This window comes from Lissotriton vulgaris, unplaced genomic scaffold, assembly GCF_964263255.1.
Source record: "Lissotriton vulgaris unplaced genomic scaffold, aLisVul1.2 SCAFFOLD_2250, whole genome shotgun sequence".
NCBI classification, from domain to species: domain Eukaryota; kingdom Metazoa; phylum Chordata; class Amphibia; order Caudata; family Salamandridae; genus Lissotriton; species Lissotriton vulgaris.
In genome coordinates, this window is record NW_028244475.1 from 304,424 (window position 1) to 376,512 (window position 72,089).

The following is a 72,089-nucleotide window of genomic DNA, read 5'->3' on the forward strand; positions in this document are numbered from 1 at the left end:
TCAATTTATGGCTCAAGTCGGGCAATAAGTTCGATACGAATTTATCCACAAACAACCTCTGTCCACCCTCAGTACCCATATCCTGCCCACTATGATCGACGAATGTTTCCTCGAACCTCGTAAAGAAGTCTGAAACACTCTCATCTTTCTTCTGCTTACAGGCTGACAACTTGTCCCAATTTACCCTCATAGCTGGCATAAGCGTTTTCATTAATGTAATGATTCGCTGGGGAAGAAGTTCAATCAACTGATCGGGTTTAGTAGCAGCCACTTGTCCAGCGTCTGCCGCTGTAATGGCAGCCCAATCACCACCTAATTCATTCGCGTGATCTTGGTGACGAATCTTGGCCCATACCGGTTGCGGTACGACATTGCCAAACAACATGTCGATATCGGCCAGATTCATTATCGTAGCGTCTACGAGCTGCGATAATTCTTTGTAATACCCCGCAGGATTTTTGCGAGGATCAGGCAAAGTTTGTTTCACCTGAAGCACTTCCGATCGTTTCCAAGGGAGGTGTATCCACACTCTCTGGAAATGTGCTGGTATTGGAGCATTAGCATTAGTATTATCAGCGGGTACCCAAACTGGCGGAACTTCACGCATAGGATATTGGCCAGACCCATCTCGTTGTTCAATGTCCTCAACGAACAATGCATGAGGAATAGGAGCGGGACGAAGAGATAGCAACCGCTCAATAGCACGTCGGACATTAGTGTCGACTATCAGTCCAGTTGCGAACTGAAGCCGGAGTTCAGACAGGGCGGTCAGCACCTCGTCAGGCGCATTGGCCGCTATCTGATCATGTAAGAACTTGCACATTTCATCAAACACATATCTCTGAGTAGGTATGTTGAATTGATCAAACGTTTCGAGGACAACACGAGGTGGATTTCTAACAGGGTTTATCATCCAACCCATCGCCATATTGTATAGCGCAACACGTTCTCTATTACCAGGAAGCTGGCTACGTCTCTGTGGACCATCAGAACCTGCAGACCCAAAAACAGGTCCGAGCGACTGAAAGAAGTTTGTCGCAAGGGAAGAATCACGGTTACGAGTAGAGGGAGAAGAGTAAGACACAGGACTAACAAGAGAAGGAGTAGAGACGTTAGCAGCAACAGAGGTTAACAACACAGGAGCAGTAGCGTGAGCAGTAGCGGGAACAGGAGTATGTGGAAGCGGAGGAGCAGTAGGAATAGAAATAGGCAAAGGAGCAGGAACAGTCGGAAGAGCAGGTGCAGGTTGAGGAACTGGTGGAGGAATAACAGGTGGAAGAACAGGTACGGCAGGGACCACAGGAGCTGCGGTACCCTGTACGTACGGAGGTGGCGACTTCATAAGATAGGACATTAAAGAATCCTCAACTGCCTCTTCCTTCTTATCCGACTCCGTAGGCAAAACAGGATAGCATTTGTCTATGGACATACGCTGTAATCTCTCAAACACTTCCTTATCCTTATCCTCCTTATCACGCTGAAACTGCTCAGCTTTCTTCACTATAGTAGCAACAGTATCTCGCTGACTACGTTTATTTTGTCTGATCTCTTTCTGTCGGGCTTCTTTGCGCCAGAACCGAAAGGCATCAAACATGGCCGGCCTTGATTTACGTTCGAACAACTTTATTTCCAAATTATCTAAGATCGACGCTTCGAAGCTACCGTGAGGTGGCCAACGAAGATCGCCGTCTTTTTTTGTATATTTGATCCAATAATCGTTAAAAGCAATCGGGCCTAGCCCATGTTTGCTATATAAGTCATATGTAGGAGTTCCAACCGGAGGTATCGGACACGAGTCCTCCAGCAGGGAATCCGCACCACAAGGTCTAAAGCAACTGAACAAAGTACTGCGACCAGGCATCTTGCACACTAGCCGAGTTTCACAAACTTCAAGGGTTACGGGATTTCGGGATTTACCAAGTCCCAGCAAAGAACTAAACCCTCGGTCTTTGGCGGCTGCAGTCGTCAAACAAATACAACAACAACAAAGTACGCTAGCAAAGTGTCACCGACAAAAACACTCACACAGCGTGTACAACAAAGACACCCGCTAAAGTGTCTACAACAAAAACACTCGCTAAAGTGTTTACAACAAAAGACACTCGCTAAAGTGCCTACAACCAAGAACTCTGGGAGCGACCCACAAATACTTAACTCAAAGATCAATGGCGTCCTCAGGAAGGCCCGTCAATCGTCTCGCTATACCAAGGTCTACGCCAGGCGCCAAAACAGGTCTACAGTCAGGGCAGCAGTCCGTCGCAGCCGTTAGGAGGCGGGAATCTTCGCGGGAAAAGTCTTCGGGCCACTTATTTCGACAACAGGATCGATGAAGCGGGGTGCACCTTCCCTCGGAGATTTCACACGAAGTTCCTCACGATCGTCGGGCTTGGACCGGTACCACTGATGCGGCCCCACGTTGGGCGCCAACTGAAGGACTGGGTTCTTTGGACCCAGCGGTGCCAGGGCACAACACCTGAAACCTTCGTGGGTAACCTGCTCCGGCGTACAAGTCACAGAGACACGGGACACTTCCTTCGGCGTCAAAGAGTCAAGGTTTATTTACTGCAGGGAACACAGAAGTCACAGGAAGTACATCGAGTGTAGTTCGGGGAGACTGCTTCAAATTGTATTTGTGGATCGCTCCTTTTATACAGTTTTTACCCATAGGATAACATGATACACAATAGTTTACAACCTGGTTCCCACAAGTCGCTCTCAGAGGGGTCGCTTAGATCACTTTGAAACACACAAGATCCGGAACATAAGTGCGGAAACATTTGGCGGTTCCCAACTGTAAAAACCCATCTTCCCACCATTAGCAAATTCCAATCAGCAATAAAGTAGATCGAAATAGGAACGAAGACAGGTGCAGAGGAAGACGGAGACAGTAGGGAGATCGGAAAGGGTGTAAAAGGGGAGTGTCGAGAAGCACGAGATACAGGCATCAAAGGGACGTGCCTAATGAGATGCACGACTGAGACAATAAGCCCGTGCGGCAAGATGAGCCTCGAGCGGCGCCATCTGCCTTACAGTAGCATCCCCCTCGTCATAAAGACACTTACAAAGAACATGTGTCTTCCGCAAATATCTTGGGAGTCCCAGGGTCGCGAAGCGGACAGCGTCCGTTCGCTGGCTACTTGAGGGCAAGAGACAAAATGGATGCCGTATCTAAGATGGAACCCGTGGGTACAGATGACAAACCCACATAACAAACGAACGGTTTAAGTTAGCACAGCGAAACTGCGCACACTTACAAAACTCGTCATTTGCGGTTCATAGATACTAGACTCGACCATATTCGTGCGAGTTAAAAACACCACTTACAATTGTCACGGAACCTCAGGGTCCCCTCGGAAACAGGGTGCCTGGTGGGAGGCAACCCCTCAAAAACAGGGTGCCTGGTGGGAGGGTCCCCTCGGAAACAGGGTGCCTGGTGGGAGGTAACCCCTCAGAAACAGAGAGCCTGGTGAGAGGGGACCCCTTGGAAACAGGGTGCCTGGTGGGAGGCAACCCCTCAGAAACAGAGAGCCTGGTGAGAGGGGACCCATTGGAAACAGGGTGCCTGGTGGGAGGGGACCCCTCAGAAACAGAGATTCTGGTGAGAGGGGACCCCTTGGAAACAGGGTGCCTGGTGGGAGGGTCCCCTCGGAAACAGGGTGCCTGGTGGGAGGGGACCCCTCGGAAACAGGGAGCCTGGTGGGAGGAGATTCCTCAGAAACAGAGAGCTTGGTGGGAGGGGGGCCCTCGGAAACAGGGTGCCTGGTGGGTGGGGACCCCTTGGAAACAGGGTGCCTGGTAGGAGGAACCCATCAGAAACAGGGATCCTGGGGGGAGGGGACCCCTTGGGAACAGGGTGCCTGGTAAGAGGAACCCCTCAGAAACAGGGATCCTGGTGGGAGGGGACCCCTTGGAAACAGAGTGCCTGTTGGGAGGGGACTCCTGCGAAACAGGGTGCCTGGTGGGAGGAGACCCCTTGGAAACAGGGTGCCTGGTGGGAGGGGACCCCTTGGAAACAGGGAGCTTGGTGGGAGGGGACCCCTCAGAAACAGGGTGCCTGGTGGGAGGGGACCCCTCGGAAACAGGGTGCCTGGTGGGAGGGGACCCCTTGGAAACAGGGTGCCTGGTGGGAGGCAACCCCTGAGAAACAGAGAGCCTGGTGAGAGGGGACCCCTTGGAAACAGGGTGCCTGGTGGGAGGCAACCCCTCAGAAACAAGGTGCCTGGTGGGAGGGTCCCCTCGGAAACAGGGTGCCTGGTGGGAGGCAACCCCTCAAAAACAGGATGCCTGGTGGGAGGGTCCCCTCGGAAACAGGGTGCCTGGTGGGAGGTAACCCCTCAGAAACAGAGAGCCTGGTGAGAGGGGACCCCTTGGAAACAGGGTGCCTGGTGGGAGGCAACCCCGCAGAAACAGAGAGCCTGGTGAGAGGGGACCCATTGGAAACAGGGTGCCTGGTGGGAGGGGACCCCTCAGAAACAGGGTGCCTGGTGGGAGGGTCCCCTCGGAAACAGGGTGCCTGGTGGGAGGGGAACACTGGGAAACTGGGAGCCTGGTGTGAGGGGACCCCTCAGAAACAGAGAGCCTGGTGAGAGGGGACCCCTTGGAAACAGGGTGCCTGGTGGGAGGGTCCCCTCAGAAACAGGGTGCCTGGTGGGAGGGGAACCCTGGGAAACAGGGAGCCTGGTGGGAGGGGACCCCTCGGAAACAGGGAGCCTGGTGGGAGGAGACCCCTCAGAAACAGAGAGCCTGGTGAGAGGGGACCCCTCGGAAACAGGGTGCCTGGTGGGTGGGGACCCCTTGGAAACAGGGTGCCTGGTAGGAGGAACCCCTCAGAAACAGGGATCCTGGGGGGGAGGGGACCCCTTGGGAACAGGGTGCCTGGTAGGTGGAACCCCTCAGAAACAGGGATCCTGGTGGGAGGGGACCCCTTGGAAACAGAGTGCCTGTTGGGAGGGGACTCCTCGGAAACAGGGTGCCTGGTGGGAGGGGACCCCTTGGAAACAGGGTGCCTGGTGGCAGGGTCCCCTTGGAAACAACGTGCCTGGTGGGAGGGGACCCCTTGCAAACAGGGTGCCTGGTGGGAGGGGACCCCTTGGAAACAGGGTACCTGGTGGGAGGGGACCCCTGGGAAACAGGGTGCCTGGTGGGAGGGGACCCCTGGGAAACAGGGTGCCTGGTTGGAGGGGACCCCTCGGAAACAGGGAGCCTGGTGGGAGGGAACCCCTTGGAAACAGAGTGCCTGTTGGGAGGGGACCCCTCAGAAACAGAGAGCTTGGTGGGAGGGGACCCCTTGGAAACAGGGTGCCTGGTGGCAGGGTCCCCTCGGAAACAACGTGCCTGGTGGGAGGGGACCCCTTGCAAACAGGGTGCCTGGTGGGAGGGAAACCCTGGGAAACAGGGAGCCTGGTGGGAGGGTCCCCTCGGAAACAGGGTGCCTGGTGGGAGGGGACCCCTTGAAAACAGGGTGCCTGGGGGGAGGGGACCCCTTGGAAACAGGGTGCTGGTGGGAGAGGACCCATTCGAAACAGGGTGCCTGGTGGGAGGGTCCCCTCGGAAACAGGATAACTGGTGGGAGGCAACCCCTCAGAAACAGGGTGCCTGGTGGGAGGGGACCCCTTGGAAACAGGGTGCCTGGTGGGAGGCAACCCCTCAGAAACAGAGAGCCTGGTGAGAGGGGACCCCTTGGAAACAGGGTGCCTGGTGGGAGGCAACCCCTGAGAAACAGAGAGCCTGGTGAGAGGGGACCCCTTGGAAACAGGGTGCCTGGTGGGAGGCAACCCCTCAGAAACAGGTTGCCTGGTGGGAGGGTCCCCCCAGAAACGGGGTGCCTGGTGGGAGGCAACCCCTGAGAAACAGAGAGCCTGGTGAGAGGGGACCCCTTGGAAACAGGGTGCCTGGTGGGAGGGGACCCCTCAGAAACAGAGAGCCTGGTGAGAGGGGACCCCTTGGAAACAGGGTGCCTGGTGGGAGGGTCCCCTCGGAAACAGGGTGCCTGGTGGGAGGGGACCCCTCGGAAACAGGGAGCCTGGTGGGAGGAGACCCATCAGAAACAGAGAGCTTGGTGGGAGGGGGGCCCTCGGAAACAGGGTGCCTGGTAGGTGGGGACCCCTTGGAACCAGGGTGCCTGGTAGCAGGAACCCATCAGAAACAGAGATCCTGGGGGGAGGCGACCCCTTGGGAACAGGGTGCCTGGTAAGAGGAACCCCTCAGAAACAGGGATCCTGGTGGGAGGGGACCCCTTGGAAACAGAGTGCCTGTTGGGAGGGGACTCCTACGAAACAGGGTGCCTGGTGGGAGGGGACCCTTGGAAACAGGGTGCCTGGTGGCAGGGTCCCCTCGGAAACAGGGTGCCTAATGGGAGGGGACCCCTTGGAAACAGGGTGCCTGGTGGGAGGGGACCCCTCGGAAACAGGGTACCTGGTGGGAGGGGACCCCTGGGAAACAGGGTGCCTGGAGGGAGGCGAACCCTGGGAAACAGGGTGCCTGGTGGGAGGGTACCCCTCGGAAACAGGGAGCCTGGTGGGAGGGGACCCCTTGGAATCAGAGTGCCTGTTGGGAGGGGACCCCTCAGAAACAGAGAGCTTGGTGGGAGGGGTCCCCTCTGAAACAGGGTGCCTGGTGGGAGGCGAACCCTGGGAAACAGGGGGCCTGGTGGGAGGGTCCCCTCAGAAACAGGGGGCCTGGTGGGAGGGGACCCCTTGGAAACAGGGTGCCTGGTGGGAGGGGACCCCTTGGAAACAGGGGGCCTGGTGGGAGGGGACCCCTTGGAAACAGGGTGCCTGGTGGGAGGGGAACCCTGGGAAACAGGGTGCCTGGTGGGAGGCAACCCCTCAGAAACAGAGAGCCTGGTGGGAGGCGACCCCTCCGAAACAGGGAGCCTGGTGGTAGGGGACCCCTTGGAAACAGGGTGCCTTGGGGGGGGGGGACCCCTCAGAAACAGAGAGCTTGGTGGGAGGGAGCCCCTCGGAAACAGGGTGCCTGGTGGGAGGGGACCCCTCGGAAACAGGGTGCCTGGTGGGAGGGGACCCCTTGGAAACAGGGTGCCTGGTGGGAGGGGACCCTTCGGAAACAGGGTGCCTGGTGGGAGGGGACCCCTGGGAAACAGGGTGCCTGGTGGGAGGGAACCCCTCAGAAACAGAGAGTCTGGTGGGAGGGTACCCCTCAGAAACAGGGTGCCTGGTGGGAGGGGACCCCTTGGAAATAGGGTGCCTGGTGGGAGGGGACCCCTTGGAAACAGGGTGCCTGGTGGGAGGGGACCCTTTGGAAACAGGGTGCCTGGTGGGAGGGGACCCCTCGGAAACAGGGTGCCTGGTGGGAGGGGACCCTTTGGAAACAGGGTGTCTGGTGGGAGGGGACCCCTCGGAAACAGGGAGCCTGGTGGGAGGGGACCCCTTGGAAACAGGGTGCCTGGTAGGAGGAACCCCTCAGAAACAAGGATCCTGGTGGGAGGGGACCTCTCGGAAACAGAGAGCCTGGTGGGAGGGGACCCGTCGGAAACAGGGTGCCTGGTGGGAGGGGACCCCTTGGAAACAGGGTGCCTGGTGGGAGGCAACCCCTGAGAAACAGAGAGCCTGGTGAGAGGGGACCCCTTGGAAACAGGGTGCCTGGTGGGAGGCAACCCCTCAGAAACAGGGTGCCTGGTGTGAGGGTCCCCTCGGAAACAGGGTGCCTGGTGGGAGGTAACCCCTCAGAAACAGAGAGCCTGGTGAAAGGGGACCCCTCGGAAACAGGGTACCTGGTGGGAGGGGACCCCTGGGAAACAGGGTGCCTGGAGGGAGGCAACTCCTCAAAAACAGGGAGCCTGGACGTAGGGGACCCCTGGGAAACAGGGTGCCTGGTGGGAGGGTACCCCTCAGAAACAGAGAGCTTGGTGGGAGGGGTCCCCTCTGAAACAGGGTGCCTGGTGGGAGGCGAACCCTGGGAAACAGGGGGCCTGGTGGGAGGGTCCCCTCGGAAACAGGGGGCCTGGTGGGAGGGGACCCCTTGGAAACAGGGTGCCTGGTGGGAGGGGACCCCTTGGAAACAGGGGGCCTGGTGGGAGGGGACCCCTTGGAAACAGGGTGCCTGGTGGGAGGGGAACCCTGGGAAACAGGGTGCCTGGTGGGAGGCAACCCCTCAGAAACAGAGAGCCTGGTGGGAGGCGACCCCTCGGAAACAGGGAGCCTGGTGGTAGGGGACCCCTTGAAAACAGGGTGCCTTGGGGGGGGGGACCCCTCAGAAACAGAGAGCTTGGTGGGAGGGAGCCCCTCGGAAACAGGGTGCCTGGTGGGAGGGGACCCCTCGGAAACAGGGTGCCTGGTGGAGGGGACCCCTTGGAAACAGGGTGCCTGGTGGGAGGGGACCCTTCGGAAACAGGGTGCCTGGTGGGAGGGGACCCCTGGGAAACAGGGTGCCTGGTGGGAGGGAACCCCTCAGAAACAGAGAGTCTGGTGGGAGGGTACCCCTCAGAAACAGGGTGCCTGGTGGGAGGGCACCCCTTGGAAATAGGGTGCCTGGTGGGAGGGGACCCCTTGGAAACAGGGTGCCTGGTGGGAGGGGACCCTTTGGAAACAGGGTGCCTGGTGGGAGGGGACCCCTCGGAAACAGGGTGCCTGGTGGGAGGGGACCCTTTGGAAACAGGGTGCCTGGTGGGAGGGGACCCCTCGGAAACAGGGAGCCTGGTGGGAGGGGACCCCTTGGGAACAGGGTGCCTGGTAGGAGGAACCCCTCAGAAACAAGGATCCTGGTGGGAGGGGACCTCTCGGAAACAGAGAGCCTGGTGGGAGGGGACCCGTCGGAAACAGGGTGCCTGGTGGGAGGGGACCCCTTGGAAACAGGGTGCCTGGTGGGAGGCAACCCCTGAGAAACAGAGAGCCTGGTGAGAGGGGACCCCTTGGAAACAGGGTGCCTGGTGGGAGGCAACCCCTCAGAAACTGGGTGCCTGGTGTGAGGGTCCCCTTGGAAACAGGGTGCCTGGTGGGAGGCAACCCCTCAGAAACAGAGAGCCGGGTGAGAGGGGACCCATTGGAAACAGGGTGCCTGGTGGGAGGGGACCCCTCAGAAACAGAGAGCCTGGTGAGAGGGGACCCCTTGGAAACAGGGTGCCTGGTGGGAGGGTCCCCTCGGAAACAGGGTGCCTGGTGGGAGGGGACCCCTCGGAAACAGGGAGCCTGGTGGGAGGAGACCCCTCAGAAACAGAGAGCTTGGTGGGAGGGGGGCCCTCGGAAACAGGGTGCCTGGCGGGTGGGGACCCCTTGGAAACAGGGTGCCCGGTAGGAGGAACCCATCAGAAACAGGGATCCTGGGGGGAGGGGACCCCTTGGGAACAGGGTGCCTGGTAAGAGGAATCCCTCAGAAACAGGGATCCTGGTGGGAGGGGACCCCTTGGAAACAGAGTGCCTGTTGGGAGGGGACTCCTACGAAACAGGGTGCCTGGTGGGAGGGGACCCCTTGGAAAAAGGGTGCCTGGTGGGAGGGGACCCCTTGGAAACAGGGAGCTTGGTGGGAGGGGACCCCTCGGAAACAGGGTGCCTGGTGGGAGGGGACCCCTCGGAAACAGGGTGCCTGGTGGGAGGGGACCCCTTGGAAACAGGGTGCCTGGTGGGAGGCAACCCCTGAGAAACAGGGTGCCTGGTGGGAGGGTCCCCTCGGAAACAGGGTGCCTTGTGGGAGGCAACCCCTCAGAAACAGGGTGCCTGGTGGGAGGGTCCCCTCGGAAACAGGGTGCCTGGTGGGAGGCAACCCCTCAAAAACAGGGTGCCTGGTGGGAGGGTCCCCTTGGAAACAGGGTGCCTGGTGGGAGGTAACCCCTCAGAAACAGAGAGCCTGGTGAGAGGGGACCCCTTGGAAACAGGGTGCCTGGTGGGAGGCAACCCCTCAGAAACAGAGAGCCTGGTGAGAGGGGACCCCTTGGAAACAGAGTGCCTGGTGGGAGGGTCCCCTCGGAAACAGGGTGCCTGGTGGGAGGGGACCCCTCGGAAACAGGGAGCCTGGTGGGAGGAGACCCCTCAGAAACAGAGAGCTTGGTGGGAGGGGGCCCTCGGTAACAGGGTGCCTGGTGGGTGGGGACCCCTTGGAAACAGGGTGCCTGGTAGGAGGAACCCATCAGAAACAGGGATCCTGGGGGGAGGGGACCCCTTGGGAACAGGGTGCCTGGTAAGAGGAACCCCTCAGAAACAGGGATCCTGGTGGGAGGGGACCCCTTGGAAACAGAGTGCCTGTTGGGAGGGGACTTCTACGAAACAGGGTGCCTGGTGGCAGGGTCCCCTCGGAAACAGGGTGCCTGGTGGGAGGGGACCCCTCGGAAACAAAGTGCCTGGTGGGAGGGTCCCCTCGGAAACAGGGTGCCTGGTGGGAGGGGACCCCTCGGAAACAGGGAGCCTGGTGGGAGGAGACCCCTCAGAAACAGAGAGCTTGGTGGGAGGGGGCCCTCGGTAACAGGGTGCCTGGTGGGTGGGGACCCCTTGGAAACAGGGTGCCTGGTAGGAGGAACCCATCAGAAACAGGGATCCTGGGGGGAGGGGACCCCTTGGAACCAGGGTGCCTGGTGGCAGGGTCCCCTCGGAAACAGGGTGCCTGGTGGGAGGGGACCCCTTGGAAACAGGGTGCCTGGTGGGAGGCAACCCCTGAGAAACAGAGAGCCTGGTGCGAGGGGACCCCTTGGAAACAGGGTGCCTGGTGGGAGGCAACCCCTCAGAAACAGGGTGCCTCGTGTGAGGGTCCCCTCGGAAACAGGGTGCCTGGTGGGAGGTAACCCCTCAGAAACAGAGAGCCTGGTGAGAGGGGACCCCTTGGAAACAGGGTGCCTGGTGGGAGGCAACCCCTCTGAAACAGAGAGCCGGGTGAGAGGGGACCCATTGGAAACAGGGTGCCTGGTGGGAGGGGACCCCTCAGAAACAGAGAGCCTGGTGAGAGGGGACCCCTTGGAAACAGGGTGCCTGGTGGGAGGGTCCCCTCGGAAACAGGGTGCCTGGTGGGAGGGGACCCCTCGGAAACAGGGAGCCTGGTGGGAGGAGACCCCTCAGAAACAGAGAGCTTGGTGGGAGGGGGGCCCTCGGAAACAGGGTGCCTGGTGGGTGGGGACCCCTTGGAAACAGGGTGCCTGGTAGGAGGAACCCATCAGAAACAGGGATCCTGGGGGGAGGGGACCCCTTGGGAACAGGGTGCCTGGTAAGAGGAACCCCTCAGAAACAGGGATCCTGGTGGGAGGGGACCCCTTGTAAACATAGTGCCTGTTGGGAGGGGACTCCTACGAAACAGGGTGCCTGGTGGGAGAGGACCCCTTGGAAACAGGGTGCCTGGTGGGAGGGGACCCCTTGGAAACAGGGAGCTTGGTGGGAGGGGACCCCTCGGAAACAGGGTGCCTGGTGGGAGGGGACCCCTCGGAAACAAGGTGCCTGGTGGGAGGGGACCCCTTGGAAACAGGGTGCCTGGTGGGAGGCAACCCCTGAGAAACAGGGTGCCTGGTGGGAGGGTCCCCTCGGAAACAGGGTGCCTGGTGGGAGGCAACCCCTCAGAAACAGGGTGCCAGGTGGGAGGGTCCCCTCGGAAACAGGGTGCCTGGTGGGAGGCAACCCCTCAAAAACAGGGTGCCTGGTGGGAGGGTCCCCTCGGAAACAGGGTGCCTGGTGGGAGGTAACCCCTCAGAAACAGAGAGCCTGGTGGGAGGGGACTTCTACGAAACAGGGTGCCTGGTTGGAGGGGACCCCTTGGAAACAGGGTGCTTGGTGGGAGGGGTCCCCTCTGAAACAGGGTGCCTGGTGGGAGGGGAACCCTGGGAAACAGGGAGCCTGGTGGGAGGGTCCCCTCGGAAACAGGGTGCCTGGTGGGAGGAGACCCCTTGGAAACAGGGTGCCTGTTGGGAGGGGACCCCTTGGAAACAGGGAGCCTGGTGGGAGGGGACCCCTTGGAAACAGGGTGCCTGGTGGGAGGGGAACCCTGGGAAACAGAGTGCCTGGTGGGAGGGGACCCCTGGGAAACAGGGTGCCTGGTGGGAGGCAACCCCTGAGAAACAGAGAGCCTGGTGGGAGGGGAACCCTCGGAAACAGGGAGCCTGGTGGTAGGGGACCCCTCGGAAACAGGGTGCCTGGTGGGAGGGGACCCCTCAGAAACAGAGAGCTTGGTGGGAGGGAGCCCCTCGGAATCAGGGTGCCAGGTGGGAGGGGAACCCCGGGAAACAGGGTGCCTGGTGGGAGGGGATCCGTCGGAAACAGTGTGCCTGGTGGGAGGGGACCCCTTGGAAACAGGGTGCCTGGTGTGAGGGGACCCCTCGGAAACAGGGTGCCTTGTGGGAGGGGACCCCTGGGAAACAGGGTGCCTGGTGGGAGGGGACCCCTTGGAAACAGGGTGCCTGGTGGGATGGGACCCTTTGGAAACAGGGTGCCTGGTGGGAGGGGACCCCTCAGAAACAGGGAGCCTGGTGGGAGGGGACCCCTTGGAAACAGGGTGCCTGGTAGGAGAAACCCCTCAGAAACAGGGATCCTGGTGGGAGGGGACCTCTCGGAAACAGAGAGCCTGGTGGGAGGGGACCCCTCGGAAACAGGGTGCCTGTTGGGAGGGGACCCCTTGGAAACAGGGTGCCTGGTGGGAGGGTCCCCTCGGAAACAGGGTGCCTGGTGGGAGGGGACCCCTTGGAAACAGGGTTCCTTGTGGGAAGGGACCCCTCGGAAACAGGGTGCCTGGTGGGAGGGGACCCCTGGGAAACAGGGTGCCTGGTGGGAGGCAACCCCTCGGAAACAGGGTGCCTGGTGGGAGGGGACCCCTTGGAAACAGGGTGCCTGGTGGGAGGGGACCTCTCAGGAACAGAGAGCCTGGTGGGAGGGGACCCCTTGAAAACAGGGTGCCTGGTGGGAGAAACCCCTCAGAAACAGGGAGCTTGGTGGGAGGGTACCCCTCGGAAACAGGGTGCCTGTGGGAGGGGACCCCTCGGAAACAGGGAGCCTGGTGGGAGGGGACCCCTCAGAAACAGAGAGCTTGGTGGGAGGGGGCCCCTCGGAAACAGTGAGCTGGTGTGAGGGCAGCCTACGGAATCAGGGTGCCTTACACCGAGGCACCTGCTTGTCCTTCATACGCACTTCAATCAAGCCGGAAGGCAGAGGGATTGAAATGAAGATTTTTTTTTCATTTATTTCTGCACTTTGTTTCATCTGCCCAGTACTTTTTGTCAGAGAATACATTTGTAAAAAAATGTTTTTTTCTGGTAGAAGAAAAAATAGGTTTATTAAGACATTTATCCAGAAAACCTCCACAATCAATGACATCAAACCATAATTCAATAGAAATAAAACTGCAATCAGAACAACAATAAAATATTACTGACTTTCATAGGTCCTTTTCACCCAGATTTTAGAATATGTAAGTACTCTTTTACACACTCCTGTATGACTTTATAAATTGTCTACAAAACATCAGAAATGGGAATTAAAGGGGAATATTCAGGGAAAACTTGTAAACAAGCATTACAGTAGAAAGGACTGTGTGCTCGTTGCACTTTCACTAATAGTGAGTTGGACCTTCGGGGTGATTCATAAGGCAGGCATGCCCTGTAGTACCACCTCCCAGACTCATGAACCCTTTTATGAAACGCCGCTGTGGTTTTTGTAGATTTCAGTGTTTCCGCATGTAGAGTCTTTAATGTGCAAATCTATAGGTTGAAGTCTTTGATGTATACATTTACGCATCCTTTGTACCCGGAAGCCTCTAATTAGCCGCAAAAATCCTATTGTATAATTGCAGGCAGTTAGCTTGGGGGACCATCGGCTAATAAATAAGGTGGCAAACAATGCATCTGATATGTAAATGGGAATCGATGTGCATATTAGCTGAGTACATCTTAAAAAGTGTACATTATGTCTGTTGTGTGAAATCAAAGCATTTATACCAGGTACTGGGGCCTCGGCGCTCCAAACACTCCCTCAATCGCGGTGGGAGATCAACTCTTTTACTTCTGGATTGTGAAATATTTGTTTTTTTCTGCCCCCACATCTTCCCCCTGGAGGAAGGTGCTCATCGGGCACAGTCACGCCATGAACAGTCTTGGCTGGGACTTAAAGACGATTTAGCTTGAGAAATAAATGCCAATATGTGTGTCTTCTATAGCGCCTAACATCATATATTGATGATTTAGCCACTACAAATATTAGCTACGGCTATCGCCCAATTGAAGAGCAGTTCAAAGGCATCTGAGGAATGGAAGCTGGAGGAGGGGCTTTGCTAAGATTCAAACTTGTGACCTGCAGCTGACACCAGCTTAACTCGCTGAGCTATCTTGCCAAGCTTAAATGACATCCTTTTCATTTATGGGGTCTTTCCCACAGGGGGGTCGCAAGGATCCTCTGTTTGTTATCGGGGCCTAAACAGAACTGATTATGAGCTTATGTTGGCAGCGGCACGTTTTTGAAATTCGGCTTTTTAGGATATTAAAGGCCAGAGCTAATTAATTTTAAAAAAAGGACAAAACAAAATAGGAAACGAGTGAGTCAGAGGTAGGGCGTTAGCATCGACTCGTTGTGGGTGCGCGTATTATGTGAGGGTTTAAGGGGTGTTAGGCAGCAGTTTGTGTTAATGCGATAAATGTCGTTTCCAGCCGGAGCATAAACAGGGGGCCCCAGCAGCTCTTCGTCATCTTTACGAGGCGCCGTGAAATACACCACAGTAGGACGTGTTCCTCTCGTCATTGCGCACTGCAGATGTTGTGAACTTCGAATTCATTTGGTATGTTGGGTCCCCCAAGAAAAAGTGGCTTCATTCAGAGTTTATCTGTTTGTATCTCTTCCTTGAGTGACTCTACAACTTGTACATGTGCACATTTTCCTGTTTATATCTCTTCCTTGAGTGACTTTACACCTTGTACATTTGCATTTTTTTCTGTTTGTATCTCTTATGTAACTCATGTGATCCAAAGTCCTTATGTAACGCAACTGGTTCTTTTGTGAAGCGCTCTGACGCCTTCGGGTAATGTTCGCGCTACATAAAATCGCATTGAATATTACGCCACAGCCACATCACTTCCTGTAAAGAGACAGTGGTGTCAGTGGCTGCAACAGAGGTGTGGGGGAGGGGAGGTTTGTGAATCTCTCACTCACATACTACAATCAACGTTCCAGAGGGAACACTTACCCCTGCAGCACGGTAACCCTGGTAACCAGGGGTCACTGTATGAGGCAGCCCAGCAGAAGGGAACAATTTTATCTCAAATGAGCAATTACTGCACAGAAGGTCCTCCCAGCAGGAGCTGCGAGGCTTACTCTGTGAGCCCAATTCACAAAGAAAACTGTAAATCTACATTCATTGGTTTACACCTACGTGTGGGTGTAAAGTTGCGAATTTCTGAAAAAGTTACCCAAAATTAAAGCTGTGTGAGCCAATAGGATTGACAGGGAGAGGCAAGCCGCAGCTGAGCCAAGGGTAGGGCCTCGGCATGTGTCTTCAAAATGTAAACAAGAATATTTCTTTAACACACAGAAGTGTTTCACCTCAGTTAATCAGATTGTATCCCTGCACCGAGAGGTATTTATTAAAAGTGATAATTTTTACACTTACAATGAGAAGCATCCCTGCACCCTCAAGATGGCAATGCCATTAGCGAACTAAGTATAAAGGAACCAATTTGCGATTCTGTAATAACGATTTTTAAGAAATCGCTATTTCAGAATCGCGAAATGGTATGTTCAAGAAAAACACATTAGCGATTTCTTGATATTCCTTAATTGCGAATTCGCAAATTGCGTATTCGCAATTAAGGAATACTCAGCCTGATTCATGTAGGTAAATTGCACTCGCAAAGGGCCAGATTCTCAGAATCTGGCCCTTAGCGAGTGCGATTTTTGCATTTGGTATTCATGATACCAAATGCAACAATCGCTATGTAAGAATTCGCATATTTGCGTGGAATGGCATTTAAGGAATCTCTAATAGAGATTCCTCAAATGCTATTCATGACACACAACAAAATTGCGATTTTGGACTTTTGGTGCCGCTATTTACCGACAGGTCAGACCTGTCGGTAAATAGCAAAAACTCAGAAAAATGCTTTTAAAAGCATCATTCAAAGTTGCATGTAGCACACACACATGTCCTTTGGACATGTGTGTGCGCAACACCTGTCCAAAAGTGCATTTTAGGGGTGCTACAGGGCGTCCTTTGGACACCCCTGGCACCCTTAAAATCGCTATCTCAGTTGCGAGTAGCAAATTGCTACTCGCAAATCCCCATTCATTCCAATGGGCCTCTTGGCCCATAGGAATGATTGGGGAGTATTTGCGAGTAGCAAATTGCTACTCGCAAATAAAGAACATGTAGGAATCGCTATTTAAGTAGCAATTCCTACATGAATGCCGTTTTGCGTGTCCTCAATAGCGATTCGCTATGATTCGCTATTAGGGACACGCAAAACGGCATGTACATGAATCAGGCTGACTTTCCCATTCATTTCTATGGGCCAGGAGGCCCATAGTAAGGAATGTGCAGGTACATGCATCATTGTAGGCATTTGCGATTTCTTAATTGCGATTTTTAAGGAATCGCAATTAAGAATTCGCAAATGCCTATGCATGAAAAAATCGCAAAAAAATGTGCGATTTCTAAACATTCCTTAATTGCGACTCGCAAATTGCGAGTCGCAATTAAGGAATCCCTCCCCATTCATTCCTATGGGCCTAGAGGCCCATAGGAATGAATGGGAAGACATACTCATTTTGCGAATCGCAATTAGCGATTCGCAAATGGAGAATGTGATTTCAAGGGTGCAGGGGTGTCCAAAGGACACCCTGTTGCACTCCTGAAATTGATATGTGCACCCATGTTACGCATACATATGCCCCAGGGGCATGTGTGTGCGTAACATAGGACTTTAAAAAATGCACTTTGATGCTTTTTTTAAAAAAATCGCAATTTACCACCACCTTACATGTGATGGTAAATTGCGAATCTTAATAACTAAATCGCTAATCTTTTTACTTTCTTGCATTGCATTTAAGGAATCGCAAATTGCGATTCCTTAAACGCAATCGCAATTTGAGAAATCGCAAATTTTGCGATTTCTTAAATTGCGAGGGGCTACTTGTTTCATGCATTCCAAAAGCAATTTTTGCGATCGCAAACGGCCGATTTTTGCGATTCGCACCGTTTGCGATCGCAAAATGCTTTGATGCATGTACCTGCATGTTCCAAGAGGACCTCGAGCTGAGCCAAAGTCACACATCTGGCTTGAACTCTGCGTGGCTCGCCCACCTCAGCCCAGAATCTTGGAAAGCTCTGACCATTGCAGGTCCCATGGAGTATTCCTTGAAGGCCTTGAGAATTCCTATGTAAGCAAATACACTGATAACACAGGCATGGTCCTTTAGGGGTAACTGTGTGTAGTGCACAATCACGGATGCAACATTGTCTTGTATTAGTGTGATTGCACTTTGTAACTTTTTTCCGTTTTTTACTCCACAGGGAAAATACATTTCCATGCAGAGAAACCTCTTTCCCTAAACTCCTACCAATTTTGGGGACTTTTCCTACCCTGAACAAAATGTACACCCGCCCTTGACAACAGTAAATATGTCACCATTTCCAGAGTGCAATGGGTCTAGAAGAAAGTTTGTAAATGTCCACAAACTCAGGAAATATTTAATGTGATCAAATAGATTTAAAAAGAGTAAATGAATGATACACAATGTAAATTTGCACTTGTAAAGCATAGAAATTAATTTCTAGAGCTTTGTGAACTATTCTGGGTGCTTTGCCTTTTGCGTGTTCAGAAGATGCTCTCAAGCTAATGTAGCACTCAGCAACCACAGTACAGCATGAGCAAAACCAGCAGAACTGCTACTTACCAAAAGTATTACATTGATAATTGATAAAGAATGTGTTGGGGTCTTGTCTAAGATGGCGAAGAGGAGGTGGGAGGCAGAGGCACTATAAAACTGGATGGGGGAGGAGGGGAGTGAGGGCAATGACATAGGGTGGAGAGAAGTGAAACCAGGAACCACAAATCTGTATGGGTGGAAGACCCTGGATAGTGGAGAGGAGGGCAGGCCCAAAGCTAAGCTACCAAGTTGGAAGGAGAGTGGAGACAGGTGGAGGATGCAGAGGTTAGGGGCCCAAGAGCAGCCATTGAAGAAGGGAGAAACAGGAAGAGGAAACAAGGGGCCACAGTTCAGAGTGAGACAGAGAGACACAGCAATACATGGGAGCAGAGGTAGGGTGACTATGAGGAGGGAGACAGGGGCAGCCACAACACTGGTGTGAAGGAAGAGAACTGTGAGGTGGAAGAGCCGGGCAACTCTGATGCTTTCTGATTGTGAGGGGGGGGGAGGAGATTGGAAAGTGAAGGCGCCTAAAAGCAGGTACTAAGCACAGGGCAGTCAGATGAGAAGGAGGGGGAGTAGAGGGGGGATGCACAGGAGAAAACAGAGAGTGAGGTAGAGCAAGTGTTTCAAAGGAGCAGAGGGAAGGCAAAGGTGAGATGGATCAGTGCTGGAGTATGCCCAGATGTGGGTCCCGTGCTCTCCATGCCACTGGACTCAAGCTATCCTGGCTGATGAGGGCTGAAACCCCGAAACCGGTCCTAGGATGCTTGTTTCCAGTCCAGGGAGGACGTGGCCTGGCAGTTCGGGCTGGACTGTTCCCATGAGAAACAGGGTCAAGACTGATTTGCATATGGCTGGGTCCAAACTGGAATGGCATGGTGAGCAAAAAAACGATGGATTTAGGCCCAGATCTCTGTACTGGGGTGTATGTATTTGGGGTAAGAAGGGAGCAATTGTGCACCGGGTTATGTGCCTGTTGGGACAAGGGAAAAGAAAACTAACAAACCAATGACTAGAAACACACATTAATTGTGCTAATCTATTATAATATTTTATTTTTATGACATCTTTTTAATGAAAATTATTTTTCTTAGTTCATTATAATCATAATTTACTACATATAAAAATGACAATACATGTGCAAAACCGTGAGATAATAAACAGTTGAATCAATTATTATACAAAATACAGAAGTGCATTCCTGTTTCTGGGGTGTATGTATGACATTGTTCTGTATTCTGTCCATCAACTGTTGTTTTTGCGATTTTCAACTTGGCCATTAGGAGAGCTGAAGTTTGCGGAGGGAGGAGAGTCAATGGGCCCACGAGTGAGCAAAAAAGAGCACGCAGAGCCACAGGAGGCAAATGTGGCACAGCTAGGATGAGGTGTCGACAAATGGCAGAGGAGATTGGAAAGCCAATGCAGATCAGAGGCAGCAGTGCATGGGAGTGTGAGAAATCAATGTGACATATCTGAGGTCACAGTAACTCCTGACAGGGGCCTCCAACGATGCCCAGAATATCGCTGTGGAGGGCACGGCAAGGTCAAGGCCAGCAGGAGAGCATAGACACTTGGAAGAGGAGGGAGGTGGTGCCCAAAGGTAAGCAGTGAAAAAGGAGGAAAAGACAGTAGAGGGTACAGGAGGCAACCAGCAGAACATGGGCTCCAACTGGAGATGAAGGTGTGAAAACAACAGCAAAGGGAGTGAGGGTCTGGGCTGGGGACTGTGGTGTGTAAGAGTGTTGATAGGCAATGTTCTCTACCAACTCTAGGCAAAAGAAACTTGCATCAACCAGGACGGTGGGGGGAGGAAGTCTTGAGGAGGGCAGAGAAAGACAGATACATGGATGAGAACAGAGGAGCCATGGTGTGGCCTCCAACAGAGTGTTACATTTATGCTGTGAATGGAGTCGAAAGCTTACCAGAGGTCCAGTGTGGACAGAAGAGGAAAGAGTATTCCTAAAGTTGCCTGGTGGCAGTTTTCTGAGCAGAAAACCCGTGGTGCTGGGAGTACAGGGTGAGACTGGCAGCAGCGGAATCACACAATGCAGCACCGGGTAAATGATGGCAAAAGGCATTTGATGATGTGAAGCAGGCCATGTGCTCTGCTCCCACTCTGCAAAGTCCTGATTACAACAAAACCTTCATTGTCCAGACAGATGCATCTGAGATAGAGGTAGGAACTGTTTTGTCACAACTTAATGCAGAGGGCCAGGACCAACCAGTAGCTTTTATCAGCAGAAGGTTGACCCCCAGAGAGAAAAGTTGGTCACCTGTTGAGAGGGAGGTCTTTGCTGTGGTCTGGGCCTTGAAGAAGCTGATGTACTCACTTCCTTATTCAGACAGCCAATAAGCAGCTCTTATGGCTTAAACAAATGAAGGGTGAAAATCCCAAACTTTTAAAGTTGTCTATTTCCTTACAGGGGATGGACGATACAGTGGAACCTAGGCCTGGGAGTAACCATGCCAACGCAGATGGACCCTCCAGATATTTCCAATAAGAAAATGAAGACTCAACTGGACAAGATTAGTCTCCTCTCCTTACGTTTGAGGGGGAGGAGGATTTGTAGGAAAGTAGGATCTGCTTTCATGTTTATCACCCCTTTTTGCTGGTTTCATTCTGTTTTCTGACTAGTCTGACTGGGAGCCTGCTAATCAGGACCCCAGTCACTGTGCTCACTCCCTAAATTGGACCAAGGTGAGTACTTAGGTACCCTCCAGATTGGGAACTGCTGTACTGTTATAAATTCCAAGTCTATGGTACGCAGGGGCATATTACCAAGCAATAGCGATAATTATCGCTATTGCTTGGTTAGAGACAAAAATTTACCGCTGAGCTGCGGCGATTTTTACCGCAAATAAACCTTGGTATTACCAAGGTTTAACGCAAATGCGATAAAAAATCGCTGCAAAGCATGAATATCGCTGAAAAGTCAGCGATATTCATGCATTACCGAGCTAATGCTCTTAGCCATGTTATCCACCTCCCATTGGATAACATGGCTAAGAACTGCTCAGGGCCGGTGTTAGCTTTTGGAGATATTCGCGCTTAGCGCGAATATCTCCAAAAGTTGGTAATAGGAGATAGCGATGTTAGCGACTGTTTTCAGTCGCTAACATCTTGGCACGCCCACTTTGCATGTCATTAGTGATAAATATCACTGACATGCAAAGTGGGGCCCAAGATGGTCGCTATCTCCTACTAGCTGTCGCTAACTGGTGTTAGCGACAGCTAGGTAATAGGGAGATAATTTTATCTCCGCTTTCTTGGCTTTCAAAGCCAAAAAAGCGGAGATAAACCCTCTTGATAATATGCCCCTAAGGTACCCAGGGCATAGGTACACCAGGGGCCCCCCATGGGCTCAAGCATGTATATGCCACCCATGGGAGACGGCACAAATTGTGACTACAGGCCTGCCATTGCAGTCTGTGTAAACTGGTGCTAGCTCCACTTACAACAGATATAAGTTTACTTATATCTGAGGTCACTGCACTTACAACTATGTCACCCCTGAGGCAGGTCTTTCAATCTTGAAGGCAGGGTGATTGGTTCTAAGTGTGAGTGTGCCCCTGCATTTGCAGGACACCCCTACAATCCACCAAGTCCAGTCTCCCGGGTTGTAAGTGCATCAGCCATTTCGATAATTAGAGGGCCCATGCATATTTAGGCAATGGCTACCTCTAAACTGGCTGTAATGAACCCTGGCATGTTTGGTATCAAACATGTTGGAATCATACCCCAACACCGTAAACAGTGTTGGAGGTATGATTTCATGCACTTTGGGGCTCTTCCTGGAAGGCCTCTGTGCTCCTGGAACCAGTCTTCCAGAGTCTGACAGCAAGTTATGGCTGCTGTCAACCACAGACACGATTCTGCTCTCCTGCTGCTGAGCCACACTCAAGCAGCGGAAGGTTGGACAATAAGTTTCCTGTCACAGGGAGGTGAGACCACCAACCAGACAGGACTTAGTGTATTAGGCCAGGGTGAGGGTGCTTGCCAGCGCCAATAGACTGCTTTGAAGGGCACATTTGGTGCCCTCCTTGCATACTGCAGTTGGTACCAGTTCTGGTGCGAAACTGAACAGTGGATTCTTATATCTTCCTAACCCTTTCTTTAGGGTACTTAAGGGCTTACCTGTGGGTGGTTCTTTAAATTCATTGTGGGACAAGATTTAGATCTGAAAGCACTTCATCTTCAACCATTTGGGCACTTTGACTTCGTTGGACTTCGCTTTGGGAACTAAGACTGCAACTAGAAGACTCCTGCTACTCCTGGTCTCTTCATCCTGCCAGTCTTGTGCATTGTCTGTGTTCCATACAGGTTCTTCTCCAGGCCTGTGGGTATCCAAGACACCAGAAGGAATCTCCCTTGGAGTGAAAGAGTCACTCCCCTGCATCTGCAGGCACCGCAACAAAGCTGACCAGTCTGCTGTTACTGATTTCCCACGGACTCTGAAAGGTTTATCAACACAGGTGGGGGTTCTGCCACTCCCTCGAGGCGTGCACTGTCTTCACAGCAAGTTTGACGCCACTATCCCTTGTTGGAACCGCTGGAGCAGGCCCCCTGTGCACTGTATTGACTTTCTGTTTCCGAAGCTTGTTGACTCTATTCTCTAGAGATCTTAAGGGTCCAAGAAGCTCCAGCCTCCTGCAACTCTTGTTAGCAAGTTCTTTGCCCTCACCACATCCTCTGCATTGTAGGCCTCCATCATTGGTGAGCTGCTTGTGATCCTCTTGCGGCTCCTGTACCTTAGGCCTGTGGGTCTTCTTGATGGTCTTCTTTGGATCAAATGGGCTCCCCTGTTTGCCTGGGGCTTGCTCTGTCTTACCTGCACTTGTTGAGTCCCTAGTACCTTAATGGTACTGTAGAACCGGCTTTTTGGAGACCCCCCCCACTAGGAGAGTCAAAGCCAGCGGTGCAGGGGACACTAGAATCTACGGTTTCTTCTTGCTTAAATCATACATTACCAAAGAGACCAGGACAACCAGCCGTGGAGGGAAGTAAGTTATTTATTAGCTCGAGCTTAGGACAGGGTCCCAGAATGGTACAAAGACAATTCTACAGAGACTGCTGCTTTACTCCGCAGCGCACACATACTTATAGCGCTAGCCACGCCCATTTGAACAATACACGGTTCCACATTTTGACAAGTTCCTCATCAGACAAGTTCTTCGTCAGTCTCATGTGGTGCAATCGTGGCCAGGGGACACCTGTCTCTGATTGCACAATGTACACAGCCTCGTGCTTCCTTGCCCAATTGTGTGGTCACAGGGCGCAGCCTCGTGCTTCCTTGATCAGATGGTGTGGTCATGGGGCACAGCCTCGTGCTTCCTTGACTAGATGGTGTGGTCACGGGGCACAGGAGTTGGTCGTGACAGGCTGAGTTACCAACGGTGGGCAGGATGTGGCTAAGTCTCTGACATAACTGGGGGGGGGGGGGGTGAGGTACACAGGCAGCTTCTCGGAATTGGCTCGACCACAAGGAGGAAGGAGGGTTGTGCAAGTATCAACAAGAACGTAGAAAGCAATTCTTCACCAGGTTGCCAAGAGCATGGCAACACAAAATGGAGTCTTGTGGGTCATTTAATTACAGTTCAACAGTCCCTCCTTTTGCCATGCAGAGGCAATAATCAGTCGTCATCTAGGTCATGTCCATCATCTCCTAGACCTCTTTCTCGATCATCGTCATGGCATTGTGGTGGTGTGAATTCACTTGTTTGTGTGCCAAAGAGGTGGCACAAAGCCTACACAGCGCGGGCATGCATTGAACACAGAGGCAGCGGGAGAACAATGCGGCTGCAATGATGGCAATAAAAATCATTATCTTCCATACCCACTGAGTTACCATGCTCCAAAACCAGCCTGTTAGGGACCATGAACCCTCATCCTGATGGAAGTCAGAATCAATCTTATGGAGCTTCTGTATTGCTTGATAAACTGTCGGTGCGTTATCAGGTATGTAAATGCAGCAACTTGTTTTGATCAATGTGCAGACTCCTCCACGGTCCGCGAGTATTATGTCAAGCGCCATTCTGTTCTGTAAAGTCATGAGGCGGTCCGCTTGAAGTTCAGCTGTGATGTTACTGAGGGCACCGGCAGTCGCGTTGATGGTGGCCTCTACCACCCTGGTGAGATGTCGAAGACTGGGACTATTGACCATAGGGCTCCAAAAGGGGAGGAACCCTTTAGCAAAGTCCCCAAATTCTTGGCAAGCTGTGTCTTCAGTATCAACCACACCTCTCTTTTGGATGTGGTGTTTTGCATCGGCTGTGTGGGGGGGGAGCAACCAAGCAATGTAACAGGTGCCTGCCCAAGACTTGGGCAGCCAGGTGTAGGCGTTGTTCCCACACACAAAATAGGTATTTAGTGAAGACACCCGAGCTGGGCAAGTCGAACCATTGAGCTGAAGTGTGTAGGCACAATCACTTTCTCCCACCCATACTGTTCCACTGCACTTCATGCAGTATTTTCCGGGATGTGAGTAGACAGGGAGGTCCCTGAGAGGTGGCAGTCTTTTCTTTCCCCCACCATTGTAGATGTTCGATGGATAAAAAGACCCATGATTGTTCTCTTATTCATTCTTTTCTGCTGAATCTTTATCCATGCTTGGCCACTCCGCAGCCATGATGTGGCAGGATGCTTGTCTGCTACTGATCTTCCCCAGGGATCGTATGGATGTGTCACATGAATAGAATGCATCAAAGAACACAGTGTACCAGCCGTAGGCCAAACCAACTCGAGAAAAAGGAGCAGGAATCAGGGACATCCCAATGCTTGCAGTATGGGGCAGCAACCCACATACCCAACAGTTTGTTGTGTTCACCACAAGCTGGTGCTGGTGTAACATTTGAATGAAAGTGTTGTTAAAGAAACCTGTCCTTCTGTTCTTCTCATGGGTGGGTAATGACACATGTTGATGAGGCAATTCTGTAGAGGTAGGAGGCTCAGGTGTTGCAAGGGCAGCGTGTATTACCCATCCGAGGCAGTCCAGTCCCAGTGAAATAGTCATTAGTACAATTAGACAGATCGAGTACCGGCCACGTATTGTCTTTATGTACTCTTATTTCTTTATTTCTTTGCTCTTCAAGCTTTCAGTGTTAATTTTGTTCATCGTCTGCTTCACTTGGTCTTCCCTAGTTGCTGCCTGTGATTGGTGGTTGCTTCACCGGTCAGTGATTCCGGCAGTCCTATTGGCACGTTCCAGTCCGCTGTACCGGCTCCGGTCAAAATGCGCCGGTGTATCACAGCCCTGCAGCGATTTGTCGGACCACGTCAAGCAGAGGGCAGAGACCTTTGTCTCTTCAGTCCTTTTTTCTGGGTCGAAGGCTGTACCGGGTGGACTTGTGCGTTGTTTGATCAGAAAACAAAGGCTCTGGCTGTTGAGTGCCCCGCAACCTCAGATACGGAGGAACGGCAGATTGCAGGATGTTGTCGTCCTTTCGTTCAGATGAAGCCCAAGCAATGTTGGCGTCACCGAAGGGTCCAAATTGCAGGACTTTCGCACATTCGTCATCTCCCAGGCCTTCCTTGACCCACCGGTCGTATGGTAGTGGTAGAGGCACCTTCTTGCAGTGCACTCTGTGAACCCAGTTTTTTCTTCCTGCCACCTTCACTGCAGACCTGGTAGCCAGCAACACTTGCTGGGGCGGCTTCCACCTCGGCTCCAAGTTCTTTGTTCTCTGGAAATTGCGGATGCAGACCCAGTCGCCTGGCTGAATGGTGCAACCAGGGCCCTCGGGTTTGGGTGGCAGGATATCTTGTACCTGACGATGAATGAGACGTAGGTTAGTGGTCAATTCATGTAAATAATCAACAATGGGTATTCAATGTCTGAATATTTCTTTGGGCGGGGTACTCCCCAAACATTTGCTGGCCGACCAAACACTATCTCATACGGGGATAGTCCGGTACGGGAATGTGCCGTGGCTCTAGTTGATAGGAGGGCAAGGGGCAGGGCGCCCGGCCAAGACAGTCCTGTGTCAGCCTGGATCTTTGCCAATTTTAATTTCAGTGTTCCATTGTGGCGCTCAACCAAACCTGCTGACTGGGGGTGATTGGCGGCATGAAATTTCTGTCTGATCCCCATCCCTACACACACTTTCTTCATTATTTCCCCTGTAAAGTGGCTTCCGTTGTCGCTCCAGATAATTCTGGGCATCCCAAACCTGGAAGAAAATTCCTTCAGCAGTATTTTGGCAGTGCTTATAGCAGTGTTATCCTTAAGGGGGTAGGCTTCGATCCACTTACTAAAGGCACACACAACTACCAGGACATATTGGAGATTGTTGCATCTTTCCATCTGTATGTAATCTATTTGGAGCACTTCGAAGGGGTAAGATGGGGGGTGCAAAATTCCCAGCAGGTGTTGGTGTGCCTTTTCCCGGGTTATGAATCAAACAAATCATGCAATTCCTGACTAACCTCTCAGCATATTTTGGGATGTGTTTGTTTTGTCATACCGGAGCTAGCAATTTGCAAATACCTTTTGCACTAATGTGAGCTGGGCCATGAGCCATAGTGACCACTGGCAAAACATAGGCATCGGGTAACAACCATCGCTGTTGTTCAGACAGATCCGTCCAACAGCCACTCTCATTTAATAGGCCTGTTTGCTCTTCCCAGAGGGCGTTTTCTTCTTCTAGTCGCCTCTGCCTGTATTTCCTTCACATTCTCAATAGTATCCTCGTGCATCCCTTTCTCCGGTACCCAGTTTGAGGGGCCAGCTACATACATACGGGCAGAGACATTTTTATCTGTTACCTTTGCAGTCTGGTCAGCAAATGCATTACCCCTTCCTATGTCATCAGTTACTTTCTTGTGGGTGCTACATTTGACCACAGCTATCTTTGAAGGAAGAGTCAATGCTTCTAACAGCCTGCTGACCAGATGACCATGCTGTATCTTAGTACTGTGAGAAGTAAAAAACCCCCTCTCAGCCAATAGTCGCCCAAAATTATGGGCCACGCCAAAGGTGTACTGGCTGTCAGTGTAGAAGTTGACGGCCATCCCCGTACTCAGTTCACACGCTCTTATCAGTGTTACTAACTCAGCAGCCTGTGCTGATTGGTAAGGTATTCTCTCATTTTCCACTACTCTCTGTAACGTGGTGATAGCATAGGCAGCAGTTGTGCTACCATCAGGAAGTTTGAAGCAAGAACCGTCCACATACAGGGTACCATCAGGGTCAGTGAGGGGTGTGTCAGTCAAATCCACACGGCCTTTAGTCTGTTCCTCCGTCCGGAGGACACAATCATGTGGATCAGAACTAGTGTCACTATCAACAAAGGGTAGCAATGTGGCTGGATTTAGCGTAGTGCAGCGTCGGATGGTGATTTGACTGGCTAAGAGAGTCAATTCATATCCAGACAAACGTGCACTAGTAAGGTGTTGAGTTTTTGTCCTATTTAATAAAGTGTCAACTGCGTGAGGAACCATAACTGTAAGTGCAGTATCAAGGACCAGGCCAGCAGATTGGCGAATGGATATGGCAGCTGCAGCTGCTGCTCTCAAGCAACTGGGTAGTGCGTGGGCCACGGGATATAGAACTGCACAAAAATATGCACAGGGGCGTTGTCTGTCACCAAACCACGGTGTTAGCACTAACAATGTGCAGTCATTATGCTCGTGTACAAAAAGAGTGAAGGGCTTCTGATAACTAGGGGTGCCTAGCACCGGGGCCGAACACAAGGCTGTTTTCAGTTCTTCAAATGCATGCTGGCACTCATTTGTCCAAGGGAGTGGGTTGAGAACATCGTTAAGTGTGAGGCTCAATAAAGGTTTAATGAGTAAAGAAAAATTGGGTATCCACTGGCGGCAGTAGGAGGTGATACCAATAAAAGCACGTACCTCTTTTTGCTTTTTTGGTGGGGGCATCTTACTGATTGTTTGTATTCGTTCAGGGGTGAGGCGGCGTCCCTCCTTCAACAGGAGATGACCTAAGTAGGTCACCTCATGTCGACAATATTGGAGTTTGGAGAGGGAAACTTTGTGATTGAACTGTGCCAGATGCATGAGCAATTTCATTGTAGCTTCTTTACATAACGCCTCGGTGTCTGCCACTATAAGTAAATCATCAACGTACTGGAGTAGGGCTGTACCTTGAGGTAGGTACAGGGAATCAAGTTGGCCCTTGAGGGCCTGACTATAAATTAAAGGGCTCTCTGCATATCCTTGTGGAGCTCTGCAGAACCGGAAACTTTGTCCTGCCAATGAGAATCCAAAAAGGTCCCTACTCTGATCATCAACTGGTATACTAAAGAAGGCGTTTTTTAAGTCAATGACAGAGAAGAAACATGCAGACAAGGGAACTATAGTCAGTAGAGTGGTGATATCTGGGACCACAGGAAACTGGGGTACTACTATTTTGTTTATCTCGCGCAAATTAATGACAAAACGATAAACAGGGGGCTTGGAAGGATCGGTGCATTTTAGGACAGGCAAAATTGGGCTATTACACACGTTTCCTCTTGTCTCTTCAACCACACCCTTGTCAACAAGTTCAGAAATGATCTGGAGTAATGCCCTTTCCCCTTCTTTAGGTATTTTGTATTGGGGAAGTCGGGGAGGGCGAGCATTTTCCTTCAGGGTAACAGAAAAGAGGGGTATGGACAAAAGGCCGACATCAGTATCACCTTGGGCCCAAAAAGCAGGAGGGACATTCTGAAGTTCCTGGGGGATGGGATCTGAGGAGGCTAAATATACTGGGTGTGTGGTAGGGGGACCCATAGTGATGTAAACCCCATCAGAGAACAGTATATGGTGGCATGTAATCTTTTTAATAGATCTAAACCCAACAAATTTTCGCCACATGTGGAAGTCAAAACCAAAGGGAAATCAACTGTGTAGGGTCCTATCGTTAGTTCCAGTGGTTGTGAAACGGGGCTAAATACTGGGGTGCCAGAAAACCCCACAGAAATGTTATTTGCGCCAGACAAGGGGGCCCCAGGGACTTTAGACCTAGCAATAGAAGTTTTGGTTGCAGCAGTGTCGACCAAGAATTTTCCGTAGAGCCCAATGTTGTAACATGGACATACTGCCCCTTTTGGTCAACAGGAATAGGCACGGGTCCCTTCTCTTGCCCTTGGCAATCCTAGTGGGACAGGAACCCCGTCCCTTCTTCAGACTCATAATCCTCAGTAAAATAATTGTGGTCCTCATAATCAGCGGTATCAAACCTATTCTCTTGCATAAGGAGGCGCCTGTCCTGTAACTGCATTCTAGGTCCACCTCGCCCTCGTCCTCTCTGGGGAAGTTGTCCTGCGAAGCGGTCAGCGGGGGCAGAGTTGTTCTGGGCCAACAAGGGACACTCCTCGCGCCAATGACCCTCCTGGCGACAATAAGCGCACTGGTTGGGTCCTAGTGGTGGGCGAGGAGTCACAGAGGCAGGTCTCTGAGCTATTTGTTGAAACTTAGGGGCACCTCTGCTTTGGGTCTGGGTCGGGTATGCTTGTTAGAGTACTACCTTTGTCTTTAAGTCTTTAGTCTTTTTATCCGTTCTATCTCGCTCTTCATTCTCCCTATTCTCATAGTACTGTGTCATTGTCAAAATACCAGACGGGGCGGAGATGGGCCATGCACTTTCTGACATTTTTAGCTTAGTCACAAGCTCTGGTAACAGATTGGAGACAAATGTATCCACAAACAGTCGCTGTCCCCCTTCTAAAGTCATGTCCTGTCCACTATAGTCGGTGAATGTGCTTTCGAATCATCTGAAAAAGTCAGAGACCCTTTCATCTTTCTTCTGCTTGCAAGCAGCTAATCTGTCCCAATTGATACGGTGAGGTGTCAACATCTTTTTCATGGCAGTAAGTATCTGGCCTGGAAGGGCTAAGATCATGGGATCGGGTTTCTCACCACCAGTTCAAGCTCTGTCAGCTTCCTCAAATTCCTTCCACGTATGGCCAAATTCTGTCTGATCATTATGGCGTATTTTGGACCATACTTCAGTCGTTACTACCTGTCCCATTAATATATCTATGTCTGCTAAAGTCATTACGCAAGATTGGAGTGTCTGAGTCAATTCCTTATAATAACCTGCTGGATTTTTACGTGGGCCAGGCAATTGGCTTTTAAGTTGGAGGACGTCAGACCTTTTCCAAGGGACATGGACCCACAATTTTCTAAAACCTGCTGGTGTGTCAGGGTTGCCGTCTATGACTACAACGCGGTCTCTACAAACAGGCTGTACCTCCCTCGTGGAGGTGGTGTTACTGGAGTTGTGCTTCTGTGTTGCAGGACTGCGAGGACCAACAGCCCCTGAGCCCTCACGCTGGTGCCTCTTCCCGCCCCCCCCACGCCGGACAGTTAAAGCAGCGACTTGCGGCCCCCGCGTCGCGGGAGCCGCTCATGGAGGTGGTGTTACTGGAGTTGTGCTTCTGTTTTGCGGGACTGCGAGGACCAGCAGCCCCTGAGCCCTCACGCTGGTGCTTCTTCCCGCCCCTCCCACATGCCCTATATTTCAGGCCATGCCCTCCGCATCGCAGAAGTGCCCCGGGCGAAGCCCGGGCCCGTTTTAGACCAAGAAAGACCGGACTAGGCCATCCCCCCCTTTTTTTTTTTTTGCTGAAGCACACCCCCCCTTTCTTGGGCCTGTTGTAAGTGCTCCGTGGGTGAATATTTACACTACCAGTATGGCAGCTCATGAAATGAGGAACAAAACTTTGGCTGCTAGAGGTCAACTAACAGGAACTTTGGACAACTTTATAACTAGAGCCAACTCATTTATTGATCAAGGGATAACTCTTATGGAGCGTCGGGTATCGCAAGATCTTGCCATGGCCACACATTCTTCAATGGGACATTTTGCTACTGCCCGTACACCGGAGCACGACAGTCGCGCCAACATAACTCTTGTCCCGGTAATTGTTCACACCCCACCCTCTTTTCAGGAGCATGAGCACAATGCACCGATTGTTTGCTCACAAACACTGGAGGCCCTAACAACTAATGATGCTCCTATTCCGGTTAGTTCGCCTGAGAAATCAAGTACCCGGAATCTCCGGGAGAGACATGCGGGCGCAAAACCAAAGAGGAAGCGTACAGCCGCGACTGCTAGTGGCGGCAGGAAGTCGAAATTTGCTAAAGGGTCGGGTGACAGTGATATTACATCTACTAACAAGGTGCGTGATGCTCTGAGTGACTTGATTAGCCACGGCCCACTGCCATTAACTGCATTGAGCCCAGGGTCAATGGTCGCAGACGTGGTTGAGCATACCAGTGGTACAACGACGACAGAGGAACACTTGCTTATAAAATTGGGTGCCCTATTGAGATCCACACTTGGACCGATAGAAGAGAGACTGGGGCGAATTGAGTATCAGCTTTCCCAGCTTGAACTAGTCTCACTGGGCATTGTGGACAACACAAAGTCAATTGGCTCACAACTGAGTAATGTCCAATTGAATTCTGTGTCTGATGGGTCTGTAATACATAATGCCCTTTCTCATACTGTGTTGTCAACCTCAGATGCCAATAAAGCTTCAACTACTAATATGGTAGACGCTAGGCCCGCATTATCTAAAAACCCGAGAAATGACATTGCAGCATCGACAGCTAAACCAAAGGAGAACGGGCAGACATCAGCTACGGCAGCACCTCAGGGGGCCCATAGAATCGATTTACCGCCTTAAACTAGTCCATATTTGGTAGTATTGACAGGAATTCCTGAAATAAGTAATCCAGCTCAGGAATCGTTTCTGTCTTTAAAAAATAAAGTGACCCACTGGCTTAACATTAATAGACCACTACCCTCTCACATTACTAGTAAAATACTGATGGTAAGTAGGCTCTCCTGGGTGGGTCATAGTCCCAAAACTACCACAGGTGACTGTGCGCTGGTAAATTTTAGGGATCCCCGTACTGTGGAGTTCATTTGCAGCTGGAAGTATAATAGCAGCGGGTCAACTATTCAATCTCTCCCTTTGTCATTCTTTTATCCTCCTAACGAATTCCCAGATTGTGGAGGTGAATGGTCCCTGGTAATGCATTGTGGCAGAGGAAGGCTAGAGAGGTGCTGGTACAGGCGACTGACCGCCCAGAGTCATTTATCCACCTACAACAGGTTTAGCAGCTTGGAAATGGTGGATTGACTACAGTACAGTAAGCTGCATATCTTTTGCTCCACCCAACACATAAGCTCCCTAAAATCGGATGGAGTTTCGGAGTCCCTGGGTAGCAGACCATCCATGGTGGCCCTCTGCTCTAGGCTCAGCACCCATACCCACAGACCACACACGAAACCATGGCTTTATCCTAGACTCCGCACTCTCGATGACCAGACAAGTCAACACCGTCTCATCCTCCTGCTTCAACGTACTTCGTATGCTCAAATAAATCTTCCGCTGGATCCCCTCCGAGACAAGAAAGACTGTCACCCACGCACTGGTCACGAGTCGACTAGATTACGGAAACACCCTCTAGGCCGGAATCACAGCCAAATTACAAAAAAAACTCCAACGCATCCAAAACGCATCAGCGAGACTCATTTTAGACATCCCTCGCCAAGATCACATTACCGGCCACCTGAAAGACCTCCACTGGCTCCCCGTCAACAAGAGAATAACGTTCCGTCTCCTCACCCACGCACACAAAGCCCTCTACAAACGAGGTCCCGAATGCCTCAACACTCGACTATCCTTCTACACACCCACCCGCCAACTGAGATCCTCCAATCAAGCCCTCGCCGCAGTTCCGCGTATCCAAAGATCCACCATGGGAGGTAGATCCTTCTCCTACTTGGCGGCCAAGACCTGGAACTCACTCCCCACTCACTTCCGCCTTACACAGAACCACATCTCCTTCAGAAAAGAACTCAAAACCTGGCTATACGATATATAATGAACCCCCTCCCCAAGCGCCTTGAGACCCTCTGGGTGAGTAGTGCGCTATATAAATTCTTGAACTTGAACTTGAACTTGAACCACGATAACAGATTCTCTTACTTACATCCAGGTGCCTAATGCGGTAATGGGCTTTGAGGTACTGGAGGCACAGTGCTGCCTCATATAGCGCAGTCCCCTAATCAAGATATTTGCGAAGGAGTGCCTGTGGGTAGTGATGTCATCGCTAACAATGCTAATGCATTGAAGTCGATGACAGTACTATCGTGGAATGTGGCAGGTCTGACGCATAAACTAAATTGCACAGAGTGGGGGTCCCTGGTGGATCAATACGATATTTGTCTCTTTCAAGAGACTTGGGCCAGGGAGGAACACTTTAGAGTGGGATTTGCCACATACCATGTTCCTGCCAGGTGGGGAGGGAAAGGACGACCTTCAGGTGGTCTTACCATCTGGGTCGCTCTTCATCTGGGTTGTATGGCGGAGAATTTGGTCACTTATTCTGACGATGTTCAGTGTATAGTTATCAAATGGTCAAATTCTTTCAAACTAGCTATTCTGAATGTATACTCACGCCCCGTTAGTCTGGCCTCTTGAGTCGACCACCATTGACGTCCTATCCCATTTCCTGAGTACACTGTCCAGTGATTGCCACCTTTTGGTGGCTGGAGATCTGAATTGTCACTATGAGCCCCTTTTGGGAATGAGTGAGGGTGCCCTCATGGGCGAGGATGACTATTGGGCTATTCCACCTTGTCAATCCCCACGTCCAAAGTCATGGTCTCCCTTGGCTATCCAGATCATGGCCCTCACTTTAAACAACTCTTTAAAGGCCTGCAACAGGCGTACACCGTCTGATACTCCATCGATCTGTACTTTCAACAAGAGGGGCCAAGAATCTCGTCTGGACTACATCATGGTCGAAACAAGGATGTGGTCTAAAGTTATTGATTTTAGGGTAATTTCCAGGGCTGACAGTGATCACAATGCATTATGCCTGGAAATGGTCTTTCCAGGGCCGATGGAAATTCCACCTCCAGATTTGAATGACCCGAGTGATGGGTTGACCATTTCAAACAATAGATGCAGGGTAAAATGGGGTAAAATACTACAATCCCGAGATGATTTAGGTAAATTATGTAATATAGTCCTCCATTGATTATTGGAGGTTGAGGCCTTAATTACCCAAGCGTCAACCTCAGATTTCAACGGAACATTACGGTCTATCCACTCGGATTTGGTCCTCAGTCTAGCAGAGGTTCTTAATCCCCAGGTTCCCGTGAGGAGGAAAAGAACACCAGTTTCGTCCTGGTACAACTCAGCCTGTAGAAAGGCTAAGTCGGAGCTGATTATGGCAGTTAAGTCTGCGAGTAATAAATCCAAAATCCGTGAACTGAGATTGTACTATAAGGAGGCAATGGGTAATGCAAAAAAAGAATGGGACATGGACAGGTGGTCTAACCTGACCACTGCTTTAGAATCAAGGGATGCACGCAGATTTTGGACGTAAGTTAGCACAGGCTTAGGGGAACCAAAATCAGCAATAGAACCCAATATTGATCCATCGGTATGGGAAGCAAATTTTAAAGTTTTATATTCAGATGACCATGCAACCGATATTGCCACGGCACCCGTAGTTTTAATTAACCAGCTTGAGACAAAAGAATTCACCTTGGGGGAGGTATCTCATGCGATAGGCAAACTTGCAGTGGGCAAGGCTCCGAGACTAGATAAACTCCCGGGTGACCTATTCAGGTATCAACCAGGGATCTGGGGCCCTTATCTGCTTGTTGTTTTTAATGCAGTCCTGAGAGGCATGGAGGTACCCTGTACTTGGATGGGAGCGGAGATAGTCCCGATCTGTAAGAGGGGTTCTCCTCTGCTCCCAGCCAATTACAGGCCCATCAGCCTCATAGACGCCCCGCAAAAAATGTTTGCGCTGCTCATTCTGGACCGACTGTTGGAATGGATGGAGGAACATGATATTTTAAGTCTTCTTCAGGTGGGGTTCAGGAGGAACACGTCCACCATGGACCAGATCTTTCGTCTGATACTATTGGAAAACGGCAAAGATCGAGGGTGGCAGCCTCTACATGGTGTTCGTGGACCTCCGGTCCGCGTTTGATTTAGTCCCACGGGGCAAACTCTGGGGGGTTCTCAATGAACTTGGGGTTCCGCCACAAATCCTGCATGTGTTGATGAGGTTACACGAGGGGAATTTTGCACAGGTTAGATGTGGTAGGAATGGGGCGTTGTCACCAAGGTTCCCAGTTGGCAGAGGTGTGAGACAGGGCTGTATCCTGGCACCGACCCTGTTCTGCCTCTATGTTAATGGTGTAATTTCACACCTGGATAACGTCGCCAACAACAATGCCCCAAGGTTGGCAGGCAGGAGGGTTCCGGCGATCATGTTCGCTGATGATACGCTCCTCCTTTCCAAGTCTCCCATGGGAATTCAAAGCATACTAAATGGCTTTGATGATTTCTGTCGTAGCCGTGGTCTTGAGATAAATGTCAATAAACAAAATTCATGATATTTAATCCTCCGGCATCCACCCGTCCAAGTCCGACCATGGGTAGTGTGAGGTTGGAAAGGGTCACGACCTTTCAGTATCTTGGGGTCACTCTACATGAAAATCTCTCTTGGGGACCCCAACAGGTCAAATCCCAAATGAAATTGTCACAGCTGGCGGGTGGTATTCTCAAAGACTCGAATACATTGACATACAAGCCAGTGAGCCCAGCCCTGGAGATCTATAAGACCCAAGCAAGCGCTGCAGCTCTTTATGGTGGGGAGCTGTGGGGGCATTTACGTGGGTCAGCTATTGCCAAAATAGAAACTAAATTTATTAGGCAGTTGCTGACACTCCCTCAAAGTACCCCGCTCCTCCCCTTAAGGGTAGATTTGGGACTTGGTCCAATAGAAGATGAGCTAGCATTAAAGCCCCTTAGGTTTTGGTGCAGGCTATGGTCAACGACAGATCTGTCATATTACAGGCAAGAGCTCAAGCAGATATTAAGCTACAATAGCGCAGGAAAAATTCCCTGGTTGGCATTTATAAAACATGAATTTTTAAGCTTATGCCTACCTGCTTTGTGAGACAGTCCGGACAGCGGCTGTCGCGAAGTTTCGCTTAAGTCACTTACTCGGATTTTAAGGAAAAAAACTGAATTCTGTTATCTGTGCCTCTAATGCTGGTACCTTGACCAATTCATTTTTAGCCTTCAAAAATTCTTATTCCTTCAAGAATTTTATGGACGTTGTTTTTCCGATTTTAGCAAGTAAACTTTTTATACAATGGAGATATGGCACCCTAGCGCTAAAAGCTTATACTAGTAATTGGTCAGCCTCTACTGATAAGTCATGCCCAGGATGTAGCTGTGACGTAGAGGATGAACTTCATGTTCTCTTCTTCTGTACAGCTTACATCAAATCCAGGAAGCATTGGCTGGTTCCATTTTGTAGAAACCTAGGTTTCAAACATTGTTTACCTGCTTTTAGAATTTTTAAGACTGACACATCAAGTTCCATTGTATTTGATCTTTCCAAGTATTTGTTAACCATGTGGTCCAAGCGGCGTCAATTAATTGATATTGAATGTTAAGGACCAACACTTTAATCTATTTTTATATGCAAAGATCTTTAATATGTTTCCATCGATTTTATCTTGTTAATGTAAATGTACTTTGAATATAATGTTTTTTATCATGGTTTATTCTGCACTCTTTTATGGCCACAATGGCCGAAATAAAGAATTTTTAATTGAATTGAAAACTCTTATTTAACGTAACACCAGATAAGGAGTCTCTGTAGGCTACTAACGTGATTAGATCGCATAATAGTGCTGGGTCCTGAATATCCCCTTTTTCAACCTTATGGCGAAGGTCAGACAGACCTGGGAGTGGACCTGAGTCTACAAAATCCTCCCACATTTGGTTCAGTATGTCACACATTTCACAAAAAATTTCAATCTGTTGAATGCGTGTCCACTGATCCATTGTCATCCATATATCCTGAGCGGTGTACATAGTGTTATTTTCCATCCACACTCAAACTTGTTGACTCATAGCGAGTTGTTCCTGTGTACTACCTATCAGTCTGTGCAAGGTGTGTCATCTGGGAGTGGATGGTCTATGCGGAGTTACATAAGGGATATAATCACAGACCACTGACCAGGCATTCGCTAATAGCCCTGCTCTGGGGGAAGGTGTCGGATGACTGTCAACAAGAAATGGGTTGCTTGCAACAGGTGTTGAAGGCATATTACGTTGGACAGGTACAGGACCAGTGGAAGGTGCAACAAGGGGAAGGAAAAGGTGGACTTCCATTGGTACAGTGGCCTGAACAGTCGGGGCTTTGGGAACAAGTGGCAGAGGAATCGGACAAACCAGGGCAGGGGCAACAACTGGAGCAGTAGCGGGGGTCAATTGGGCGGGATCAAGGGTCGGATACATGGCGGGAGTATAGGGTGGAGGGGTGTTCAACATGGAGGTCATGAGAGGGTCATCCTCCTTGTCCCGGGCCTTTTCGTGGACCTTCTTTGTAATGTAGCATCCATCTACCTGCATTCAATTTAATCTATCCTGTATTACTATACCCTTTTCTATTCTCTGATTATCATGATTCTGGGCTTTCTGAATCACACTCATTCGCCTTATTTTAGCTTCGTTCTTTTTGAGTTTGATTTCTTTCTGCTTGGATTCCTTGCGCCAAACCCGAAAGGAATCAAACATCGCAGGTCTAGCTTTTCTTTGAAACAACTTTTCCTCTAAATTATCTAATACAGGAGGTTCAAAACTACCGTACTTTGGCCATTGTAATTCAGCACTACCCTTTGTATATTTGTGCCAAAGTGAGGAAAACATAATCGGGCCAACACCATGTTTAGCATAGAATTCATGATTAGGGGTCCCCAAAGGAGGAATCAGACATGATTCCTCCAATGCGGAGTCCTGTGTACACTAACAACAACACCATTTCTGAAACTTACTAAATCCAGGCATCTCTAGACGTGTATCCTGGTTCCAAACATCAAAGGGTAAAATCTCATATTTACAGCATATAACTGTACCTACCCTCTGGCTTCGGCTTTTGCAAAAGTCGAACAATACCCCAAACCAAAATACAATTCACCAAAGAAGTGGGCCACTCCCACTCTTACCTGACCGTTAATCTTCCATCACACGGCAAGTGTCACAAAGGTCTCGATCTTCAAAAACTATGAACCAGAACTGGGGCGTCAGTCGGGACCGCAGTCGGGTAGCCCACTGGAGGGAGGAATCACGCAATCGGAGACCTTGGGCCCACAAAGACTATTTTCAGCCGATGTAGTGGCGCACTCCCTTGAAATTCGATCACGGACCCTTCACGACCATCAGGCTCGATGACGACCACCGAAGACGCCCCACGCTGGGCGCCAAATTGTAGAACCGGCTTTTTGGAGACCCCCTCCCCCACTAGGAGAGTCAAAGCCAGCGGTGCAGGGGACACCTAGAATCTACGAGTTCTTCTTGCTTAAATCATACATTACCAAAGAGACCAAGACAACCAGCCGTGGAGGGAAGTAAGTTATTTATTAGCTCGAGCTAAGGACAGGTACAAAGACAATTCTACGGAGACTGCTGCTTCAATCTGCAGCGCACACATACTTATAGTACTAGCCTCGCCCATTTGCACAATACATAGTTCCACATTTTGATAAGTTCCTCATCTGACAAGTTCTTCGTCAGTCTTGTGGGGCAATCATGGCCAGGGGAAATCTGTCTCTGATTGCACAATGTACACAGTCTTGTGCTTCCTTGTTCAATTGTGTGGTCACAGGGTGCAGCCTCGTGCTTCCTTGTTCAGATGGTGTGGTCACGGGGCACAGCCTTGTGCTTTCTTGACCAGATGGTGTGGTCACAGGGCACAGGAGTTGGTTGTGACAGGCTGAGTTACCAACAATGGACAGGATGTGGCTAAGTCTCTGACACAACTGGCGGGGGGTGAGGCACACAGGCAGCTTCTCGGAATTGGTTCGACCACAAGGAGTGGGGGGTTGAGCAAGCTTCAGCAGGGACGTAAAAAGTAATTCTTCACCAGGTTGCTGAGAGCATGGCAACACAAAATAGAGTCTTGTGGGTCATTTTAATTACAGTTCAACAGTACCAACACTACACCTTTTTTGTCTGCCATGTTTGTTGCCGCTGCCAAGGCTTGTTGGTGTAGACGCCAGTCACCGACCCCCTGGATCTTGACATTCGACGTGGTACAGCTTGTGAATGGCTCCTGGTCTTCCACAGCCTCGCCTGGTCTGCACAGCTACAGAGCCAAAGTCACTGTCAACTCTCCTGCATCTTCCGACATCGGTGAGCATTCTTCTTCTGTGCCTCCTGGTCACTCCTGAGTGGCTTAGACTCTGTCCCCTCTGCCCCCTCTGCTTGCAGGTACCTCTCCTCTTGAATCCACCCTTGGATTCCACCGGACTCTTTCAGCTTCTTCACCAGCGGCATCTTTACTGAAGTCCTCCATTGTGGTCTACTGCAGTTTCCGACGTCACTACGCACCTATGCACCCGGCTTACCTGGTGCAGGTATCCTGGTTACTGGGGTATCCACTGGTGGGGTGACTCTCCAACCTTCCATCGTCTATGGGGTTTCTTCAGGGTCCTCTGGGAAGGATCTTTCTTCTTGAGAACTGCAACTGTGACTTCCCCATTGACTTGTATTGAGCACGTGGTTTTGTTTCTACTCTGCACACTGCCTCCCTGGGGGTTCCTGGGTACTTACCTTGGGTGGTTCCTTGGGTCCCCAGCTCTTTTAAGTCTTCTGGGTCCAGTCTTGAGTTAGGTCGTGGGTCGCATTTCACTTTATTAGTATATGGTTTGGTCTCCCCCTGGAGACCTCTGTGTATTTGTGCTACTTACGTGTCTATTACTGAAGTATTGTGTGTATTGTGATGATATCTCCAGGGAGGAGATATTGCAATGTGTTAGTGAGTGTTTATAATAAATACATCTTTTTATAACTACACTGTGTGGCTCTTTTTCACTTTTTTTTGTGAAAATCTTTTTATTGGCAGAATAAGTAAGAGCAATCATAGTAGGTTCGACATAAACATAATTTGCACATTTCTTAGTTCTTACATATTTGTCGTATCTGGTTAGTGATTAAACATTTTCATTTTACACGGTTCCAGTTATTCCCAACGAAACACCCCCCACCCTCTCCCTCCCTCCTGTGGCACTTACATTTAGTCACAATAGTCATTTGTGGTACTCGGCCTAGTCTAGTACAATCAGTTCACTGTTGTTATCCCGTCTTAACCTTACTGAGGACTATATACAGTTCTAAGCATATATTGATTCTGTTCCTTGCACCCAGAACTACTCACAACATCCATAGTATGGGTTGGCCATAATCATAGAGGGGGTTACATACGCTTCAAGTACGTCACCTTACACCTAGGCATCGGCGGTTGAATCGTCAGACGCAGCGCCGCCGCCCGCCTCAAAGGACCCTAGTAGAGTGTTCCAATCTAGGGATTTTGGGGTCTTCCTAAGTCCCCTACGCTCTTCGCGCTGCAATGTCGTGCCCTCAGCCTTCCCCCAGCGCACTACCTCTGCCCTCCACATCTCTGGATATGGTGGTCTAGTCGCCTTCCATTTCATTGTTATGGTGCGTTTAGCAAGTAGCAAGGCTAGGTCAGTGAAACAGGTAGCTGCGCTCTTTTTCCGTTCTACAGGACCCAGCCCCAGTATGGTATACTCTAATGCAGCGTATGGTTTGGAAGGAGCCAGACGGACTAAGGCATCATGAACTGTCTTCCAATAGTATCCCAGTTTCGGGCAATCCCATAACATATGTATTAATCGCGCATCATCTGCGCGGCACCGGGGGCATGTGTCAGCCGTGTTGGGAAACATTGCGTGTAGGCAGTGGGGCGTCAAGTATGCCCTATGTTGTATCATAAGCTGTATGAATTTAAATTTCGGGTTTCTCGACACCTTCCTCGGGAACTTGAGAATACGCTCCCACTCTTTATCCCTGACCGGTCTCCCTAAATTGCCTTCCCATTTGTCTCGCAATGGCTGCAATGGGACTGCCCTTCACTCTCGTATACCATTTGTTATCCATTTCGTCAGGTGACTGCCCGATCCCATTAGGTACTGCATTGATTGTAGTGGGTTCGTGAGCAGTTCTTCTCCATTCGGCGCCCATTTCTGTGCTATATAACGACGCACCCCAGCATGTAAGATAAACAGTCCTCCCGAGGTGTGATGCGTGTTTCCAAAAGTCCTCAAAGGACATAACCCGACCATCCGCAAACAAATCCCCAATCTGTGACACTCCTGCATCATGCCATGCAGTGAGTATTTGACTCGATAGTGGTCTCGGTCCTACAGGGATTCCTAATAGCGGTATCGTGGGGGCATAAGAGGACATAGGGGACGTGTATTTCACCGCCTTCCTCCAATAGTTAATCGCGAGTCTAAGCAAGGGGGGCGTTGACCTTGGAACTTCCGCCCTTGGTAGAAACAGGGTGTGAATCCTCCCCCTATTCCAGTCTGCTTCTGACATGTCTATTTCATGCAAGTTGCGTCCTGCCAACCAGTAGGCCAGCCATTGCAGTTGATAGGCGTAGTTGTACGCTTGGAAATCCGGGACCCCCATGCCGCCCGCCGAGGTGGGGAGCTGTAGTTTCGCTAGACTAATGCGTCATCTCCCCGGCCCCCACATCAGCTCCGTTAGTAAGGTATTTAGCGTCTTAAACATGGAAGCAGGGATCATGAATGGCAGGCTTGTGAAGTAGTAAAGAAGGCAGGGCAATACTACCATCTTAGAGATGGCCACCCTGCCAGCTACCGATAGTGGTAACGCGGTCCAAGACTGTACCTGTGATTTCAGCGCTGCAGATGCCCTGCCCAGGTTTCCATCGAGCATATCCCCTGCACCTCTATATACCTGTATCCCTAGGTAGCGAAAGGTTGTCTCCGCCATCTGGAAAGTGTGCGGCGCGAAGGGCAGCTGGGCGGTCGCCCTTGTGGCGGAGAAGCAGAACCCGTAGGACTTGTGCTCGCTAATGGTAAGCCCCGATAGTGTTCGGAAGTTTTCAAATATTTCAGGAACTGGGTCCAAATCCCCCCTCAGATCTCGTAAGTATAGGATAATATCATCAGCATAAGCCGATACCACATGAATTGTCCCATCTCTACATATGCCCCTGTGTTGCGCCGATCTACGGAGTTTGCACAGCAGTGGCTCTAGCGCCAAGATAAATATTAGCGGGGACAGCGGGCATCCCTGTCTTGTTCCCTTTACTATGTCCAGTTGCACCAAGATGCATCTGTTTGTGCGGACCCTGGCCGTTGGGCGGGTGTCTAACAACTGGACCCAGGTAATATACTCGGGCGGTATCCCGAACTTCGCGAATGTCGCAAACATATAATCCCATCTGAGGGAATCAAATGCTTGCTTCAGATCTAGGGAAATACAGCCCTCCGTTCACGCCGGTGCTTGGTCACAGAGCATAAGTTGGCTGAGTCTCCGCAGGTTCATAGCCGTGCTCCTGCCAGGTATAAAGCCGCATTGGACGGGGTGTATCAGTTGTGGGATATACTGTGCTAGCCTTGTCGCAAGGATCTTACTCAATATTTTATAATCTGTGTTTAATAAGGACAGGGGTCTGTAGTTAGCCAGGTACAAACCGTTCCTGCCCGGTTTCAGTAGTGACACTATTAGGGCTTGTAGCGACTGAGGAAACAGAAATGTTATGTGGTCGGTGTGTCCCCTCCCTCGCGCCCTATCCACGAGCCTATGCCCCATGTATGTCCATGTTATCATGTAATTCCTTTTTCCGTGCCTGTCATAACAATGCCCCTGCATTTCCGTCTAATGTTAGCATGTCAGTTATTAGGCCTTCCATGAATGTAATGTTAATTCTACACTGAGGCCTACGTTGCCAATGCATTTACATGGTACACGTTTAAATATCGCGAAGCACACGTTTTTGTGGCCCCACCGAGCCAGGCCCTGAATTCAGGCTCCGAGCCTCTTCTGTCTTTGAAAGCTGCAGTTTAGGTATGCATCCCTGACCTCTACCTTACTCCCTGCCCAGCCGAGAGGTGCCCGGCCTGGCCTGCCTGCCAAGACGGTATCTTGCCTACAGTTATCTGCTCAGCCTCCGCAAAAACACATTCCAGTCTAGTGAAATAGGTAAACATATTTCCGCCTGCAGAGCATAGGGCCTAGCCTTCCTGTCTCCATGCAAGTGATTTACTGAACCTGTTGCCATAGTAGGCCCATGGCCCCACGCAATGCACGAAGAAATATATGCACAAACTAGCATTTAGTCATGAACGGCCTCTGCTCGAGAGACCTTTACTTCAGACAATACATCCTCCAAACACAAGATATCAGATATGCCAAAGGTGCAGGTCGTTCTGACATCCCAGACTCCAGACTCCTCTACTAGTGCTAAAGTCAACCCCCCAGCTCTCCCCAGTTACACGTCAATTTCACGTCATGATCAGTTACGCGCACATGCAGGGTAAAGGTTTCTGCTGACCCTGCAGATCTCCTCTATGCATCCACCTACTTATGACACTCCTATGACTCATCAAGTGAACACCCACGTGTACGCCTCCTTACACGCCTTCTTTTACGCCCATGTGTTCTTATCTCTCTCTTTTTCACTTGCTCCGCCTGGAGTGTTCCGCCTACTGTATTCATTGCAATTATGTAGTTTTACTATATATAATGTGTGATGTTAATAAAACGTTAGATATCCCTTCCTGAACCTTAGTGGTGATGGAACCCGATTCTCAATGAGTCGAGTCATTCTAATTAAAGCCCTTTTGACTCAGATACCACGGACTCTGCCTCTCATTTTATGAGCTATCCTTATTGCTATTAATGTATTGAAAAATGTCCGGGTAAGTTTATTTACCACATAATTCTGGCGCCCGAACAGGGACGAGTCCCCTTCCCCACGCGCCGGCGATGTAAGCGCAGCCCCCTGACCCCTTCTACAGCCGTGACGGACCCATTCTGTGCACATCTGCGGGTTTTCCTGCTAACTCCCTCAGGCCCACGGAGGAGACGGAGACTGCGACTAGGCATCCACACGAGGCGGTGAGGATTGTGGACTGTCCCGACCAGAGCCCAAGCCGAGAGAGCAAGGTCCGAGGTATCCGGAGGCCCACTTGTTCCGAGGCGCATGCGCAGCAAGAAGCCGTAGCAGTCCAGTCCAGTATCGAGTTTCCGAGGCCTTCAGTTTTGCTTCCCGGTGAGTACCGTTGTTGGGAACGCATATAGACGGGTTCATTTATTTGAGCCCGGTCAAGACGGGTCTGGGTGCACAGATCCGGTAAAGACGTGTCCATTTAGGTGGATGCGGTATGACGTGTCTCTTTATGAGACCGGTATGACTGTACTGTTCTAGCAGTGCATCCAGTATTCTAGTGTTGTATTTCGAGATTTTCAGAATTGTGTTATCCTATGTACTAGGTAGTATCTGTTCTCAATGTTTTAATGTCGTGGTATGAATGATTGTTTGCAGTCCATTGTTGTGCTTATTGTGTTTTCGTTCAAGCTAGTTCAAACATGCCGCTGTTTTCGAAAGTACGTCAGATAGGAACCAGGAAAGGGATACTCGAAGAGGCAGTTCCCGTCCCGCCTAGGGACACTCCCGGACATTTTATGTATCACAAGCATGGCTTAGATGCCATACTGTACTTAGATTTATGGGTTGACTACACCAAGGATCTGGAAGAGAAATATAGATGGCCTGTTTCAGGGACATGGGATGCTGAATGCATCATGAGAGTAGAGGAAGCACTGTGGAAAAAGAAAGCCAGACAATCCCAGAAGGATGCCATAGAATTGTGGCGTAAAGAAGCGCATAGAAGAACAGAGAAAGAAATTAAGAAAGCAGAGAGAAGTAGAGAAGCATCAGAAAAAGCCAAAGAAAAAGAACTACTAGAAGAAGGTGAACGGGTTAAAGCAGAACAATTAGACAGACAAAGAAATGCCCTTATTAAAGGCATGTACCCCCTCCTCACCGAGGGCCTACCTAAAGCGACCCCGGAAGTACCCAGTAACTTGCCGCCACCACTGATCCCGAATAAACTCCGTAGTCATAAACAGACCGCAGCGGACATTTTTCTTTCCTCCTATTTAGACGACGCTGCTCCAGAATATGTAAATGAAAATATACCTCCTCCCAACCCTATCAATAATACTAATCCCCCCACTGTTCCTCCTGCCACCGTCCCTACCAATCCTTTTCGCACAACACCCGTAGTACAAGATCAACCCGCATTACCAGCGACAGCGCTGACAGTAAAAGCCGATTCAAGCCAAGGCGATTCCAGTCTAGGAGCAGCGGGAGGGGGCCCCTCCACCCCACCACCATTAAAACGATCATCACTACGAGATTTAGCACTACAGCACACGCCAAAACCAGCTACATACCAATCCCTTAGACAGTTCCTTACTGATTGTATATATGATCCAGTACCAGGGGAGGGTCCAATGCTTATATACTCAATACGATTAAGACGCGTTGCAGACTATTTGATTATCCTACCAGGCATGAGGGACCATTTAGACAAAATATATCACTTCATTAGAACGGGGGAGGGACCAGAAAGTATTCACGAGGCCATGGCACATAGAAAAGTGGAGCTTCAACGTATGCTCCTACAGTTTTTGGTTAATTGTTTGATAAGGGAACAAGATCAGCCAAATAAAGAAGTAACTAAAGGCATGACAAACTGGAGTGACAACATAGCTGCTGGTAAACATGATAAACAGAGTTGTGTAGAAGCAATGTACAGGAAAATTCGTAAAGAAATTCTTGAGATACACAAGAAAGAACAGGCCGAGAAAAAAGCAGAGAAAGAGGATGACGAAGTCTCAGAGGACGATGATTCAGTAACTGAGGACACAAGTAAAATACATTACGTAGGTAGGGCAAGACCGTTTGATAGACCCATACGCCTAGAATACAAGAAACGTTCTCTCTCTCCCATACCAGAACAATATTCCCTTGAACACATATTCCAAGTCACTGACCAAGCACTGAAAAAACGAGTAGGGAGTAGCGAACTTAGTACTATGCATGAACAGGAACTAGCCCGGTCAGCAGTTCAATGGGCTAGCAATTCTAACATATATAAGGATGACATAGTAGCGCAAACATTTTTGAGTCTTCCTCCGGAAGAACAGCGTTTAGCAGGTATTTACATGATTCAACATCTCATCACACTGTACGAGAGTCAGCATTCCGATCCAGGTCCCTTGTATAAATTATTGGACGATTTACTCCTAGCAAGATGGAGAGGCCTAGGTACCGAATTAATTAATGTCATTCTAGATCAACAACATAAATACATGACTTTCCTGACCCCACACATGATTCCTGCCTCACACCGAGAAAGAAAGACCTTTTACATAGACAGACAGAATCCCCTACGAGAGGTTCATGCCGTTAGAACTACAGGGGGTGAGCTTCAACGAGTATACGTTTACACACCTTTAATGAAAATGGAATTATTGGAAATGAAAAAATTACTGCCCTGTCATGATAAAGACCCAGCAGGGTTCCACCGTGAATTAAAAGATATGCTCCGCATGGGGGAGTATACATACGCTGATACGATTAAAATGTTGAAAGTCCTGTTACCAGCAGGCATTTACGAAAAACTCAAAGAAAAAGAGTGGGAGGTGGGAGAGAAAAAGATTAGCTGGACAGATTTAGAAGACGAAGATAATACACGAACCCCTGGTACTGGTCTCGGGGATAAAGCTAAAGAATTACCCGAGCTATTGATACAGGTTTTGACGAGATTATTGACTACCAAAAAGGAAGATTGGGATGCTATTTCAGCCTGCAAACAGAAACAAGATGAAGACACTAGTGATTTTTATTCTAGATTTGAAAAATGTTTTATTATTAATAGCGGCCTGAAGACAAGTAGTGAATCGTACCCACATCTTTTTGTGACCAAATTAGTAGAGAATTCCTTACCGCAGATCAAAAATAGAGTACTGAAGGTTGAGAGTACCTGGCAAGCTAATAGCCCTTCCCAAATGTTACAAATGTTACAGTACCACCAGAACCGAATTAGAGAAGAACAGGAACACGAAAAGAGACGCATGAAAGACACGAAAATGAAAGTACTAGTTGCTCAATCAGTTCCAGCCGCCGATGGCCAGAGAAAGGGCGCGGCACCTGTCAAAGGGAACTGCAACTACTGCAAACAGCCAGGTCACTATATAAATGAATGTGCTGTCTTGAAACCCAATATAGCTACAGGCAAGATGAAAGAAAGACCGCGTCCTCCTAGACAGGAACACATCCCGCAGAACACGCAACCTCCACAGAACGCGCAACAGACAGTAGCTCTACCCCAACCCATTGCTGCCACACAACATGTCACGCAACAAATGTACCAGTACGCACAGTCAGATTACCCAGATTACCAACAGTACTCATGAAACAGCCTAGAGAGGGAGGTTGGCTTGCCCCTTATCGAGGTTCCTGTAGATCAAGAGGGTCCCTATGTGCATAGCCATGTATTGGGGAAAGACAGAACATTTCTGATTGACACAGGGGCGAGCAGAACTACCATCTGTCATGACGAGGTCCCAGGGGCACCCCTCTCAGGCTCACAGAATATTTCTCTGGGATTTTCAGGAAAGCCTATTGTTAACGAAGTGTCAAAACCAGTTTCCCTAGAAGTTGGTCCATTGTCCCGCACTACAGACTTGTTGCTTATGAAATCATGTCCAGAAAACTTGCTTGGTATAAAAACATTGAAAGAACTAGGAGCAGTGATTTGTTGTTCTCTGGAAGGAGTGAGATTGTTTTTACGTGATTTTAAAGGACATTATGTGTTGAGAGATTTTGATCCCAGACTTCAGAATGTACCACAGCATTTATGGGCGCAAGGTCCGACTGATGTAGGTTACATGCACATTACAACATACCGTGTCACACTCAAGCAAGGAGTTGTACTGCCACGAATACGACAATACAAGTTACCACCCGAAGCTGTAGTAGCCTTACTGAAAATTGTTGACGAACTCATTGCACAAGGAGTGGTTGTAGAAACTGACTCCAATGTATGTAATTCTCCTATCATTCCGATCCTTAAACGAACTGATCCAAATGCACCACCGGTTTACAGATTAGTGATTGATCTCCGAGAACTGAATAAATGCATAATACCCCAGTACCCAGTGGTCCCAGACATTTCTTCACTATTGACTGCAATTGATTCCGAAGCAGCGTTCTTTACTGTAATTGATCTCAAGGACGCCTTCTTTAGTGTCCCAATCCATCCGGAAAGCCAGTACCTTTTCGGATTCTGTTTAAATGGCCGAAGCTTCAAATTTGCGAGAGCTCCTCAAGGGTTCACGGAAAGCCCTAGTATTTACAGTCAAGCACTAAAACGACAACTAGACAGTATTCACATGCCTACTGACACTGCACTGCTCCAATACGTTGATGATCTATTGATCACAGCACGGACAGAACGAGACTGCGAACGTGCATCGCTGACAGTCTTATACTTCCTGGCAGAAAAGGGGCACAAAGTGTCCCCTTCAAAGCTACAATTCTGTATCCAGCAAGTTGTGTACCTTGGTCACTTGCTGTCCAAGAGGGGTAGACAGTTGACACCAGACCGCATTCAGTTAATTGCACATCTTCCATAGCCCAAGACACAAAAGGAAGTACGGGCCTTCATTGGCCTCACTTCTTACTGCAGACAATGGATTCCCCAGTATGCATATCTAGCCAAACCACTCATACAGTTGACATCACAGGAAGCAGCGACTTCGGCTGTCCTCCCTTGGACCCAGGAACATACACTTGCTTTTGATGAACTGAAGAAAGCTCTATGTCAAGCACCAGTTTTAGCGACACCATGTTACAGCAAACCTTTTACACTTTTTGTCACTGAACGCGATGGCACAGCATTATCTGTTCTCACACAAGATCAGGCAGGAAAACACAAGCCTTGTGCTTACTTTTCTAGTACATTGGATCCAGTGGCCCAGGCCCTGCCTGCGTGCCTAAAATCAGTTGCAGCAACAGCTCTAGCAATTAGACAAAGCAACTCCATAGTGTTAGGACACCCCCTGACAGTACAGGTTCCACATTCAGTGGAAGTTTTCTTGAACAGGACACAGACACAACACTTGACCATAGCAAGACTGACAGGATATGAACTGACACTGTTCCAGCCACACATAGAAATCAGACGTTGCAATACTCTAAACCCTGCTACACTTTTACCCTCAATCACAACAGACCCTACACCACATGACTGTGTGGAAGTCATTAACACAGTGACGAAACCAAGACAAGACTTGACAGACATTGCATTGCCCGATCCAGACCTGACACTTTATGTGGATGGTTCATGTATGAGAACACTGAACTGTTGTGCACCGAGCACTCCTATTTTTATCAGTTTGTTTAACAAAACCTAAACCTTATGTTTTGATCTGTGTGCTGCAACTAATAGAGTATACCCTAATACTCTGCAAATAACATAAAAATATGGCTGGTCAACAATCTGTTAACACAGGCTTAGCTGCGCACAACACTAATGAAATCTGTTGATCAAACTTCACTTTTTACCTTATACACATATATTTATTCATATGTAACTTGACAGTCAGTCAAACTTTTTCAACAAGACATTCTATACTCATTAATATACACATGGTTTTCCATTTACAAAGTAATATAAAGCATTATATACAATACAGAACATTAGTTTCTCTTGTGTGTATCGTGGTTCGCCCAATGCATTTCTGGACAAAAGTGGGGTCCCTTCGTCAGGGGCAATGCTGCAAAATAACATGTACAGGCGCATAAGTCCGGTTGTATATATATAACAAAATCACATGGTTCATTACATTTCATTAAATCACCTCCACCTAAAGAAATGACACCCAAAGTGCATGAACAGAGAGACAACTGATACCATTAGATAGCATGTAAGTACTACTCACATTTACACACGAGTAAATAATTCTTCTCTTTCTTGTGAGCTTCTCTAGGTCCAAAACAACTCTTAAAAGAATGATGCATAAAAAAATCAAACTGTCACCTCAAACGATATACAAAAAGACTCTAGCAACAATAAGCTCTATCGATATTTCAATGCAGTTTAAATGCATACCTGCAGATACTCCAGGTTAATGTAATATGTAGACACTCTCCTGCTTGAACGCGCAGTCGATTTCCAGTACCTATTCGTGACAAAGAATGAACCACTTAATGAGCTGTCCATATGCGTAACCGCCCTTAGTCAAAACGAAATGCGTCTCACTCAAATGCCAACTCTTACCCCTTTTCAGAGGACGTAGCTCAACAACAATCCACCAGGTAATCTTCAAACATTCGAAGTAACCCGCGTTTGTGCAACCGGAGCATTTCCTAGTTTAACTACTCTAACGCCTCACCCTATTGGAGAATTCAACAGTCATACCCTCCAATCAGAAACAAGATAACAATCCTTTCCCTCTACGTCACGAGTAACTACGACAACCATCCTCCCGTTTCAACGCTACTCGCTACCTCGAATACCAACGAGCGTTGATCGATAACATTTAAACATATTGACAGGTCAAAGCTGACAATTCATGACGTTCATACTTAACCATCAAGTGTCAGTATCTAATGGACACCGCGTTATACCGTGATGAGAAGCCGTTCAACGTGTGTCAAAAATAAATAAACGCGACTGTGCGTGAGTCTCAAAACTACGTGTTTAAACAAGTCTAAAAAACTTTACTAAACCCAACCTAAGGACAAATGGCACAGTTTAAGCGCAACAGTAACTCTATGTGGTCCATATATGCTAACAACAAGCACTCACCAAATATCACATTTGTGCATGAAGAACAAGAGTGAGAAAAATAAACGAAAAAAAGAAGTGTGAGGAAAAAAGAATAAGGTCATGAACCAATATTACTAATACATTAGTATCAAGTGCAATTTTTGATGAAAAAACAATCAGTTATTTACACTCCCAACAACAGATTCAATTTTTATCATTAGAGACACAATAATGATATTATTCACAAAAAACTACTCAATTCTATCCGGTCATTCAGTCCCCCGGGGGTCAGAGTACCCAGCATTTTTATCCAAAATGATTCTCTCTGTAATAATTTTTTGTTCTTGTCAATACCCTCTTTTAATAATATTGTTTCAAGAATGGTGAATCTTAGTTGGGCTATAGTGTGTTTTTTTTCTAGCCAATGTGTTGCTAGAGGTGATGTCATGGACTTATTTCGTATTCTGCTTTTGTGTTCTGAAATACGAATTTTGAGTTTGCGTTCAGTTTTACCAACATATAAGAGTCCACAAGGACATTTGATGGTGTATATAACATGAGTATTGTTACAATCTCCTTCAAATTTCAAATGGATAGTTCTTCCCGAATGAGGGTGGGTAATCATGTTTCCAACAATAACATTGTTGCAATGCACACAATTTGTGCATCTTCTCATTCCTTTGTAGTCCTTCTTTTTTTGGATCTCAGGATGTTTCAGCAATTCTTTCAAGTTCTTTGAACGAGTATAGGCAAACAAGGGTTTGTCTATGAAACTGTTGTGAAAATCATTTTCTTGCTGGAGAAGTTCCCATCTTTTGTGAATGATGTTCTTGATCTTTTGTGAATTTACTGAGAATTTTGAGACAAACACATTCCGTCTCTGAGCTTCTTTGTGTGTTTGTACTAATAGATCAGTGCGATTTTTCTCAATTGCTTTACTTTGCGCTATGTCCAATATCTCAATCGGATAGCCTCTCTTTTTGTAGTTTTCTTTGTATTCGTTAATATATTCCAGGCATTCATTTTGTTTTGTTACTATTCTCCTGATCCTCAAGAATTGAGAATATGGGAGGTTCTTCAATAGATTCTGAGGGTGAAAGCTTTGGAAAAGCAACATACTATTTTTATCAGTAGGTTTTCGATACAAAGAAGTGTTGATCCTTTCTCCATCAAGTTCTACCATCACATCCAAATACGCTATTTTAGATCTACTGACAGTATGCGTTACTTGAATACGTGGATTCCTTGAGTTCAATGTCTCAATATTCTGATGTAGTTGAGCTTCTGTTCCAGACCATATTATGAAAATATCGTCGATGAAGCGACAAAAAAATTCAAGATGTTCTGTCCATTCTTTGTGAGCGAAGACATGCTCCTGCTCGAATTTTGCCATGTAGGTGTTGGCAAATACTGGAGCCCCAGTAAAGCCCATTGATGTTCCATTCAATTGCATATAGAATCTTTCAGACCACTGGAAATAACTGTTTTTCAAACAGAACTGTCTTAACTCAAGCAAGAACACTGGGTTGATTTCCATTTCTGGGTGTTGCAACAACATCCATTCTTCAGCTTCAAGTCCATCGGTGTGTCCTATCGATGTGTACAACGACACAACATCTATGGTACATAGAATGTATTCTCTCCCTGCTTTCAATTTGACAGATGCCAACTTTATTAAGAAGTCCGTTGGGTCCTGTATATATGTGTGCCATTTTTGGATGAATGGTTGCAAAAAATAGTCAATTATTTGCCCAGCCGGTTCAAAAATAGAGTTGCAACCTGCCACAATAGGTCGAAACGGTGGATCTTCCAGTGATTTATGTACTTTTGGCAACATATAGATCTTTGGTCTATTCGGATTTTGTATCATGAGAAATTTTGCCATATTTGGTGTAATCCAGTCTTCATCTATAGCTTTATCTATCAAAGATTGCAATATCTTTTTTATTTCAATTGTCGGGTCTTGTTGTAACAATAAATAAGTGTTGGTGTCATTCACATGTTCTTCCACTTTTCTTTGATAAAACTCAGTGTCCATGAGTACCAATGCACCCCCTTTATCCGCTTTCTGAAATGTTAACTCTGTTTTTTTTGATAATTGAACCAATATACTTTTTTCCAATCTGTTTAGATTATTCGGTGTTTTCCTATTGTATCTGTAGTTCAATTTCTTCAAATCCTTGGTTACCAGTGTTTCAAAAAGGTCCAGTGTCTTATGTGAAGTGGGTGCTTCAAATGTACTTTTTGGTCGAAAGACTTCTACCTTCTTTTCTCCTTGTTTTTCATCTGTAGGGACTACATTATCAAAAAAATTCCTCAGTCTCAAAATTCTCATAAACTTATAGAAAGCTATTTCATCTTCAAATTTTGAACCCGTGTAGGTAGGGACGAATGTTATGCCTTTATTGAGGATTCTCTCTTCATGACTAGTTAAAGAGTGTTTGGAGATATTTATTACGAGGGTTTCCCCTGACTCCGTAATCCTTTTTTCAGTTGTTTCTCTTTCTCTTTTTCTTTGTCCTCTCCTTGTTTTTTTGTTTGTTCTTGTTCTGGTGGACGATCTATTTCCACTACCTCGGTTAAAAAAGACACCTGTGGGCCTGAGGTACTTGCTTTCTCTGTTTGGGTTGTACTTGGTAGATGTGCTGTTTTTATGGGTGCTCGGGATGAATCTATATCTCGATCTGTGGCTAAACTTTCCTCAGAGGAGGTTGTAGTTGGTCGTCGAGTAAAGCGTCTCTGGGCATACACCTCTGCCCAGGTGTATGCCTCGTTCAACTTGTAGTCGATTGTGTCCCGCTTAAACTTTCTTAATTTAGTCTCCTGCAATTCTTTGCCGTATTCATCCAATTTGATATTAAGATCACTCAGAAATCTGCCAAGTTCATCTTCAGTCATTCGTTCGGAAAGATCAGATCTGATGGTGGAAATTTCAGTTTTAAGTTCATCAATAGTTTTCGCCAATTCTTCAATAATAAGAAGGATTAAATCCAATGAACATTTGTTCAATATTTGGTACCATTTCTCCATAAATTGTGGATTATTTTTTAAACGATAAAGCATGGGTTTAATTGATAATCTGAGTCCCCTCGGGATTCGTTTGACCTTATGGTATTGAACCAACGTTGATGCATGTAGTCTCTGATTGAGTTCACGTTTAGATGCAAATTCCAATTGTTTCAATTGATGACCTATGGATGCACTATGCGCCTGTAGATTGGTGACTTCACCGATTAAACCATATACTTCAGCTGCTTGTTCCACTGTGTATCCTCTTGTTGTTGCTCTATTTTCTGTTAGCGAGGCTATTGCTTCAAAGGACATGTTGAACTAGTACTAGCGTGGGTGCTCTGGAGCTATAGTGGGTAACGTTAAGAAATCTGAACTGTTGTGCACCGAGCACTCCTATTTTTATCAGTTTGTTTAACAAAACCTAAACCTTATGTTTTGATCTGTGTGCTGCAACTAATAGAGTATACCCTAATACTCTGCAAATAACATAAAAATATGGCTGGTCAACAATCTGTTAACACAGGCTTAGCTGCGCACAACACTAATGAAATCTGTTGATCAAACTTCACTTTTTACCTTATACACATATATTTATTCATATGTAACTTGACAGTCAGTCAAACTTTTTCAACAAGACATTCTATACTCATTAATATACACATGGTTTTCCATTTACAAAGTAATATAAAGCATTATATACAATAAAGAACATTAGTTTCTCTTGTGTGTATCGTGGTTCGCCCAATGCATTTCGGGACAAAAGTGGGGTCCCTTCGTCAGGGGCAATGCTGCAAAATAACATGTACAGGCGCATAAGTCCGGTTGTATATATATAACAAAATCACATGGTTCATTACATTTCATTAAATCACCTCCACCTAAAGAAATGACACCCAAAGTGCATGAACAGAGAGACAACTGATACCATTAGATAGCATGTAAGTACTACTCACATTTACACACGAGTAAATAATTCTTCTCTTTCTTGTGAGCTTCTCTAGGTCCAAAACAACTCTTAAAAGAATGATGCATAAAAAAATCAAACTGTCACCTCAAACGATATACAAAAAGACTCTAGCAACAATAAGCTCTATCGATAATTCAATGCAGTTTAAATGCATACCTGCAGATACTCCAGGTTAATGTAATATGTAGACACTCTCCCGCTTGAACGCGCAGTCGATTTCCAGTACATTAACCTGGAGTATCTGCAGGTATGCGCCTGTACATGTTATTTTGCAGCATTGCCCCTGACGAAGGGACCCCACTTTTGTCCCGAAATGCATTGGGCGAACCACGATACACACAAGAGAAACTAATGTTCTTTATTGTATATAATGCTTTATATTACTTTGTAAATGGAAAACCATGTGTATATTAATGAGTATAGAATGTCTTGTTGAAAAAGTTTGACTGACTGTCAAGTTACATATGAATAAATATATGTGTATAAGGTAAAAAGTGAAGTTTGATCAACAGATTTCATTAGTGTTGTGCGCAGCTAAGCCTGTGTTAACAGATTGTTGACCAGCCATATTTTTATGTCATGTATGAGAACAAGCACAGGAGAGTTAGTGGCCGCATATGCAGTGACCACCGATACTGAAGTCATAGAAACACAACGAATTGACACCTTGTCTGCCCAAGCAGCAGAGCTCATTGCTCTGACCCAGGCCTGTATACGAGCCAAGAACTTGAGAGTAAACATATACACAGATTCATAGTACGCATTCGGAGTCGTTCACGACTTCGGTGTCCTCTGGCAAGAGAGAGGTTTTTTGACCTCCCATGGAGCCAAAATACAGCATGGTCCCCTCATTCAAGCTCTGTTAGATGCAATACACTTGCCAACAGCAATAGCCATCATGAAGTGCAAAGCACATACAAAAGTCACTGACACTATTTCCCAGGGTAATGACCTGGCAGATCGAACAGCTAAACTTACAGCACAGATTCAAACAGACATTCCAGCTGACACGACAAAGACTGAAGTACCATCACTGACGAAGTGCATGACAGTCAGGGATCCCTCACAAGATGTACTCGACATACAGACACATGCCACTCCAGACGAAATCAAGAAATGGACTGAACTAGGAGGGGTCCAGACAGATCAGGGATGGATGACAAAAGGCAAAGCCACATGGTTTCTCCCCGACTCCATGGCTCAAGTTATCATAAATACAGCACATAGTCCAGCACACTTAGGAGAAAAAGCCATGTTAGACAGTTTACAGAACATCTGGTTCAACAAGCATTTACGTGCAGCAGCGAAACAGAAAGTGCGTACCTGCATGATCTGTTGTCAGTTCAATCCAGGCAAAGGCATTCCCGTGGAACAAGGTGGATTTCATCCTCCTGACCACCCTTTTGAAGTCCTCCAAATGGATTATATTCAGATGGACAGATGTCGAGGATTCAAGTATGTCCTCGTAGTTGTATGTGCCTTATCTAGATGGACAGAAGCGTACCCAGTGCCAGATTACACTGCTGTGACCACTGCTAAGCAGTTGGTCCGTGAATTTTTCCCGCGATACGGCTTGCCCCGTGTCGTGTACTCAGATAATGGACAGCCATTCTCTTCTGAATTGATGAAACAAGTATCTCTCCTGTTAGGGTACCAGTGGAAATTCCATTGTGTACGACACCCAGAGGCAGCAGGCCCCGTAGAAAGACACAATCAGACTCTAAAAACACGACTAGCGAAGGTCTGTAAAGAAAAAGGCATGGATTGGATGGTAGCCCTGCCGGTTGCCCTCTTTTACATGCGTATGGTAGCTCATTCCAGAACCGGACTATCCCCGTACGAGGTGGTTTTTGGTAGACCGCCGAATATGTGGGGTACCCCTATGCCACGCAGAATCACCGATGTTGACAGTAATATGCTGACAGATTACCTGGCTTCCTTGATGTCTGCACTACTTTCTTGTCGTTCACAGGTTGCAGCTGCCTTCCCGGACAACACCCAGGTGAAAAGCCACGAAATCGTTCCAGGAGACCTGGTTTGCGTCCGCAACTTTGACCGCTCAAGCCCTCTGGAGCCCCATTGGCGTGAGCCGAAGTTAGTGTTATTAACCACGAGGACCGCCGTCAAGTTCGAGGGCCGCAAGGGCTGGCTCCACGCCCATCACGTCAAGCGATTCCATGGACTTGGCCCGGTAAAGGATTCTAAGGACTGTTTCGCGAAGGTTTCTGAGAACTGTTCCGATATTGACACTAAACTCCCTTTGCTAGAAAAGACTCAACAGGAATATAGGCAGAAGTTACGGTCTAGTAAGTCAGACAGCGTTTAATTGTTTAAGTCCCCCTCGGGTGAAGCGGTTAGACAGGTTCCTGACATGTATAAGATCGTAGACCCAAATAGTGAGAGAGATAGACAGAAAGAAATGAAAGAAAAATACTGCAAAAATCTACGCAGTAGATGCATAGTAACTCTGATCGTTATGTTTTTTCTGAGTATCTCGATTATATGTATAAGCTTGACGCTACATGTTTTCTTTCCTCCTCTTGGTTCACATGTACATTCTTCTTTCAATGACACTATAGAGCACACATTCAGTGACCTGCCACCTCACGAACTATCCTATCGACTAGCACTGCGCAACAACACTTTCATCCGTATGTTACACCATTCCCACCAGACCAGCAATGTAACAAATTGTTGGGTATGTGGCCGACTCCCACCTTACCAGAAAATGAAGGGAGCTCTGCCCCTCTTTCCTTATCCGTTTTCGCACAATGGTTCGTGTGGAGCATGGTTTGCTTTAATGTCATCACTAGAGAGTAGCAGCCTGATTCATGATCGGGCCGTTTTGCGAGGCTCAAATAGCGAATCATAAGGAATCGCTATTTGAGACTCGCAAAACGGTAATCATGTAGGAATCGCAATATTAATTGCGATTCCCACTGATTCCTTATTTGCGATTAGCTAATTGCTAATCGCAAATAAGGAATAACTCCCCATGCATTCCTATGGGCCAAAAGGCCCATAGGAATGCATGGGGAGTATTCCTTATTTGCGATTAGCAATTTGCTACTCGCAAATAAGATAGCGATTTAAAGGGTGCCAGGGGTGTCCAAAGGACACCCTGTAGCACCCCTTAAATGCAAATTGAAACAGGTGTTGCGCACACACATGTCCAAAGGACATGTGTGTGTGCAACATGCAACTTAGAAAAATGCTTTTAAAAGCATTTTTCTAAGTTTTTGCTATTTACCGAGAGGTCTGACCTCTCGGTAAATAGCGGCCCAAAATTGCTTTTTCGCAATTTTCAAATGCTTCATGAATTGCATTTAAGGAATCTCAAATAGAGATTCCTTAAATGTAATTCCTCGCAATTTAGCGATTTAGCAATTACCGATTTTTGCATTTGGGATGCTGAATCCCAAATGCAAAAATCGCACTCGCAAAGGGCCGGATTCTCAGAATCCGGCCCTTTGCGAGCCGATTTAGCCTTCATGAATAAGGCTGTAAGTCCACAGTTTCCCAGGGCGATTGGATATGGGGAGACCTGAATACAGTTATGAATAAGGCATGTTTTCCAGACAAGGACGGTTTTCCCCAAAGGAAAGGGACCGATCTAGAAAATGAAGTGTACGAATTAGGGAATGTTTCCCTCAACCTCATGGTTCTGAACGTCCAGTCCGAGACCAATACAGGTTGACCGTTTATAACAGTCTTACCAGTGAAAGGTGAATTATGCGTTAGGAAAAATGGTTCAGTGCACCTAGGACACAGTGATTGTAATACTGTGGTCGAATTCAGTGATAAAGGAAAGTCTACTTTCAAAGCTTCCCGCCATTCCTATTTTATTTGTGGTCAGACAGCTTATGTACGTCTGCCCTTAGACTGGGATGGAACGTGTTATATTGCGTTCCTACTGCCACCAGTTTTTCTAGCCCCATCCGATTATCATCGAGATTCCCGGCATATACATGTTAGACACAAGAGGGAGATCGAGTCCCCAATTGTCGATCAGACTGAGACAGCGTGGGAGCAATATACAGATTTCAATAAAGGATTCTTTTTCTTTGTGGGTCCCGTCCAAAACAGTAAATTGATACGCAAATTAACCAGAACTTTGGAAGCAGTAGTGAACGAAACTACTTCTGCCTTAGGTAACTTAACCGAAGAGCAGTCTGCTATGAGACTTGTTGTTCTTCAGAACCGCCTTGTTCTTGACGTCATCCTGGCCGATAGGGGCGGAGCTTGTAGAGTGATCGGCTCCAGTTGTTGTGTTTTCATACCTAATAACGCACCTTCAGTGTATGCAGCAATAACAAGGCTCCATAAGATAGCTCACCAGATACACCAGAATCCTGGCACCTGGACCTGGTCCGGTTGGCTCTGGAGTGTGATATCAGCCTGGGGTTGGAAAGTGTTGTCATTCCTAGGAATGATACTGCTCATACTATTCAGTTGCTGTCTCTGTCTGCAATGTGGCCCAGCGATTTGCGGCTTGTGTGCCACTGCTTGCATTCCCCGTCCACGTTCACGTTCCCGTGCTCGAATGAAAAAAGACGAGCAAATGATGCTATATGAACAAATAGATGGTCTCATGAAAATAGATATATCCTAAAGGGCGCAGTAGGGGACAAGGAGGGAATGAGGAAACAGAAATTTTATGTGGTCGGTGTGTCCCCTCCCTCGCGCCCTATCCACGAGCCTATGCCCCATGTATATCCATGTTATCATGTAATTCCTTTTTCCGTGCCGGTCATAACAATGCCCCTGCATTTCCGTCTAATGTTAGCATGTCAGTTATTAGGCCTTCCATGAATGTAATGTTAATTCTACACTGAGGCCTACGTTGCCAATGCATTTACATGGTACACGTTTAAATATCGCGAAGCACACGTTTTTGTGGCCCCGCCGAACAAGGCCCTGAATTCAGGCTCCGAGCCTCTTCTGTCTTTGAAAGCTGCAGTTTAGGTATGCATCCCTGACCTCTACCTTACTCCCTGCCCAGCCGAGAGGTGCCCGGCCTGGCCTGCCTGCCAAGACGGTATCTTGCCTACAGTTATCTGCTCAGCCTCCGCAAAAACACATTCCAGTCTAGTGAAATAGGTAAACATATTTCCGCCTGCAGAGCATAGGGCCTAGCCTTCCTGTCTCCATACAAGTGATTTACTGAACCCGTTGCCATAGTAGGTCCATGGCCCCACGCAATGCACGAAGAAATATATGCACAAACTAGCATTTAGTGATGAACGGCCTCTGCTCGAGAGACCTTTACTTCAGACAATACATCCTCCAAACACAAGATATCAGATATGCCAAAGGTGCAGGTCGTTCTGACATCCCAGACTCCAGACTCCTCTACTAGTGCTAAAGTCAACCCCCCAGCTCTCTCCAGTTACACGTCAATTTCACGTCATGATCAGTTACGCGCACATGCAGGGTAAAGGTTTCTGCTGACCCTGCAGACCTCCTCTATGCATCCACCTACTTATGACACTCCTATGACTCATCAAGTGAACACCCACGTGTACCCCTCCTTACACGCCTTCTTTTACGCCCATGTGTTCTTATCTCTCTCTTTTTCACTTGCTCCGCCTGGAGTGTTCCGCCTACTGTATTCATTGCAATTATGTAGTTTTACTATATATAATGTGTGATGTTAATAAAACGTTAGATATCCCTTCCTGAACCTTAGTGGTGATGGAACCCGATTCTCAATGACTTGAGTCATTCTAATTAAAGCCCTTTTGACTCAGATACCACGGACTCTGCCTCTCATTTTATGAGCTATCCATATTGCTATTAATGTATTGAAAAATGTCCGGGTAATTTTATTTACCACATGACGATTGCGGCAGTCCCCATGTTCGTAACGCTTCTTGGTACGCGGGGCTAGCAGATCAATAAAGACCCCATAGACCCCATAGAATTCAGCCGGGAGGTCATCCGTTCCAGGGGTTTTATTCCACGGGAGTGCGCGTATAGCGTGGCATATCTCTGTGACCGTGTTAGGGCGTGACAGCTTCTCACTCTGGTGTTCTTCAAGCCGTGGCAAATCTAGTCCCTCCATAAACTCCTCAAATGCCGTGCCAGACAGTGGTTTATGTGGGCCATATAGTGTTTCATAGTAGTTCCTAAATGCAGTGTTAATGTCTATTTGTGTCGTGGCTGGTGACCCTCATTGATCGGTGACCCCTATTATAGGCAGATGCACCGGATCGTCACGTATCATTCGGGCTAGTAAGGGTCCGGACCTCTCTGCTTGCGCGTGTTGTCTGCATGTGTACTCTCTATAATCCAGCACTCGTAACTCCTCTAGTAGCTCGGCGTGTTGTATATGTGCCTCTTGCAGTGGTGTGAAAGGGATGTTAGTGCCCGCAGCTTCGCTTTCTAGCATAGTCAGGCGCCCCTCCACCTCCCGAAGTCTCCCCATGACATTATGTCTCATGCCCACCCGTGTGCACATCGCCTCCCCTCTGATGGACACTTTAAAGGTGTCCCATTCTATCTGTCGGGAACTAGTCGAACCAGTGTTTATGTCAAAGTAACTTGTTATTGCGTCAGCAAGTGATGCCCGGAAGACCGTGTCTTCCAGCAAGTCTGGTGTAAGACGCCACATTGGTATAGGCGTTGGGACCCTACCCCACTGTACCGTAAACTTCTACCGGGTTGTGGTCAGAGAAAGTCTTGCCCAAAAGTTCCGCTGTGGTCACAGCCCCCAGTAATGTTTTAGCGCAAAAGACGCGGTCTATCCTGGTATGGAGCTTATGGGGCGGTGAGTAGAAGGTATACTCTCTATTCAGCAAGTGTTTACAACGCCATACATCAGCCAGGTTCCATCCCTCCGCCCACTGCGCAAGCGCTTCAGCCTGTCTCCTACTCTCGGTGGCCTGTAGAGGCGGGTGTGACCTGTCTAGTGAAATATCCAATACTGCATTAAAGGCCCACCTATAAGCCAATGATACTCTGCCCAGTCCGCCAATACTCTATTGATGGTGAACAAAAAGTCTGATTGGCCTGAATTCCGCGCATAAATACTGCCAAGCACTACAGGTAAGCCATCTAACATCCCACGGATGAATACATATCTACCCTCAGTATCCAGTCTCTTTTCCACCAGTTTGAAGGGAACTGAGTTCCTGAGCCATATAGCTGCCCCCCTCGAGAACACAGAATAAGAGGTAGTAAACAGTTGTCCCTTCCATTTTTTGAGTAATTTCACGCTTTCTGCACTGTTCAGATGAGTCTCTTGTAGGTAAGCTATCATAACATTTCTCCGGTTGAGTTGTGCCAACAGTCTATGTCTCTTGTGGACAGACCCCATACCTCGCACGTTCCAGGTGCACATTTTATAGGTGTTAAGAGTCCCCATTTCGGTCTGCGGTAGGTATAGTTAGTGGGCTCTGTACCATAATGATTGAGTGTGTGATATGTAGTGACTCAAGTGCCAAAACAACGTGTAACCCTACAACGTCAAGGTCCTCAATCGAAAACCCTTGGGGTCCAAACAGTATTGCCCAACATGGGCAAAAGTTAAACCGGAACATGTCTACGCGGTTGGGAGTGGGAACCACTTACACCTGCCCAGAGTCTTTTGGTGTTACTTCAGCCTGCCCTTAGCTAGTGTGTCCCTCACCACCGGTCGCTCCCTGCGCAAATTTCATACTTTACCAACCGGAGTCTTCTAATGGTACAATCAGAATTCATTCGCCACTTGGGCCGTGATTTTGGGAAAGAGCTGCAGGCTATCCGCCGAGCCCAACACCTCCGTGTGTGTGCGGGAGCGGCTGCCCATATCTGATTTTCCTCTTGCATCATGTGCTGCCAGTGCAGCCTCCGTCAGCTGGCCTATCTCAGTTGTCTTTCCAGATCGGGCCGATGTTGTCCCTCCACTTGCCGTTGACCCCTTCACGCGTTCTTCATGTGTGTCAGTCCGTTGTTGCTCTCCCCGGCATGAGGGTCCTCCGCCCTGGTCCTCTTCAAACGGGTCCTGCGTGTTTGGCGGTGACAACGTTACTTCCATCCACTCCACAGCTTCGTCAGTTGTATCGAAGAAATACGACTTGTTTTCATATATTATTTTCAGGCGAGCTGGGAACAGTAAAGCGTATTTCAGGTTCCTGTCCCGTAGTTTACGCTTTATCCCCAGGAATGTCGACCTGGCTCTCTGTACTGCCGGGGTGAAGTCTTGGTATACTGAGATGGTCTTATCCTCATACCTCAGCGGTGCTTTTTCCCTCGCCACTCTCAGCACTGAGTCTCTGTCCTTATAATATAAAAGGCACGCTATTAGCGGGCGTGGCGGTGCTCCCGGCCTAGGTGGTTTCGCAGGCATCCTGTGCGCCCTCTCCACACTATATAGCGGGGTAAGATCTTGTGGGCCCACAATCTTTTTCAGCCTGTCTTCCACGAATTGCGTGGGGTTCCTCCCCTCACTGCGCTCGGGAATTCCCAAAATTCGCACGTTGTTGCGGCGGGCCCGCCCTTCAGCATCGTCCATCTTGTCCCAGAGCAGCTTGATCTGTTTCTCCATATTTTCTATTTTCGTGGAGTGATCCGTCAGTTGCGGTATCAGGTCATCAAGCGCAATCTTATATTCCGAGACCTTTTCTGCCAGTTTGTTGTGATCGCTCTGAGAAGCGACAAGCCAGTCGCCATGTTGTCCATACGCAGCTCTAGCGCTTCCCTGGATGCCTTTATTTCGGCCAGTATAAGGTCTAGTTTAGCGTCCTGCGTGCACTTGCCCGTCGGTGGTATGATCTCCATGTTGGAGGAGGCTAGCGGATCCTCCGATTCAGTGGATTGAATGTCTGCGTTGGTGCCGTGTTCTTGTACCTTGGCTTTGCTCCTCCCCATGGCCCTCGTTTGCAGGGTGGCGGTGGCAAAATCACTCTTGTACACTGGGTGCCAATGTATGTATATCGGCCCTTCAGCCACTGCACACTTAGAATCTACAGCCTTTCCACAGATGCGTGGGTGCAGATGTACCTTCAGTCGTCAGAATCGTATCCGGTTCCAGCGCGAGGTTCCAATTGCGCCCTTAGTCGGTATGCAGCAGGTGGTTTGCTGCTTTTCCTCGCAAGGTCTGGTGCCACACCACAGTCGGAGTAACCGTCGGGCGCTGCTCCCAGCACTCCCGGGACTTATATAGTGTACGAGCAGGAGGTCGGTTCCCTGCATCTATCCGTAGTCACTATCTCGCGCTCTGGTCCCATCAGCCTTGGTACTCTGTGGTTCGAAATGGGCCCCAGCTTCTGGACCGTGTCAGGCGCTGCGCAGGGTCCCTGTACCTCGTTGTTGTTGTAAGGCACTGGACGTTGTCTCACTGCGGTGTCTGCACTGGCCGCGTAAGGATCTTTTCCTGTCCCAGCGGTATAATGGCGGCCGGCACGGCAAGTCTAAGATGACGCCCTTCGGTTCCAGCCCTTCCGCAGTGACTCGTACCTCCGCCTGATTAGGCACTGGGCTCACATTCGGGTCCCGCGGGTGGGTATCAGCGGCAATCAGGGCACCGGGTCAGTTTTAGCGAATCAGCCGTTGTCGCCTCAGGTCCTCCCTGCCGAGGTATTCTTCTGCCCCGGCGCTCCAGTTGCCGCCTCCGGTCACCCCCAGGATTTCTCTGCTGCCGGCCCGGGAAACACAGCCACGCCGTGTCGCACGCACACCAATCGTGCGGGTAGCTGCGGTACTGGCGTATACACACCCCGGCCACTCTGTCGCCGCAAGCCTCAGCCCCACTCAGATGGTTCCCATGCGCTGCAGTTCCGACAGTGCTCACCGAGGCCGGCTCGCTTTACAACTCTAGCCCGCGGTTCGTATCGGGGGTCCAGGCCTCTCCGGCGCCAGTCGTCGCGCTCGCTCCCAGATAGACGTCGGGGCTTGCAGGTGGTTGTCGACTGTTCTCCTCACACACGGTGTGTTCAGGGAACAAGTGGGCGACCGGGGAACACGGTGAAGCAGGATAATTAGCTAATATTGCGGGCAATGGACGGAACTACTTCAGATCACGTCCGCCATGCTCGGCTCGTGGCCACGCCCCCGTGGCTCTTTTTCACTTAACCTACACTATTTGATTACTAATGGTAAAACAAGCTGCTTCACACTCCATCTGGACTAAGCCTGAAGGATGCTCTCCACAGCTACCACTTAGAGAGCTTTCTATGGTTGTCTAACATCATACATCTAGTACATCCAGTACATGTATAGCGCACAAATCACCCCCGAAGGGGTATCACCATAAGGGTTGTCTGGATTAGTGAAGGGTGCTACACTTACATAAGTGGACATCTAATACCAGGCCAGCCTCCCACAATCCCAATCTAAGATAACATAGGTTCTCTTGTTCTAGTAGTCTAAGGTCATGCTCACTGGCCCTTGGTCTCCAGTAGGAATATCAGGGTGTTGTCCAGGGGCAGTGGGGACAGGATGGATGAGGCAGGTTTGTGGCCCCTGTGGTTGAATTCTCCCTTCTGCCTAAATTTTCTCATTTGCAGTGCCAGAAATGCAAACGTTCCTCTTCCTTCCCGACCAATGGGGTAAACATTCCCAGCATTTCCAAGATGGGTAAAGTCTTGACTAAAGTCTTTGACCAGTCTAAACTTGGGTCTGAGGACTCTGTGTGTTTGGAAATGTTGAACCAGGCCCGGCCTGCAGGATCACCCCAGATTTTTGCCTTCCTTCACTGAACCCGCTTCTGTCGGCTTTTAAAACTCTGCCTACCTTTTCTTTGCTAATCAGTGGTAAAGTGCTTGTGCGGTCCCCTTTAAACATGGTAAATTTGTCCTACATCTGATTGGTACATTGAATTTACTTTCAAGTCGCTAGTAAATGGTACTGCATGTACCCAGGGCCTGTGAATTAAATGGTGCTAGTGGGCTGCAGCACAAATTTTGCCATCCACCAAAGTAGCCTTTTAAAACATGTCTTAGGCCTGCCACTTCAGCCTGTAATACAGTTTTAAACTGGCATTTTAACCAGCAAAATAAACCTTATGCGAGGACTAAACCTTCCCTTTTAACAGTTATAAGTCACCCCATGGTATGCCCTAAAATCTCATACTGCAGGGTGCAGGGTATTTAAAAAGTAGGACATGTGGTTTCATGTTTACGTGTCCTGACAATGAAAAGTTGTTTTTCACTGCTGTAGGACCCCAACCCTCTTCGAACCTCTCACTCTTTCCCAAGTTAAAAAACCAACACTCTGATGAAACAGAAAGAACCACCTGTCCCCTCCATTTTCTGAGTATTACAAATACCCACCCTCAACCATATATTCTTAAGACCCCCCAGTTGTTAATTATAAAGATCTCTCTCCTCTAGAGTTTATTATAATGACCCCTACCCTCCACAGGTTGTTATAAGGACCCCCTCACCCTTCACATGAAATCATGAGGAGGCCCCCCACCCTCTTCTCTGGCCCAGTGCATTGAAGAGACTTCTCTGTCCTACAGTGACTGTAAAGACCCCTCACATTCCCATACGTATTCTAAAGACCCCTCTTCAGTTCATTCTTCGCCTCCACATTATTTTAACAAGTGCCTTCCAGCACCTTCATACAATGTAGACGGGATAATGTACCCCTACTGGCTCTTTGTGTGCATAGTTGTAGTTAAAGAGAAGCCGCGTAGCTTCTGAAAGTCACAGATGTTCGAGGTGGTTCACAATATTCTCATTTATTGGCACTTTATTCCGTATAATGCATAATGACATAACACCTGTCTATGAGAAATACAAAATGCCTTACATGTGATGTGCAAGAGTAAAATATCTTGTTCAGAAGTGAATACTTTGATGTTTTTTTATTTGTTGAAATATTTTTACAGTAGTCTGAAAAACTTTTTTTTCTGTTTTAGCCTGTCAGCATTTTTGTGGTAAGCATTGTGTATTTTTTTGCAGCTATTACCACACAATTTATTGAAAACCCTAACTTCCATAACAAGCAAAAGCTATTTTTGCCTGTAAATTCTAGGAAACTTTTTGCAGGGAAAATTTACAGAGTTGCTAATAACGTTGCATTCGACAAAAAGTCCAATGATGGACTTACATACATACCTTTTATTTAATCCCACTTGCCATTTCAGCATGTCTGCATAAATTATGGAAACTATGTTTCTGCTATATGAGATGGTAAATGCTTGCATTGGAATTTACGAGGTACACTTAAACTGAAACATGTAGGTACAAATTCCAGTGTTGCTCAGATATGAATTTACCTTTAAAAAATGAAAAGACAAGAGGCGATTGACAAAACAGGAACAAGTTAGTTTAATTAAACGCAGGGCCAGGGAGAGCAGCAACAGAGACCTTTCTGAAGGGTGTGTCGATGTACACAGGCTTTGGCTGGCATACATAAATTCTTGAAGTACAGTAAACCGATTACAAATTCTTGTAGAGCAAGTAAATCTGGTCTTAGTCATGAACCATAAATCCAACCATTTGCTAAGGGGGCACAAGGTGGCCCTCTACTTTCAGTAGACCCAATGTGGGCCAGTGTGTATGTGTCTAGATGTCTGGCATGGGGAGAGCATGATCACTGTGTGTAGTGTGCATGCTGTGTTCTGATTGGCTGAATGTTCCTAACTGTGCGGCATCTGACTTTGTGGTATTTTGGGAATGCCCATCCCTTTTGCCAAACATGCTTTATTAGGGCTAATCTCCTCGGACCTTTTGTGGTGTCGCTGCCAATCTGTGGGATCAATCTGGGTTCCCTGTTCGCCCGTTTGTCGTCGGGCTAATTGTAACCTCACCTGTGACCTATCAATCGGTAGGCTTGGTTTTGGGTCGCAGGGCCTGTCTGACCATGTATCTCTGACTAGAGGTTGATGAGGAGATCATCTTGAATGGATTTGACAGCAATGTTAAGAGTTTGTTGTTACCTGTACATATAACATGGCAGTCATTGATATTACATTTACCGGCATTCTCATTATTATGCATACATTTGTCATGGCCTACGTCGACATTGTATTTACCGGTCTTGACATTGTTATTTGTATATATATTATGGCGTACATTGACATCATATTCACCAATAGTAACACCAGGTTACCTGGATTTTCTCTAAATTATCTTTTTTAACTTCTAATCATTCTGTAGACCAGTATATGGGTATTTCTTTGGAATTGTCCTGAATTCCACATTTTTCAGTGCATGGACCTGCACTTACAGAAACCCTCATGGGTTCTGATCCTTCATCTGCCCTTGACCTCCTCTCAGCCTCAGTGGTAGTTAGTGCTAATCTGTAGTTTGTTGAATTCTGCCTAGGCCTCACTGCCCTTAACCTCCTCCCTTTCCAACATCAGTGTTGCTACACATGTGATCAATTAATTATGAGCTACAACCCTGGCAGGAGGGGCAATAAGTGACTGGCAATGTCGTTTATGCTTAGGAAAAGCTCAGCCTAGGTCAGCCCAAATTGTCCCTAACCCTAAGCATCCCAAAAAATATTGTTTTAACTCTTCCCAACTTGCAACTTTTAAATCTACCCCGCCCAACACTGGCTATTTTGCCCAGTTACTCCAAGTTTTGATTACGTCTGCTTCCACAACCTCAATCTAGCCTCATCGGTGACCACCTCCATGCCACGGCTGGTCTGACTGATCTGTAGCGATACCAACCGCCAGTCCTGCCAAAGGAACCAACCAACCTGACATCAGAACAACCCTCCGAGGAGGAATTCTTCTGTCCCACCTTTAACCTAGCCCCTCACCTTTCCCCTTAGAAATCCCGCCGGCCTCTGTCTCAGTTTGAACAAATAAATACAGTTTCATCCCGTGAAGGGAAGATGAACTCTATTATCTCTAAGAAACTGATTAAAGTCCTCAAATGTGCTCTCCACATGACAAATTCTCTCAATCAATTCCTTCTTCCCTACCAACATTCCGCCTTTGCAAATTCATTTTGCACCAAAGTGTGACAATGTATGCAGTCATTATTGGCGTGGGGCACACTCCCTTCACAATCAGTTCAACCCAGACAACCGCCATCCTTTAGCCTTTATTCATCTTCTTCAACAACATGATGGCTCCTAGCTATACCAAATCATTCTCACTCAAATGCATCCCTAAGACATCCGAGCATCCTCTCCCTCTGTGCATATCCTTCCAAAGCTGGGAGACGCTGCCCGCCGCAAACCTTCTACCTAACATTTAACCTGAACCCTAGAGTCCTAAACCCCACTCCCTCGCAAAGGAACCTGGCTCCTTCCCACCCACTTTATGAATGAATGACTGCGGATCACTTCCTCAGCAGGGTGAGGAATACAACCTGAAAATAACCAACAACAAAAACAAGTTCAGTGCTTAATTTGAGCCGGTGGCTTCTGGTGCTTGGCCAAATTATTAACACCAGTACTTAAGGCAGTCTGCCACATGGTGGCGCTGTCTGCCTAATTTAGAAGTGAGCACAACAACAGTTGTTTATTAATTCAATATACATTACAATGGACCTGCCACCACAGCCCTGGTTATAGCATTGGGTGCCTGCAATAGTCTTAATTGTCACACTTATAGGAGTGTGATGGTTAGTAGTTGTGTTGGAACTGCCATTAGCAGCACTAGCGGGGTCAATGGGTGGTGCAGGTTGCAGTGGCCTCCCGACGTGGGCCTTGGCACTTATTTTTTTACAAATTAAGCACTGTCACTAGTATTACTGAAAGTGCACTACCCATTCTGGCCTAATGTACCTCATGAAGCAATATGTCAGTTCAGTTCAGTTCATAAACTTTTATTCGATTATAAAAATTTGCATAATCATAAAAAGTACATTATTATAAAAATCATCGGGTTTACTCAAAAATACACATGTTACGGTTTATAAAATCATGCCCTTGCGAGTTTTTAGTACAGTTTTTAGAAAAGTCACTGTCATTTTAGCTTCATGCGGATTTGCCGGTGACTGGAGGTAGGCGAGGGCTGGGTACGTGTTTCTGAGGCCGCTTAAACGAAGGAGAGGAAGGATCCATTTTTTCCTGGCTTCTCTGTAGAATTTGCAGAACAATGTGACGTGGACCGTGGATTGTTTGGAGACTCCGTCACACGGACAACAGGTCATTTCCCGAGACTAGTTGTGCTGTTCCGGGAATGAAACCAAGCGGAAGAAGAGATCGAACCGGAGCCTTGTCAGTAGGTACTTTTCATAGTTCGAGAGAAAAAACGTCAAATAGGGCTGTGCCAATTTCGCTGATTGCAATGGGAAAATCTTCCCGTTTTGTACTTTTACGATTTCTGCCTGATTGCGAAGTTCTCTCAGGTGACCCATACATAGTTCTTTGAGTTGTTTCTTTGAAATATCCTCTATTGAGGGTGGGTCTAAGAAGTACTGCTCCCGATCGAGATCTTGGAAGAATTTATAGATGTAATTAAGCCAGGGTATTTTTCTCCAGTGGGCAAGGCTGAGGCAATCGGTAATGAGAGAACGTGTTATGTGGCTTTCTGGATTGCACCATATGCGGTGCCATAGGATGAGGGGCTGGCAGCGTAAGGTGTCTGTCACAAATTCCATCCCTAGCTCCCGATGTGATGCTAAAGTTGGGGAGCTTTGGGGAAGAGCCAGAACGTACTTGATGAAGGCGTTCTCCGTTACCTGTAGTTGGTTGATGTTTCCATGGCCCCAGATGCCTGCTCCGTAGCTAGCCACGCTGTGGCATTTTGCATAGTACAGCGTTAGCAGTTCCGAGGGAGCTGGTTTGCCGAGTTTCCTGGAAAAGGCACATAGTGCTGATGTTGCTCGCCGAAAGTTAAGGTTTCTGGCTTCGATGGCTTTACGCCATGTCATTGAGTCATCTACAAGTATGCCCAGATACGGATACACTGATGTTTTTTCCAACTTGGTATTGTTTATGTATATGGGTTTTTGAGTTCCGTGTTTGGGGCCTATGATCATTGTGAAAGTTTTCTTTGCATTTACTTTTAGACCCAGGGAGTCCATGAATGTCACGTATTTGTTCAGCTGATGCTGGAGTTGATTGGCTGTTCGGGCCAGAATGACCGAATCGTCGGCGTAGAGGAGGATGGGTATAGGGCGGCGTGCTATCTGAGGAAGATCCTGACTCCCTGCCAACATGGTTTTTTCGATCCCATTGGTATATAGATTGAATAGGAAGGGAGCCAGCACGCACCCTTGCCTTACTCCTCTTGTGATTTTGAAGGGACGTGATAGTTCGCCACCAGTGCCATAGCGCACTCGGCCTTCTGCGTTGGTGTATAGACCCCGGAGAAAGGCCAGTATAGATGGATCTACTCCGAGATTGGTCATAATGTCCCACATCTTTGCATGCTGGACACAATCAAAGGCCGCGCTTAAATCCACATATACCAGGTAGATTTTTCCTTCTTTTGCGCGTGTGTATTTTCCGGCCAGAAGGGTAAGGTTTAAGGCCTGTTCCACCGTCCCGAGCCCCTTCTGAAAACCATATTGCAGGTCTGTGAAGATGTTGTTTTCCTGGGCCCAAGATTGTAATCGGTCCAGGAGTAATCGACCTGCAATTTTACCTGTGGAGTCCAGAAGGGAGATCGGTCGGTAGCACACGGGATCGTTTCGGTCCCCTTTCTTAAATATTGGCACGAGGGTGGATGATGACCATGATGGAAGGAGTCCGATTTTGGTGACTGCGGTCATTACCCGAGTTATTATTAGTGACCAGTATTCGTTGTTATATAAGAACAGGTCCATGGGTACCCCGTCAGGGCCGGGAGCCTTGCCAGTTTTTGACGCTTTAATCGCTTTTCTAACCTCATTGACCGTGAAGCATAGGTCGATGGGGAGAAAACTTTTCTCTGTTTCGTCCTCGCCTTCTTTTTGAGAAATGTCTGTTGTCTGGCCAAAGATTTTTGTAAAATGTAGGACCCAGTCGTTCTCAGTTATGGCTACGTCGAAGTGATGTGTATCAGTATTATTGTCTAAAAAAGGTGATCTAATAACCTGCCAAAAAGTGATACTGTCCTTTTTTAATGCACTTTCATGCAATTGGGACCATAGATCTTTCTTTATCTGGAGCCTTCGGTTTTTCCTGGCATTATTGTACATTTTTCTTCGGACCGAGATTAATTGAACATCTCGCGGTTTTTGTCGTAGGGCTTCTTTTAAGGATGTGAGGGCCTTTCTGCAATCTGAGTTGAACCATCTCTTTGTTTGGGGTTTTGGTTTATTTGCCGTGTGCCTGAATAGTTCATCTCTTATTGCCCCTTGGATGTTATTGAAAGAGGCAATAATTTGTGCGGGGGAGGCCTCTGCGGACAAGCAGTCCCTTTGCCAGGGATACGTTTTTTCGAGTATCCTTTGCGAGACGACTTCGGGGTCGACTTTCGCCCATTTGATGGCATATCCGTTCTTCTTCTTTAATGCTAAAGATTCTTGGTCGAGAGGGCTGGTTTGTGTTTTGTAAGGGCCTGCTTCTTCTATGATAAACTCTACGCTTAGGGGATAGTGGTCACTGATCGGGCTGGACCCTACTTTGTAGTTGTTTAGCGATCCTTTACAGGTGTTAGAGGCTAAAATGAAGTCGATGGTAGACGCGCAACCTCGCCCGTGGAAAGTGGGTAGGAATTCCTGGGGCGGGTCGACTAATTCATTTACAAAGTCTAGGTCCAGAGAGAATATAGTTTCATTGAACTTATTTCCACTTTGGGAGTGTACAAAGTGAGGGATGGGATTTCCGGATTCCGAT